Below are 72,089 nucleotides of genomic sequence, written 5' to 3' on the forward strand. Positions count from 1 at the left end.
AATTTTGTATAGAAGTTTAAATTTTTTATCATTAGTGTTAATGTCTGTAAGTGCCACAAACTACGTACAATACCATGCAACTAGTTAAATATTGAGGTCTAAGACAATTTAAATTTGCTAGTAATTAATTTTCGTTAAAGTTTTGCTAAATGGTTATTCACGCTTAAGAAGTTGTGCATCGGTGAAGTAGTACAATATGAGAATATAGATAAATTTTCAAGACCGATTTGTGAAAGTTGTGTTTTATATGAATGCAATTTTTTTATGAGTTACCTAACAAAAGGTAATTAACCTTGAAGTTTGTGTTTTTTTTTTTTTTTTTGGAAATTTAGGCGACAGTATTTGTGCATCCGTAGAGTATTAGAATGTGAAAGTCTGTTTAACTTTCCAGGTACTATTTGTGCAACGCTCTGATTACACATTGTGCAAGTTATAAATTAAACCACGCAAATTTTAAAATCAACAAACCAAACCCATTGTTTCATTATCAAAACAAATAGCAGCAGATTAAGAGTGCATGGAGATATAAAAAAAATGCTAACAACAAAATAAGATTATAATTCTGTTGCTACATCAGGCTTACATTATTTCTTTGCGCATCGGGCAGGTACGACTGTTATGGCCGTACTCCTCATAGGTGTGACATTGTCGTTGCCGACGTTTGGACTTCTCGATAGCTAACTCCCTAGTGCTTTTGAGGCGTTTAGCACAACCCTTATTATTCGAGTCCTTATTATTGAAAAATGACTCAAATATGTTTTTCTTAGAAATAGACGACTGATCGTTGGGACCATTTTCGGCAGCGAAACCAACATTCACCTCTTTCAAAGCTCTAGTGACCTCCATAACATGGTCAACACTCTTTGAAGCCATGCTCATGGATGAATAAAATCATGCCCATGCTTCACCAATAACATCATTTTTATTACTAATTAACACAAAGAGTAAAAAGAGAGGCTACCGACTGCTACCAACGCATCATTCCCAACAAAAGGTACATGCCCAGACTCCTTGAATCCCTCACGTGAACAAACCAACAAGTTTTTTACGACAACACCATCCCTATTCTTACGCACCGAACTACAACGTACGTCAAAACCAACAACAGACGCATACTATCGATAGAAAGCAATACCATGAGCAAGAGAAGGAAAAAGCTGACCCTCAAAAGGCTTAACAGCCTCGTCAGACGAAGGCGTCCAGTACTTCGTCCCACCGGGAGACACGTCAATAACACAAGCGTTTAACGATTCCGACCGAACTGCACACGCATCAAACACAAAAACAATGAAAAAAAAATGAACATATCATGTTAAAACCACACTGATTGCACAATTAAGAAGCCTATACATGCACATTACGTATCAAACACACACACCACAAAACCAAAAAAATAAATACTATAATTACATAGAAAATATAGTGGTAACACCACACAAACCAGAACGTCAAAAACATTAAAAAAAACGAACTTCCTGGTTACAATAAATCATAATTACAAATGAAAACAAAACAAAAAAAAAAAACAAAACAAAACAAAAAAAAGAAAAAAGAAAAAAGAAAAAAGAACACAACATGGTGAAACCACATTGATTGCACAATTAAGAAGCCTATACATGCACATTACGTATCAAATACACCCCCCACAAAACCAAAAAAATAAATACTATAATTACACAAAAAATACAGTGGTAACAACGCACAAACCAGAACGTTAAAAACTTTTTTTTCTTTTATAGGAACTTCTTGGTTACAATAAACCATAATTACAAATGAAAAAAAAAACAAACAAACACAGCATGATAAAACCAAACTGATTGCACAATTCATAATCTTATACATGCACATTATGTATCAAACACACCCACAAAAAAAAACAAATAAATACTATAATTACACATAAAACACACTGGTAACACCAGACAAACCAGAACGTTAAAACCCTTAAAAAAAAAGAACTTCCAAGTAACAATAAACCATAATTTAAAAAAAAAAAAACGCAAATGAATAAGAATTACACAAAAAAAAACTGTTCACTGCAAAAAAAAAAAAAAACGGATAATAGGTATTGCAAAAAACTAAAATGAGAATAAGATACAATTACAAAAAAAAAAAAAAAAAAAAAAAAAAAAAAAAAAAAAAAAAAAAAAAAAACTCAAACAACCATGCAAGACATGATGTAAAACCAACAAAAGAAAGAGATGGAAATTAGCTATATATCTAAAACCGTAGTGTTAGGAATAAAGTGTAATAGTTTTGATATGCCAAATATGTATTTGTAGAATCCCCAATTTTATTTCATAAGTCTAGTAGAGTTTTAGACCATGATTGGGAAATTATTTAAGTTTGCAAAAGAGAAAAATAGAGGAAGATACATGAAAATAGAAGAAGAAGATATCAAGCCGAAAATCAAGAATTTGTCTGGAGAAAATGACAAAATAAAGAAGAAGATGAATAATATGATATTCACGTCAATGCTACTCAAAAAGAATTCCCAGGAGAATTTTCGTTGAAGAAAATTAAGATTGGAAGATTGCATGAATTTGACTTGGAGATCAAGCATCTATGGAAAGAAAGAAGTACATCAAAGAAGATTGGAAATTTAACTAATAAGCTGTGCGGACGAGTTGGAAGATGCTTGATATATTATGTGAAATGGCTCAAGTTTGAAACTCACCATTAATAATTTTACAAGGTAAAATTTGAGAAGCCAAATTTAATTAAATCTGATGGAGTTGGGCGCTTGTTTGGCTTTGGGCGCCAATTACAAGTGGAAATTGAGAAGCAATTGCACTTGGGGGCCGATTTCATAGAAATTGAAATTGGGAGCTAGTTTCACATAAGAATCAATTCAAGTTGGGAGCCAATGTAAAATTGAAATTGGGTATGAAATTGAAATTGGGAACTAGTTTCACATAAGAATCAATTCAAGTTGGGAGCCAATGTTAAATTGAAATTGGGAGCCAATTCAAGTTGTAGTATGGGATGCAATTTCAAATTGGGGACCAATTAAAAGAAGACATTGAGAAGAAATTGTAGTATGTGATGCAATTTCAAATTGGGGACCAATGAGAAGAAATTGTAGTATGGGATGCAATTTCAAATTGGGGACCAATTAAAAGAAGACATTGAGAAGGAATTGAATACCAGGAGAAATTTCAAATTGGGGACCAATGAGAAGAAATTGTAGTATGGGATGCAATTTCAAATTGGGGACCAATTAAAAGAAGACATTGAGAAGGAATTGAATACCAGGAGAAGTCTGGGAGCTAATTTCGAAGTCAAGGTCAATATAATTCAAATTTCGAAGTCAAGGTCAATATAATTTCGAAGTCAAGGTCAATATAATTCAAATTGGGAAGTAATTGAAGCACCAGGAGATGTTTGGGAGCCAATTGCAAGTCAAAGTCAATTGGGAGCCAATTACAATGGAGAAATTCAAATTGGGTTCCAATTGCAAGTCAATTGAAATTGGGTGTCAATTACAAAGGAGAAATTCAAATTTGGAGGAAGTTCAAAGACAGTTTGAAACATCAGAACACCCAGACGAAGAAGATGAGAAAACTTACAGTGAAGATATAAAGACTTGAAGATGTGGGGAACATACGAACAAAGAGCTAAATAAGAGCAAGAATACAAAGAGCAAAAATTTCAATTGGTACAAAGCATACCAAAAGAAATCTTCAAGTGTGAGAAAAGAAAAAGAACTCAGAGAGCTTAAAGAGAAATATTCTGAGAGTTCAAAAATAGTGTTACATCTTCATCAAAGAGACTAAGCGCATCATTGAAGATCAACTACAGAGTCTCGAAGTTGGAAGCAAGACAAAACTTGTTTTGGAGCAAAACAAGAGAAGGGAGGAAAGTAGCACGGAGTTGTGAAATCCTGGTTTGTCACACGGAGCTGTGAGATCCGAAGCAGCAGTGTCGGAGGCACTGGGCGTGATTAGTGCGGGCTTTGTGATCAAAGAACTAGATCACGGGATACGTTTTTACCGGATTGTGGAAGACAGGGGGAAAGTAACGCGGAGTCGTGAAATCCTGGGATAGTAGCGCGGCGACGTGAAACCCGAAGTAGCAGTGTGGTGTCACTGGCCGTGATTAGTGTGGGCTTGGTGATCAAAGCACGAGATCACGGAATTCATTGTATCTTGGAACCAAAAAGTGGTAGATATAGTGAATTTCTCTTGGAGATAAGAGCAAGTGGAGTAGGAGGATTACACCACCTCCGAACCACTATAATTGTCTTGTGTTCTTTACTGCTTTCTTTACTTACTGCTCTTTACCTGCTTCTCACGAGATATACTGCTCACATCACACACACACTTTATGTTTATTTATTTCTGCTGTGCACTATACTCTAACAATCTAGTTAAGAGTTTTGGTTTATATCTGGCTTAGCAATTGTTGTGTTGTGTGAAAAAGTTTGAAAGTCTATTCACCGCCCCCTCTAGACTTTCACCTTACCTCTTTTGGTTCCAACAATTGGTATCAGAGCAGGCTGTCTATTTGGGCTAAATTGCTATCTAAGCACGTTGCCTATTCAAAGCCGTGGATGATACAATATTTCCGAAGATCCGAAAGTGTGCTACTGCTAAAGAAATATGGGAAACTCTTATCAAGATTGGCGAAGGAGATGAACAAGAAAAAGACAATAAGCTCACAATCGCCATGAAGAAGTTTGAAGATTTCAAAATGCTCTCAAATGAAAGTGTTGCAGACATGGAAGCTCGAATGATCAAAGTTCTTGGAGAGATTATTGGTCTTGGCAAGAATATTAGCCAAAAAGAAATTAATCTCAAAATCCTACGAGGCTTACCATCTGCATGGGAAATGAAGGTTACGGCTATGCGCGATCACCGAGATCTAAGAATGTTGTCAACAGACAAATTATTTAGTGATCTAAATGCATATTAATTAAAACAAACGACAACACAAACCTGGAGAATCCATAGCACAGAGAATGAAGCACGAATAAATAAAAGAGTCTGTAATCTTCGCCAAAACACAAACAAAGAATATGAAAAAGAGGCAGTATATAAAAATGAATGAAGAATATCTTTAATTACCAAATTTAATATCCCTAAAACTCTGGCAAATTAGCCAAAAAAAAAAAAAAAAAACAAAGAAAGGAAACAAAAATGCAAAGACTAATGAGTCCCTAGATCAAAATGGCGTGAAAAAGGGAAAAAATAAATCCAAAAATAAACCAAAAAACAAGAGCCATACATCCAACCAAAATCAAAGGTCAGATTTTGACCACAGACCACATGTAGAAACATGACCTCATATGATCCTTTATATATATATATATACTAGTTTTTTACGCGCATTGCGCGATTGGGATAATGCCCAATGTTTTTTTTTTTTTTTTTTTTTGAAAATAAGTACTTTAAAGTATATAAATGTAAGAATATATTGGAATTGTTCATGCATAGATAATTGAATGTTGAATTTGCGTATTTAAATAGGTAATTCTAAGTTTACAAATGCAAGATAATATAGTCAAGATTGATTATAATTGTCAATAAAATAATTGTATAGGTATAGTTGAAACCAAATACGGGACATAAGGGAGAGCAAATAAAAATTAAGGCATAAAATATTAAATATATACTAATATTGAAGAGCTAACTGCTGATTGCCAAACAAGGACATTGCGAGAAAGTTTCCCACTTCAATTTGTTGTGTGATTTGAATACTCTTTTTGTCAATAAATTCCCAAAGTAATTAATATGATTGGCTTAATTATATTTTTTTATTTTTTTATTTTTTTTATTTTTTAAAAACAATTATTTGTATTATTATTATTATTATTATTATTATTATTATTATTATTATTATTATTATTATTATTATTATTATTATTATTATTATTATTATTATTATTATTATTATTATTATTATTATTATTAAATATATGTATACTCTTAGGTCATTTTACATGTTAATCTAAACACCTAATTTTTTCAAATATCTTTTTACCAATCATTGATATAATTCGCAAGTCAAATCCGCTAATATAGTCCGCTAACTACTGATTGTCAAACAAGGACATTGCGAGATAGTTCTCACTTTTTGTTGTGTGATTTGAATACTCTCTTTGTCAATATATCTCTCAAGTAGTTAATATGATGGGCTTTATTAATTATATTTTTTTTAATTTTTTCATGGTAATAATAAAATACTTGATAAATACATATATAGCATTTTTTTTTGTATTATAACTTTGATATTTAATTAAAAAATAGTGCACAAAAAAAGATAATAGACAATGTAGTGAATATAATCAATTGATGAATTTGAATGCAAAGAATTTTTACATTGGAGAAATATAAAGACAATATAACTAATAAAATTATTTCTCTTAATTAATTTATTGATAATGAATAATTTTTTTTAATAAAGACATTGTAGGGATAATGTAGTGAATATAATCAATTGATGAAATTGAATGTAAAGAATTTTTATATTGGAGAAAAATAAAGACAATATAACTAATGAAATTATTTATCTTATTTAATGTATTGATAATAAATAATTTTTTTTGAATAAAGACATTGTAGACACATAATTCTAAATTAAAGAAATGCGTATGTATTATTTTTTGTTTTAGCTACTAAATTATTATTTAATTTAATAAGAGTAAAATAGAGTACTAATTATGTCAACTTTGATTGGGATGAGGTTCGAACCTAAGACCTTTCTTATTGAAATCAATGAGTAAGTTAACGGTGAACTAACAGAAATTAACGAAAAAGATAATATTTAACGGAAAAGTTAACAGAAAATCATATTCATTAAGGATAAATTTGGTAATCTTAAGGAAAAATTAAAATCTGATCAATCTGAGCCCTTCATTTGATTAAAAAATTTGACCGCCATTTTTTTTACCCATTATAGGCCTAACTCTCTTGGGCTCTTATTAGTATAGTAGATATTAGGGAAGGGATCAGTTGCGGGAAGGGCTTTACATGCGGTTGTGCGAAGGAATGCATCTTAAGTATTAAACCGGCGCACTTTAAGTACACAACACACGCACATTAAGCACAAAACTTACGCACCTTAAGCACAAAATCCACGCACCTTAAGTTTCAACAACTACTCACATTAAGTACACACACACGCACCTTAAGCACAAAACTCACACACCTTAAACACAAGAGTCACGCACCTTAAGTACAAAACTCATGCACCTTAATCACCGCACAACCGTAAGCACAAAACGTCTCGGCTTTAGTAGGCTAGCCGAAAGCACACACGAATCTGTCCTAATGTGACCGTCAGGTTTTTAATTCAGCCGTTACGGAGTTAATTTTAATTTTAAATTTTGAATTAAAATCCAATATAATGGTTGCTGTTACAGGAGTTGTAGGGGTGCCTTTAAGTGCCTTATTAAAAGCTATTTAATCCTTCAACCCTATATAGGAGAGGTAGAGCAGCAGAAATTTACAACACAGAAAATATTGTTTTCAAGTCTCAAAACTCTCTGCTTCTACTCTTTCTTAGCCTAATTGTGTTCAAATTAAACCTTGCTCTAGTTCGCCGGATTCTATGTTTGGGTGCTCAAACACTGAATCGTAGCACGGTTTATCTTGGGAAACCTAGCCTACAATGCTCCTAACACTTGTGGGAGGTAGCAAATAAGGTTTTATGGAAAGAGTGATCGCTCAACTCGCGCTAAAAACCCTACTCCAAACATGAGCCAATCTATTCATCATTTCCTTCCATTTTTCTACAGAAAAAATAATAATCCCTAATTTTGTAGGATTATTATTCATTTTTACCAACGGTTATCCAACATAGATATCATATGAACCCTAACAGATTGATCTATCAGATATAGCAACAATAAACAATATGGTGCGGAAATGTAACTGGCAGAAAGTAAATGACACAGATATTGGTTACCTAGTTCGATACAACGTGTATCTAAATCTGGGGGGGACAACCATCAGTGCGTCTAATCCACTATCTTCAACACCAATCGTATAGAAGGTAAGAGATGAAAAAATCTCACCCAATGTGATCCACACACGGTTAGTACCCGACTGTAGAGGTTATAGCAAAGAGTCGAAGTCGGAGATCTGAGCAATCAGAAGTCCAAGAAGTCCTTTCTTGGAGAACCATTCTGTTGTATAGTAGTCCGATTCGCTGACTCACTCTACACTGTTCCACAGCTGCATGGTCTTCATGTCCTTAGATTAAGCATCAATGTTTTCTTCTCAAGTTCTTCTTCATAAAGTTTCAGAACATGTCTTGAGAAGAAGATGAATCGAAGTAGATTTTGTAGAGTATGGGGAGTGATTGTAAGTGATTCAAGTTTAGAATACTTTGTAGTAATGTTGTTTTTTAATCTTGAATCATCTCCCATATATATATATATATATATATATATATATATATATATATATATATATATATATATATATATACTCGTTTTTACGCGCATTGCGCGATTGGGATAATGCCCTGTGTTTTATTTTTAATAAGTACTTTAAAGTATATCAAGACAAGATTATATTGGAATTATTCATGCATAGATAATTGAATGTTTAATTTGCGTATTTAAATATGTAATTCTAAGTTTACAATTGCAATATAATATAGTCAAGATTGGTTATAATTGTCAATAAAATAATTGTATAGGTATGGTTGAAACCAAATACGGGACATAAGGGAGATCAAATAAAAATTAGGGCATAAAATTATTAAATATATACTAATATTGAAGAGCTAACTGTTGATTGCCAAACAAAGACATTGCGAGGTAGTTTTTCACTTGAATTTGTTGTGTTATTTGAATACTTTTTTTAGTCAATAAACCCCCAAAGTAGTTAATATGATTGGCTTAATTATATGTTTTTATTTTTTTAGAACAATTATTATTATTATTATTATTATTATTATTATTATTATTATTATTATTATTATTATTATTATTATTATTATTATTATTATTATTATTATTATTATGTATACCCTTAGGTTATTTTACATGTTAATCTAAACAGCTAATTTTTTCAAATATCTTTTTATCAACCGTTGATATAATCCGCTGGTCAAATTCGCTAATATAATCCGCTAACGCTAACTGCTGATTGTCAAACAAGGACATTACGAGGTAGTTCTCACTTCAATTGGTTGTGTGATTTGAATACTCTCTTTATCAACAAATCCCTCAAGTAGTTAATATAATTGGCTTTATTAATTATATATATTTTTTAATTTTTTCATGGTATTAATAAAATACTTGGTAAATAAATATATAGCATTATTTTGTATTATAACATTGATATTTAATTAACAAAAAAAAAAAGACAATGCAGTGAATATAATCAATTGATGAATTTGAATGTAAAGAATATTTACATTGGAGAAAAATAAAGACAATATAACTAATAAAATTATTTCTTTTAATTAATTTATTTAGATTTTTTTTAATAAACATATTGTAGGGACAATGTAGCAAATATAATCAATTGATAAATTTGAATGTGAAGAATTTTTATATTGGAGAAAAATAAAGACAAGATAACTAATGAAATTATTTCTTCTTATTTAATATATTGATAATGAATAATTTTTTTTGAATAAAGACATTGTAGACACATAATTCTAAATTAAAGAAATGCATATGTATTATTTTTTGTTGTAGCTACTAAATTATTATTTTAATTTAATAAGGGTACAATCAAGTACTAATTATGCCGACTTTGATTGAGATGTGGTTCGAACCTAAGACCTTTCTTATTGAAATCAATGAGTAAGTTAACGGTGAACTAACATAAATTAATGAAAAAGATAATATTTAACAGAAAAGTTAACGGAGATTAAAAAATTTGACCGCCATTTTTTCTACCCATTATATGCCTAACTCTCTTGGGCTCTTATTACTATAGTAGATACTACTCTAACGGAACAGCTAGACCAGTAATCTTAATTGAATGTCGATGTAGTAGATTACTGTCTTACCCTTTGAGGTATAGTATAGAGTAATGGCTTTTTTTTTTTTTTTTTAAAGTCACCTCAAGTGTAGTAACTGCTCTGCCAGATCAACATGTTGGAATTTTTAGCTGAAAATGACATTTTGAGTGAATATTTTGTGGTACAAATATATGTGGGGTCCACTTCCGATTTGTGTCGGGTCAAAGTGGATTCAGGTTCTTCGTCGTGAGACGAATTTGATATAATGTACGCTAAAAATGGGTAATAGGTGAATGAGAAATTGATTCTCAAAGTGAACCTATTTGAGAGAAGTCCAAACTTAAGCCTAAATTTATATGCTAATCAAAATTAGCATCTTTGGACATGAGTCGTAGCTCTGGACGAATCATGGTGTTGTTGCTTGAGTTTTAAAGCTACTTTTTGGATGTAGCTTTGGAATTGTAGAGTTTGGGATTGAGCACCGTTTCGGTGCCTTGGAGTTATGAACTCCTATCGTGCTCATTTGTTGAGCTCCTTTTGTGCTTATGTACACGAATAGGTAGGCACGAATCAATGTTGTATGCAGTGATTCATGCTGCACTTTTGCACGACACAGATGCAGTTTCCAGTTCCAAATTCGTTAAACCTTTCAAGTTTGTACGGACTTCTAGGTTACTCAGATATTTTGAAACAAGTCGTTTTGGTCAGTACGAATTAATCGATATTATATTCGTGACCGTTGATATTATTTCGATAATAAGTATGACCGTTTCTAACGTTATTATCCAATTATTAAATTGGATTAATGTTCGTTAATGTGCCATGAATAGGTTATTTATTCATATTTCCCCTACAAATAGCAAGGGTGGTTGGCAGAATGTTTTTGGCTTGTAGTTTTGAACAATCAAAATTCTTTTGTTTTTCTCTCAACTCTCGTCCCGTTTACAAAAGAAGAAAATTTCTGCCATCATCTTCCGTAAAATATCGGAGTGCTCAGCTTGTGTTCTATTTCGCTGGACTTTGGGTTGGAGTGCTCGAACGCCAAAGTCGTAGTCCGTTTTATCCAGGGAGACTGACGCCACAACGCTCCTAGCAGCCTCGGGAGGTGGTGAATCGGTTTTAAGGAGAGTGTGTGTAAACAAGACTCGAATTTCTGCTGCTTCATTTTATTCTCGTTGGGTTAAAACCTCATGTTAGAAACCCTTACTTGTTTCTTTGTTTTTGGTTTTGTACCAAGTGGTGGGATTATTTTTGATAAAATAAATCCCTATTTGGTTTATATATATATATATATATATATATATATATATATATATATATATATATATATATATATAGGCGAGTTCAGGTGCGGCGGTGTCTTACGGTGCGGCGGTGCGGCATCACCAATAGTTCAACAAATATACGTCATCAACGTTAGGAAAACACACCACAAAAAACAGAGGAAAATTAGGTACGCATCACCAAACACACACCATTAGGTGTGAGTAAAAACAACATACACTGTTCGGAAATACACCATTGGGGGTGGTGAGTTATATGGTGTATTTTTTGGATCTGTTGTGTATTTTTTGATGTTTTATTGCATTTCATTGTGGTGTGTTTTACTTACACTGTTGGTGCATATTGTTAACACTGTTGGTGTATTCTGGAATTCCGCCGTACTGCCGCACGGGAAGACCCCGCCGCATTTGAACTTTCTTTTATATATATATATATATATATATATATATATATATATATATATATATAATTTTGGTTTTGTACCAAAATTGGTTGAATTAATTTTCTATAAATGAAATTCCAATTTTTGGAATAAATATATATTTTTATATATTTTTTGTGTATCGATTTATTCACCCATATCCAACACAACACGGATAAGTCGGTGAAGTCCAACGAATAAATTCCAAATGTTGTAATGTTTATTGAAACCAGTGCAAGACTTCAATATAAAAGTAAGTGACAAGTCAATGTCTTTCTAATTGGGATGCGATTTCTTAATTATATAACATTGATCTATATTCTATTATATGATGAAATTGTTGGAGTGAAGATAGAAAAGGAATAAAACTATAGAAGCAGAAGTTATGAAAACTGTATTCTGATTAATTGAAAAACAAGAACCACAGAAAGTATTTATATGTACAGAGCATAGGGAAAGAATACATTCAACTATGCTGCTAACAACTTAAACAACTAACAACAGCTAACCGAATTGTTTAGGGGGAGTTATGCCAAGCTGTCACTTTCTTTACTCCCTGAAAGCCACCCGCAAGCTGGAGTGAATATATTGAACAATCCATGCTTGGAAATCTAACTGTAGAAAGTGTTTGGACATTGTGCTTTAGTAAGAATGCCTGTCAACTGGTTTTTGGAAGCAATGTGGAATAGCTTGATGACTCCTTTTTGTAGATTTTCTCTGACTGAGTGGCAATCTATTTCGATATGTTTTGTATGTTCATGGAACACAGGGTTCTCACTGATGGCTATATCAGATTTGCTATCACAGTAAACAACTGAAGGAGTAGGAGGATGCAATCCAAACTCAGCAAGCAAGTAAAGTAACCACTGTACTTCACAAGTAGTAGCCGCTAGAGCTCTGTATTCTGCTTCTGAGGAAGACTTAGAGATTGTAGCTTGCTTCTTGGACTTCCAGTAGATCAAAGCCTGCCCAAGGAAGATGCAAAAACCTGTAACAGATTTTCTGGAATCAACACAAGCTCCCAATCTGCATCAGAGAATGCCTTTAAATGAAGATCAGAAGAGCTGAGGCTGGAAAGAACAATCCTTGTCCAGGGGCACTTTTGATGTATCTTAGAACTCTATGAGCTGCTTGTAGATGTAAGTGGGTAGGTTTGTCCAAAAACTGAGACAGTTGTTGTGTAGCAAAGCTTATGTCAGGTCTGGTGATAGTAAGGTATAAGAGTTTTCCAACTAGCCTCCTGTACTGTGTATTATCATCAAGCAAGTCACCCTTAGTTTTACTTAACTTGTTTGAGGGGATTGTAGGGTTGTATACAAGTTTAGAATCAATAAATCCTGTTTCTTCTAACAACTCAAGGGCATACTTCCTCTGTGATACTGCAATACATTTCTTCTGTTTTGCAACTTCTAGACCTAGAAAATACTTTAAAGGTCCTAGATCCTTGATCTGAAAAATGTCATTAAGCTGCACTTTAAGATGCTGAATTAGAGCTAAATCAGCATTGGTCACCACTATGTCATCAACATAGACTAGTAGTGCCACAAATGATGATCCTTTGCCTTTGGTAAACAATGAGTTATCAGGCATTGACTGTTTGAAACCCATTTTCTACAAAGTAACACACAACTTAGTGTTCCACTGCCTACTAACCTGTTTCAAATCATATAGGGACTTGACTAGTTTACAGACTTGACCATTCTTCTTGCATCCAACTCCAAGAGGAAGCTCCATATAAACTTCTTCTTCTATGTCCCCATTCAGGAAGGAATTGTTCACATCCATCTGATGAATGTGCCAATCCTTTGCAGCAGCTATAGCCAAGAGAATTCTGATGGTTGTCATCTTGGCCACTGGATTGAAAGTGTCAAGATAATCAATGCCAAGTGTTTGAGTGTACCCTTTAGCCACAGGTCTGGCTTTGTACCTTTCAATGGTGCCATCAGCCTTGTGCTTGATCTTGTACACTCACCTACACTCTATAGGTTTCTTTGATGGTGGCAAATCCACCAATGTCCAAGTCTAATTTTTCTCCAGTGCAGCAATTTCTTCCCTCATGGCTGTCCTCCAACACACATGTTTTATTGCTTCCTTATAGTTTTTAGGCTCAGTATGACATGTGAGATTCATGATAAATGATTGAAAGGAAGGTGAGAGTTTGGCATAGCTTACAACTGTGGAGATATCATGAGGAAAAGTCTTCACTACCAGAATTATGACAAAGATAATCCCTTTGATAGGTTGGAGTCTGTTTCTGTCTGATGAACTTTTGATAAGTACTATTTTTATATTTAATTAGATTAGTTTTTTTATAATAAATTAGTTTTATTTATTTTACATTATATTTATTTTATGTTTTATTTTATATTTTTGTAATAATATAATAATTATTTAAATAATTAAGTTTAAATGTTATTTTGGGCCTTTAGGAATATACATAAGAAATGGGTTCTTTACTAACTTAATTTAATTTGATCCATTGTAGTCTATTTGTTAATTTTATTGATTAAAGCCCAAGATGAAATTAAACAATTTTATGTTTGTTTTCCTTTTACGTGAGATCAAAACGGCGACTCCGTATGCTGCTGCGATGAAGACGAACTGCGCGCGCTCCGTCTGTGAACTAACGTCGACTCCTTTTGTGGCTTCTTCGAATTGTGGTCTGCTGCTATCTACGGACGAAATTAGTTGAATTAAAGGTTGGAGCAACAATAGCCTACTTTGCTAATTTTCTATGGTTAGGAAATTAAAGATTATTTATTTTCTAAGTTTTATGTGGTTGAAGAAATTGATTTTATTTGTGAATGTTAGGGAAATTAGGATTGTTTTTAGGAGCCTGAAGTAGTATAAATAGGGCTAAATTTTTCAGTAGGGATAGTAAGTTTTCTCAGAATCACTTTATTTTACTGTAAACACTCTCTGCAATGTACTGCTAAGTTTGAATTTTCCAACTCAACGATTATTGAAGTTTAATTCTACAAGACCAGTGAGATTTATTTAGCTTAATTTTATTCTTTACACGTTATTATTTATATATCTTCTGTTATATGAGTTTAGTTATTGCTTGATTAATTGTTGCAAAGGGCCCGTTGTTCAATTGTGAAGTCGTTAAGTTGCTAATTAGAACCTTGAATTCGTAATTGTTTAAGTGTTCTAAAGCTAGTAGCAAATAACATAGTTGATTATGAATTAGATTTTCAATCTTATCTTATGAAGATATATAGTCTAGCTTAAATGAACCATGCTTTTGAGTTTGTTGGCTAGAATTGGTAATCTCTCTAATTCTTGTAATGATGTTAGTAAACTAAATCCTAAGAGCCTGTTTAGGATTGTTTATTAGCTAGGGAAGTAATCAAAAAGTTTGTTTTGATTACTGACAACGTAAGGAAAGATAGGTTATTAGAGCTTGTTAATAACCATAACCAATTTGGTAAAGAGTAAAGTAATTTAATTTATTCTTGGAAATCCATGATCTGTCCTGTTAGAACTGAATTGATATTATGCCTTGAGTTGGATACTAGTTGCTATTGATTATTATTATTATTATTATTTGATATTTCATATTGTTTGCCTTTTTATGGTTGCTATTTAATTTTCAATTCTCATATCTTTCTTTATTAAATCTTTGATTAAAAATAAGTCTGACCAATCTCTGTGGGTACGACCTTACTCATCAGTATTGCCAATTATAGAGTAAGTAATTTATTATTTGTTCGTTTCGACACCCATCAAATTTTTGGCGCCATTGCCGGGGATTGGTGTCAAATAGATTTATTTTTATGTTACGTTCTTCTCATACAGGTTAATTGCAATACGATCCTGAGATTGAGAAGACTGCTAAAAGGTTGAGGAAGGAAACTAAATTGCGCAAAAATCAAGACCTTTCTTCAACATCCCTTCAATCAAATACCACAACGGAATCAACTGCCTCTTGTTACGACCCCGAAGTAGAGCAAGCAATGGCCGAAGAACAAAGGACCTTGCAGGAGCTTTCGGCACCAAATGTGAATCAACAACCGCTTTGTATTCAACATCCAGCAATAGAGGTTGGTTTTGAATTACGTTCAGGTTTGATTCAATTACTTCCAACTTTTCATGGACTTGAAAATGAAGATCCACATAAGAACCTAAAGGAGTTCCACGTGGTGTGTTCGAGCTTCAAACCACAAGGAGTAACGGAAGATCAAATCAAACTGCGCGCCTTCACATTCTCACTAGCCGATAGAGCAAATGATTGGTTATTTTACCTTCCTTTTGGCTCAATAACCACATGGAATGAAATGGTAAGATTGTTCCTTGAAAATTTTTTTCCAGCGTCACGAGCTGCCAATATTAGAAGAGAAATATGTGGCATTAAGCAAAGAGACGTAGAGACCCACCACGAGTACTGGAACGCTTCAAGCAACTGTGTGCAAGTTGCCCCCAACATGGAGTTTCTGAACAACTCCTCATTCAATACATTTCTAAAGGATTGCTTCCCATGGAGAGAAAAATGATGGATGCAGCTAGTGGAGGTGCTATAGTGAATAAAACTCCCCAAGAAGCTAGAGAGTTAATATCAATAATGGCTGCCAATTCACAACAATTTGGATGCAAACAGGATACGTCTTCTAGAAGAGTGAACGAGGTAAACATTTCTTCCATTGAGAATAAACTATCTCATTTAACTACTCTTGTTCAACAGTTAGCTGTAGGAAATATGCAGCAAGTAAAAGCATGTGGGGTATGTGCTGCTACTGGACACCAAACTGAAATGTGCCCAACACTTCAATACGATTTGTGTGAGCAAGCTAATGCAATTGGATGATTCTCGGGCCAACCACAAAGAAATTATGATCCTTACTCAAATACATATAACCATGGATGGAGGGATCATCCAAATTTCAGCTACAAGCCGCGTCCACAATTTCCACAGTTTCAACCTAGACAACCAATTCAACAACCTTCATCTTCTAATTCAGGTATGTCACTGGAAGATATTGTTAAATCACTTGCTACTAACACACAACAATTTCAGCAAGAAACAAGAACAAGTATTTAACATTTGGAAAGTCAGGTGAGCCAACTAGCATCTACCGTGAGTAGATTGGAGTCTCAAGGTAAATTACCCTCACAAACTGTTGTAAATACAAAGCAAAATGCAAGTGCAGTTACCTTGAGAAGTGGGAAAGAGCTGCAAGAACCTACTCAAGTGAAAAGCAGACACAACCGAGATGAAGAAAAGGAAAAAGAAGTCCATCCACCCCAAAATGATCAAAAGCTTGTCAAAGAACATCCGAAGGATGTGGTAATTCCTCCCCCTTTTCCTAGTAGATTGGCAAAATCAAAAAAAGGATGAAGAACAAAAATAAATACTTGACACATTTCGAAAGGTTGAGGTAAATATTCCTTTACTTGATGTTATTAAACAAATTCCTCGATATGCTAAATTTCTTAAAGAGTTGTGCACAAATAAAAGAAATTGAAAGGGAATGAAATGGTAAGCATGGGGGAAAATGTTTTAGCTGTTCTACAAATGAAGTTGCCTCCTAAATGCAAAGATCCTTGTATGTTTACTATCCCCTGCAAAATTGGCAATGTTAATGTTGAAAGAGAAATGTTAGATCTAGGAGCTTCAATTAATGTGATGCCTTTATTTATTTATTCATCTTTGAATATTGTTTCTTTAAAAGAAACTGGTGTAATTCTTCAACTTGCTGATAGATCTAATGTTTATCCTGTGGGGGTTTTATAAAATGTTTTAGTGCAAGTTGATGGGTTGATTTTTCCTGCTGATTTTTATGTGTTAGATATGGAAGAAGATAATTCTACTAATTCTTCATTAATCTTATTAGGAAGGCCATTTTTGAAAACATCTAGAACTAAAATTGATGTGCATGATCGTACACTCACAATGGAATTTGATGGTGAATTCATTAAGTTTAACATTTATAATGCTATGAAATGTCCTAATGATGTGTCGTCTGTTTCTCTAGTAGATGTTGTTGACCCTTTTGTGCAGAAAATTTCTTATTTGACGGATAATAATGCCTTAGAGGTTGCACTAAACTTGAATTTTACCCCTGATTGGTTGAAGAAAATCATGAATAAGTTTTCTTTGGATATTGATTTGCAAGATATTGTTCATGAGTTGGAGTCGCTTAAGCCAATGAAATATAATGCTTATTATATTGAGTTGCCTATATCTGACACAAAACTCCTTCCTTCTATTGTTCAAGCTCCAAAGATTGAATTGAAACCATTGCCAGATCATTTAAAGTATGCATTCTTAGGGGATGAAGAGACTCTTCCCGTGCTAATCTCCAAAAACCTATCTACATTGGAAGAAGAAAAATTGATCCGAGTGCTTAGGGAATATAAGCAAGCTATAGGTTGGACTATAGCTGACATCAAGGGATTGAGCCCTTCTACTTGTATGTACCGAATATTGTTGGAAGATGAGTGTAAGCCTTCTAAACAGGCCCAACGCCGATTGAACCCACCCATGATGGAAGTGGTTAAAAAAGAAATATTGAAACTTCTTGATGCAGGTATAATATATCCAATCTCAGATAGCAAGTGGGTAAGTCCTGTACACGTTGTCCCAAAGAAAACAGGTATAACAGTGATAGAAAATGATAATGGTGAGTTGGTGCCCACTCGTATTCAAAATGGGTGTCGAATGTGTGTAGATTACAGAAAATTAAATGCATCAACTCGAAAAGATCATTTTCCACTTCCTTTTATTGATCAAATGCTTGAACGTTTAGCAGGTCATTCCCATTATTGTTGCATAGATGGTTTTTCAGGTTTACATCAGATTCCAGTTGCACTTGGTGACCAAGAAAAAATGACCTTCACTTTCCCATTTGGTACCTTTGCATTCCGGTGGATGCCCTTTGGTCTTTGCAATGCTCCTGCTACGTTTCAAAGGTGTATGGTTAGTATCTTTTCAGATTTTGTAGAGATTTTTATAGAGGTATTCATGGATGACTTTACAGTCTATGGTGATTCTTTTGATGCCTGTTAAGCTAACCTCACAAAAGTTCTTGAACAATGCATTGAAAAAAACCTTATTTTAAATTTTGAAAAATGTCACTTTATGGTTGATCAGGGTATTATTTTGGGGCATGTGGTATCTTCTAAAGGGATTGAAGTGGATAGAGCTAAGGTAGAATTTATTAAATCTTTGTCTTACCCTGCTAGTGTGCGGGAGGTTCGTTCTTTTCTTGGTCATGCAGGTTTCTATAGGAGATTTATGAAGGATTTTTCAAAGATTAGCAATCCATTGTGTCGATTGTTGCAAAAAGATGTGGCGTTTGAGTTCGATGAAGCATGCAAAGATTCATTTGATACGCTAAAAGATATGTTAACATCTGCACCAATAATTCAGCCACCAAATTGGGATCTTCCATTCGAACTTATGTGTGATGCCAGCAATCATGCAGTTGGCGTTGTACTTGGGCAAAAAGTTGGAAGAACTTCACATGTTATTTATTTTGCTTCAAGAACACTTGATAGTGCACAAAGCAATTATACCACAACAGAAAAAGAACTTTTAGCTATTGTATTTGCTTTAGAAAAATTCCGTTCATATTTGCTTGGTACTAAAGTGATTGTTTACTCTGACCATGCAGCTCTTAAGTACTTGCTTTCAAAGAAAGAAACTAAGCCCAGACTCATTCGGTGGATGCTCTTACTACAAGAGTTTAACCTGGAGATACGAGATAAAAAGGGTGCAGAAAATTTAGTTGCTGATCATCTTAGTAGGATAATTACAAGTGAAAAACCTTCGCCATTGCAAGATGATTTTCTTGATAAACATCTTTTTTCTGTTCAAAAGACGATTCCCTGGTATGCTGATATTGTGAATTACTTAGTTACTAGAACATTACCAATTGATTTATCTAAATCTCAAAAAGATAAAATAAAGAGTGATGCAAAATACTATGTTTGGGATGACCCTTATTTGTGGAAGCATTGTTCTGATCAAATAATCCAAAGGTGTGTATCTCAAGAAGAAATTCCTTCCATTTTGAATTTTTGTCATTCATATGCATGTGGAGGACATTTTGGTCCAAAAAGAACTGCTCGTAAAGTGTTGGAATGTAGTTTATTTTGGACATCCTTATTCCGTGATTGTTATATGTTTTGCAAAACATGTGCGCAATGTCAAAAAACTGGAAATTTGGGTTATAGAGATCAAATGCCACTTACTCCTATACTTGTTTGTGAAATATTTGACGTTTGGGGTATTGATTTCATGGATCCTTTTCCTTCTTCTTACAATAATGTTTATATTATTCTTGTTGTGGATTATGTGTCAAAGTGGGTTGAAGCTAAGGCTACCCGGACTGATTGTGCTAAATTTGTTGTTGAGTTCGTTAAATCTAATATTTTTACCAGGTTTGGGATGCCAAGAGCAATAATAAGTGATCGTGGAACTCATTTTTGCAACAGAGTGGTGGAAGCATTGATGAAAAAATATGATGTTACTCATCGTGTTTCTACAGGTTACCATCCACAAAGCAATGGACAGGCAGAAATCTCAAACAAAGAAATTAAGTCCATACTAGAGAAGACTGTTAACCCGAATAGGAAAGATTGGAGTACACGACTTGATGATGCTTTATGGGCTTATTGTGATGCGGCCCAACATAATGAAGATCCATTAAGATTACAAACTAGGCCAATCACAAGATCCAAGGCCCAAATCAGCTTTATTATTTGTGGTCATTATTATTTTAAATTGTTTAGAATTAAAGAGAAAACACTAGTTTGTATTTAGAAAGGATTCCTTAAATCCCTTTCTAAATGAAAATCTATTTACTTGTTTTCTAGATTAGGTTTAGGACTCTTTTTCCCATTGTATTTATAATTATAATGCTGCCCCTATACCTATAAATAGGGCACATCCATATCAGTTTTGACCAGGCTTTAATTCAATAAAATTCTTAAGTTTTTCTTTACACTTGTGTAAGAAACCTTATGGCTAATTGTGGACTAAATTAGTGGCTAGTCGTGGACTCGACTAGCAAATTGATTCGTGGACTCGAATCAATCTTACTTTCTTCAACCTTAGATTTAGGTTCATGGACTCGTTCTTGAATCGAAGGAAACTAGATCCGACTCTAGTTGATGGAAGATTGCAACATCAAGGTACTTGAAGCTACATGGGATTCTTCCAAGTCTTTGAGGATTCGAGACAAAGGGTTTCTCGTGAGGTTTAAGGTATTTTGATCCATCTCTATCTTTGCATTGAGAGTAATCTTGGGACAATATTCCATTTTATTTGAACCTTGGACTAGGTTCATATCAATTTGGTATTCAGAGCCTAGGTTCCCCAACCTTATCGTTATAAATTTGGTTTATTTGGTTCCCTAGGTTTATCTCGTTCTTATCTTGAATCTTGATACATGTTCTCCAGTTTCTTGAAAAACAATCCCGAAAGAGTTTTCCATTTTTTCCATCATATATCAACGAGACCTCACACCTCCTAAGCACCATATTACCACAAAATCTGTCAAGAAAACAACCCCATCTCACCCTTACCTATATACAAAGCGCATTTACGCGCAATCACGTCGCAATCATACCCTGTCCAGATTTTCGCGTTCTGTGACCAGTTTCAAAGAATGACCTATATATTGATATATACTGGTTATATTTATCTGAAATTTTGATATGTTGTATATATCTTCTGGGGCATTCTTTTGATATATTATACACTGTCTAATTCCTTCTGGTTATTTAGATAATGGTCTTCAAAGTCAGGGTATTGTTTTTGTTTTTCTGGGCGATTCTTGAAATTCTTGATTCTGTTTTGAAGTGCTTGTGTGGAACCACTTGGTCCGAAATTTTTGGTGATATTAACAGTAGTTATTTGGAGGTTACTTATCAATAAAATAAAAAAAAAATCAAGAAAGTTGAAAAAAAAAAGAGAAAGCAATAAAGAAGAAGAATAAGGTTGGGGAAAGAATAAGGTTGGTAGGAGAATCTTGGAGCGAATAGGAATCTATAAAAAAATAAGGTTGGGGAAAGAATAGTGAGGGAGCGAGCCAACTTTTTGGTTTCACTAACATGAATACTCACATATCTTCTTGCTTTTAGATTTTGTTTCTCATCTACAGATGGCTGAAGAGGTTCCAAACACACGTTAGAGATTAGAGAAGAAAATAGATGCTCTAGCCTTTGACATGGAAGGTTTAAGCACTCGAATGACTAATATAGAGCAACACCCTAAGCGAGTGCAACTGCCACTCTATACTAGGGGAAACATTCCTGGAAAAGGATGCATTATCGTTATCAATTCGGATCGTTGTATGAATTTAGCTAGTGCAGCCATGGTGGATTACCTTAAGTTACCTCTTATCAATCACCCCCAACCATACAATCTTATTGATTCAGGGGATGTGAGAGTGACTAAACAAGTTTTTATGCCTTTTTGTATTGGCAAGTATTATGATGAGGTTCTATGTGATATTGTGCCAATGCGTACTGCACATGTTTCACTTGGAAGGTCATGGCAACATGATAGACATTTTTATTATAATGCACTCAACAACACATGCAATGTCACCTATAATAAATTTATACATGTGCTTAAGCCTCTACTTCCAAAACAAGTAGAAGAAATTCAATTAAGATCGAAGCAAGCTCTCAAACCAGCCTTGAAGAAAGAAGAAATCAAAGAGAGCAAACTGGAACCTCCACATTTAGAATTGGAGTCACCACTCCAGTCCTCTAACTTAGATTGTAGCCAAACAAAGGAACCGCTATCAGTGGTACAGTGGAAAGAACCAGCCAGAGCTATCAAAGTGCAGCCTCGCTTGCTAACAAAAAAGGATAATAAGCAAGAGAAAAGAAGGGGAGTAACTATTTACTCACTTTTATTTCAAAAGCATGCATTAAAATTCTCTAGATTTGTTTGCCATATTTCTATTAATGACCTACTTGCTAGATGTGTTAGAAATTTGTTTGCTTCCATACATCCAAGATTCCTTTATTTTGATTTTACTAAAACTTTACTTGATAGAGATAAGGAATCACTTGGAAGTTATAAGGCACATTTGAAAACTTCTTATGGCAAATACTACTTGCACAAGGGGTTTTGGTTCAAAGTCAACGGGATTGGCACTTTTTGCTTTGATTTGAGCAATGGTTTAACTGTTGATTCACATGAGGGACAATTTGGTTTTCCAAAGAGTGATGATGTTTTGCATGGATATTTTCATTGGCCAAAGAAGAAAAAAGATGTAGAATCTTATGTTCATAATTGTGCTACTTACCACCACAATGCATTTAAATCATTACTTGATATTTCCATGGATTTTGCGTTTGGTTTAGCCTTAAGCTCTAGAAGGAAAGATGTTGTGCTTGTTGAAAATTCAAACAAGATGGCTAAATTTAATATGTCTCGTTTTGCTGATCTATTACTATCCAGAATGCTTAAATTCCATGATGTGTCATTAGACTTAATTGCCTTACTTGTTGATTGTAGGATGATGCTTGGAGCGGCTCGTGTCAAGCATCCCAAGAAAAAGTTCCATGAGCGTGATAAAACAGGAAGTGAGCTTGCTACTTTGTCTTTCATTGAAGATTTGGATTCGAGGACGAATACTTTTCAAGAATGGGAGAATAATAGGAACCAGCACACATGGAATCCAATAAGGGTCTATAGTTGGCTCATCACAAGGCAAAAAAGTACATCCTTAAAGCATCATTGGTGGAAAAATCAAGGAATTCCAATAATAATTCCATTCGATAGAGGAAAGTATTCTAGTGGCCCGTTTCAAGTGATGTCACGAATCGAAGACAATGTTTATAAGATTCGAGGTCGAATCATTTTTCAAGAAGGGGAGGATGATGCGGCCCAACATAATGAAGATCCATTAAGATTACAAATTGGGCCAATCACAAGATCCAAGGCCCAAATCAGCTTTATTATTTGTGGTCATCATTATTTTAAATTGTTTAGAATTAAAGAGAAAATACTAGTTTGTATTTAGAAAGGATTCCTTAAATCCCTTTCTAAATGAAAATCTATTTACTTGTTTTCTAGATTAGGTTTAGGACTCTTTTTCCCATTGTATTTAGAATTATAATGCTGCCCCTATACCTATAAATAGGGCACATCCATATCAGTTTCGACCAGGCTTTAATTCAATAAAATTCTTAAGTTTTTCTTTACACTTGTGTAAGAAACGTTATGGCTAATTGTGGACTAAATTAGTGGCTAGTCGTGGACTCAACTAGCAAATTGATTCGTGGACTCAAATCAATCTTACTTTCTTCAAACTTAGATTTAGGTTCGTGCACTCGTTCTTGAATCGAAGGAAACTAGATCCGACTCTAGTTGATGGAAGATTGCAACATTAAGATACTTGAAGCTACATGGGATTCTTCCAAGTCTTTGAGGATTCGAGACAAAGGGTTTCTCGTGAGGTTTAAGGTATTTTGATCCATCTCTATCTTTACATTGAGAGCATTCTTGGGACAATATTCCATCTTAATTGAACCTTGGACTAGGTTCATATCATATTGGACGGCCTACAAAACTCCAATAAGTATGTCTCCTTATCGTTTGGTATTTGGTAAACCGTGTCATCTTCCTGTTGAGTGGGAACACAAGGCTTATTGGGTTGTTAAGCAATGTAACATGAGGATGGATGAATCTGGTGAGTTGAGAAAGTTGTAGCTGCAAGAGCTTGAAGAAATTTGTAATGATGCATACGAGAGCTCTAGAATTTATAAGGAAAAAACAAAAGCATTTCATGATCAAAAGATTTCTAGGAAAATTTTTGTTGTTGGTCAGAAAGTTTTTACTTTATCATTCTAGATTGAAACTTTTGTCTTGGTAAATTGCGTTCTAGATGGGTAGGACCTTTTGTTGTTACTAATGTTTTTACTCATGGTGTAGTTGAAATACACAGTTTAGAGACCGGAAAATTTTTTAAAGTTAATGGACATTGTTTAAAGCCATTTTATGAAGGTTTTCAGGCATGTAATGTTGAAGAAATTAGTCTGCAGTGCCCAGTTTATGAAGATTGAAATAAGATGATCTCCAACCAATGACATGCTACTTATGACAAGGGGAGTTTGTTCCATTCTTTATTGTTTACGTGCATTAATTTTAAATTCTATTTAACATGTGGGAGAATGTTAAGAATAAGTGTGGGGAGGGGATTTAACTATTATTCATTATTTAATTATTCCCTTCAAAAAATTTTACTAATAAATTTTTCAAAAAATATAGTATTTTTACTAGAATTCATAACATAATTGAATAATTGGTCTTGCATATTATGATTATTTAGTTTAGTATTTTGTTTGATATGTGGTGGCTAAACTAAGCAAGCATGAACCTGTGAGATTTTGAGCCTTTGACTGACACTTCAGTCCAATTATTTTGTTCTTGTGTGATATCTTCCATGGATTTGTATCTCTAGAACTTGTCTTGATTCTCTTTAAAGCTAATTTGATGCACGCATGATTTTAATATGATTAAGGCCATCTTTGATTTTTTTTGCGTGACTAGCCAAATAGCCTATTCATACTGTAACACCCCAGATTTTCAAGACTTTTAAAACTTATATAATGAAGGTAGAATCTCATTAAATCCCAAAATACGATACAAGAGTACGGGGTGCTATGCCACACCCGAGCTAGAGAACTCAGGTGCACAGGCTAAATTCTAAAACCTCAATCAGTATCAATACAAAGTCATGGCACGCAGGCCAAAAGGGAAAACTATCTAATCTATGCCCCAAGCTTCTAGCGCGCTCCAGTGATCTACTCGTCTGTGCCTGAAAGCCAAATATATCTGTTTAGCGAGAGATGCTGGTAACCCACTCCAACGCGTTGAAATACAATACATATAGACATATATATAGATATACGAAAACCAATTTGAAGCATGAAGATATATCCTACGAGACTCTAGCTTTTAAAACAAGGATTGACTCAACAGATAAGGCTAAGCACAGATAGCAGTTTATACCAAACATATACAGTTTACAACAGGCAAGACAGGTAAGATAAGCACAATTAATAATCATAATCCAACATATACGACTCCAGTATAAATCACATAGTCACATCCCCAAGACACTCATAAAAACTCATCCATATCTCATCACATAGCACACTTTGTTGGCGCCACAGGACCAATCGCATGCCCATACATGAGGGTCAGCGCATATAGCTCTGACACGGCCCCGCAGCACCCTGCCCCGTATCGCAACATGGAGGGGTCGATCGCAACCGACCGATGAACCGCAGCTCATCATAGTTTGATCGCAACCAAACAGTGGACCGCAGCCCAAGAGTATGTCATCTGACCGCAGCTAGGAAATATGAACCGCAGCTCATGTAGAAACGTTTGATCGCAACCAAACGGTGGATCGCAGCCCAAGAGTGTAAATCTGACTGCAGCCAGCTTCTGAACCGCAGCTCAGGAATGACCAATCCGATCGCAACCGGATTGGGGTATCATGCACACATAACACATAGCAAGCACATGCAACCCACATTATCACATTGGGAAGGGGGAGAAAACGTATAACAAAACCTATGCATGATCCTTCACATACTAAGAATAATCCTAAGGGGTTCATTCTTCTTTTACCTAGGTCAACGGGATACCAATTCAACTAGCATGCAATATATAAGACTCTTACAACCTACGAACGGTACCCGAAATATCAAACTAGACATAGGCACGATAGACGGAGTCCGTTGGGATACCACGGGGATCGGGGGAACATCAAATGGGGAAGCCAAAATCCCAAATTGGGTACAAACCAGCGGGTAGCCGGTGGGTAAGGGGTCACCCGCCGGCGGCACCGTTCCGGGCAGCGGGTGCCCGGCGGGCAGCTGCCCGCTGCCGGCGTTGCCCAAATAGGCCGCGGGTAGGTGGCGGGTCCCCTACCCCCACCTACCCCCCACTGACTCTTTTTCACCAAAAACGCCCCGGGAACCTTTGTGGAACCCGAAACCATGCTTAGACACTTTCAAACGCAATTGACAACACACGTAGACAATTAACGGATCAAAATCAAGAAACATATGGCACGTAACCTATCATGCTCTTCTAAACATAATCAACACCCAATCATGCGAATTCCCACCCAATATACCAAGAATAATACCATACGAATTCCACGATATACCTAGGGTTCTAATTAATTTTAAATCAACAAGAACACAATTCATCTTCCAAAATCAAGATTCGGTAGGAACATCATATAACTATCAAGAACCTCCTATAATCATTAAGAACACCATATAATTATCAAGAACGTTATATAATCGTCAAGAACACCATAATTATCAAGAACCTCTCCTCATCAAGATCACCCATGGAATCATCCCACCAATCATCAATAATAATATCACAAATCATCAATACACAATAATATGGGGAAATCCTAAGAGGGGAATCATAGCTATGAAAATAGGTTTTGTTGAGACATGGGTTACCTCTTAGCCTTAATTAATTCCTTGGCTATGAAGGGTCTTTCTTTAAGCTTTCTTCTTTCTTGATTTCTCCTAAGGGGATTCTTGGAACTTCTTGTGTGGTGAGAGATTATGGTGGTGAAAGATCTAGGTGCCTCCTATATCCCTATTTATATATTTAAGACTCCTAATTAGGGTCTGAATGGTATGGGTTTACTAATTCTATTCCTTATAGGACTAATGGCTTATTTTTAGGGATAAGGGTCCATGGTCCATAGTGGACCATATTAATTAATTAAAGGGAATCTTAATCGTAGTCTGAATAGTAAAAGGCCTACTTCCTTTATTCCTAATAGATAACTAGGTCTAGGATTCCTAATTAGAATCTGAATAGTAAAGGGTTTACTTTCTTTATTCCTAATAGGCTTAAGACTCTAATTTAGGCAAGGGTCCACGGTTCATGGTGGACCTTATTAATTAATTAAAGGAACCCTAACCGAATTAAATCATATTTAATTATTATTAACGGGATTAATTAAATAATTAATCCGGGATTGAAGGCCGTAACACGGGGTGTTACACATACCATGATTGATTTATCCTTAGTCAGCTACTTTGAGCCTTTTTAACTTTGTTTTTGTTACTATGGAACCACGTTATAAGCCTTATACTTGACATTGATTTCCTTAACCTTGCCTAAAAGATTGGGGGAGCTTTGATTGGGTAAATGCATAAAGATTTGAGTGTGGGGAAAAATGTTGACAAAGTATCTGTTGGTGATAATGAACCAAAAATCGATTTAATATCGTAAAATAATATTTATATATACACACACGAAAGTATATAAAATATTATTCGATATATATATCCGATATATATATACACACACACACACACACACACACACACACACACACACACACACACAAACACACAAATATATATATATAAATTAGACCACCGTGGTTATATGCATGAATATCTACAGAAAAGATATATACATATCAACCAAATGGAATTTATAATCCACAGATTATAATTCCAACCAAACTAAATCAGAAAAGGAGGATTTTTGCTTAGAAGCATAATCCAAAACCGAAAGAAGGAAAGATGGCTCGTGTTGGGGTAAGGGTTTTTAGCATGAGTCAAGAGACCACTCTTTCCTTAAAACCTTATTTGCCACCTCCCAAAAGTGCTAGGAGCATCGTGGCCTAGGTTTCCCAGGATAAAATGCGCTACGGTTCGACGTTTGAGCACCCAAACGAACGGACCCGGCAAACTAAAGCAAAGCCTTGAACACAATTAGGCTTAAGAAAGGAGTAGAAGCAGAAGTGTTTTGTAGCTTGAAAACAAATTTCGTGTAGAGCTCTTGTGTTATTCTTGGTGTGTCTAAAAGCTTCTGCCTTTTACCCTTCTTATATAGGGATGTTGGACTTCAATAGCATTAAACAAAGCCATTAACCTTAGCTTTGTAACATCTGAAACAGCAACCCATTACCCAGGATTTAAATTCAAAATTGAAATTGGAGTTAATTGAAAATTAAATCTGTAATTGAAGAATTTAATCCCACATTTGTCTGTTGGTATTCAGCCACCCCAGACTGGCTAAATTTCGGCCCCAGGCCGAAACTATACTGCTTCAGTTTCGGCCTGGCCGAAACTACAGGCCAAGTCTCGGCCTCTCTGGCCGAAACTAACCAAGTTTCGGCCTGGCCAAAACTGTTACTTCAGTTTCAGCCCCACAGGCCGAAACTATAGTCCGGTTCGGCCTCACAGGCCGAAACTATAGTCCGGAAGTTGGCATAACTTATGCCTGCAAGGCCAGCCAAGCAATTGTTGGTATTCAGCCACCCCAGACTGGCTAAATTTCGGCCCCAGGCCGAAACCATACTGCTTCAGTTTCAACCTGGCCGAAACTACAGGCCAAGTCTCGGCCTGGCCAAAATTGTTACTTCAGTTTCAACCCCACAGGCCGAAACTATAGTCCGGTTCGGCCTCACAGGCCGAAACTATAGTCCGGAAGTTGGCACGAGCTCGGGCTTGGATCAAGCCTTTTTTCTCATCTTTAGACCCCCCCCCCCCCCCCCCCCCCCGCGTGAGAGAGCCTCTATGCTATACAATTCTACAAGCTTCAAAAGAGCTCTTGTATATAAGGGGGGCAAATCCCCTTTCCAAACCAATGTGGGACAAAGCTCACTTTTCCCTTCATTTTTCCAACTCAATGGGTCTACTTTGAGAATCAATATCTCATTCACCCATTATCCATTTTGAGCGTACAATATATCTCACTTCTCTCTTACATAGGTGATTCTTTCTCGAGTATCCTGCATACTCACATATGTTAACCGACATTCGAATCATTAAAGCATCAACATGCTAGCCTCGTGCGGGAGTCACTGTTTCTAACGAGGAGTGGTAGGGAGTCCGAGACCCCCACAGTGACACGCTCCGTTCCATAATTTAGTTGTCCCATTGAACCTAGGTGCCAGCTAGGTTGGGTATCCACTATAGAACTTTTAGTCCAAGGGCTTTAGACCCATTCCTCGTTCCAACTTCTCCACAACTAATTGCATACCCTCAGGTTAGCGAGTTAGCGGCCGCTATGTTATCTTTTGACATCACGTAGTCAATAGAGATAACCTCTGTTGTGAGAAATTGTTTAATGGTATTATGTCAACAACTTATAAGTCTAGACTTACCATTCTACATCTAACTCTATACTTAAGCAATTTTGGCTTGACTATCGCAATGCACACAAATTGGAGGTACGAGTTTACCACTAGGAACATTCCCGAAAAATGGCATAGCCATTCGGCCTACTCGCTCGCGACAGGAGTGTATGGCTCTCAGCATAGATCCCGTCATGGATCTTAGCTATCACAAATCGTTTCGAGAATTTCCATAAAACCTACTGCACTAGCCTACGTAAAGACGTAGCCTTTGATGGACTTAGTGTCCTTTGATATCCGTGTTATACTATCCAAGTACATCTAAATATCCCACGTAGTGCAGTCCAAAGTCACGAGCATCCTTAAGTATCTTATAACTCTCACTATTGCCTTCTAGTGCGTAACACTAGGGTTACTCGTATGTCTACCGAGTTCGTTAACCGCTATGGAAATGTTCAGCCTAGTACAACCCATTAGATACAATTAAACTTCCAGTAATCTGAATGTATTCTCCGTGAGAAGTACAATCTTCGTGATTAATGGCTAGTTATACGTTAGTATCTAACGGTGTCCAAGCCACTTGATTAACATCCTTTGCAAGGATTTACTCAACACAATGAGATTAGCTTAACACGAGACCATACGGTCTTCTCACAATTTTAATCCCGAGGAATAAATCTGCCAACCCCACATCCTTCATGTCAAATATCAAATTTAACATGTTCAAGGTAGAATTGATCATTTGATCGTTACTGCCCACGTTGAGTTTATCGTGTATAGACAAATAGTGATAGCCTCGTCTATCGTACGCATTATGTAGACATTTATCACATTTGTTTATACTAAACTCGTGACACATCATTGTATGATCAAAACCCACATGCCAAATACTAAGGCAATTGTTTCAACCCATACAATGATCTCACCAATTACACACTTTCTTTCCATAGCGCGGAACCACAAAACCCTCGGTTGTTCCATGTCTATTAAGAAAGCGATACATCCATTTCGATAAACTTCCAAGTCATGTTAGACGGCTATGGCAAGTGTCATACTAATGGATTTCATTCTCATCACCAGAGAATACATATCGAAGTAATCGTGGCACTCGCGTTGCATGTAATCTACAATTACAAGCCCGGCCATTTTACTTCGATATAATCAACCGGTTTTTATCTTCCGACTAGTGATCCACTTAGGATCCCGAGGTTTTACAACCTGGAGGAAGAACAACCAGTTTCGAGTATGATTCTCTAAGATAGAATCTACTTCACTCTCGGTAGCCTCTCTCGGGTTGGTCCATCTGTAGAAGTCACCACTTCAACATATGTTCGAGGCTCGTTTTCTAACAACCTTGTCAGAAAATCCAAGTTATTTTCTAGTAAACAAGTTAGAATATGCGCGTCACATTCTAGCATGTACGTCGGAAAATCTGGACCAAAGGATTATTCAATCCTAGCTCTCTTGCTACGTCTAGCTTTGAGCTCGGGTTCTCTTTCATACCCTTCAACCATAGCTACGTCGAAAGTTCATTTCAACGTGCTAGGTCCTTTTTGTTGAACCTTCTCAGACATGCATCTTCTAAAGAGCGATGAATTTCTTGATTCAATTTACCGTGTTCTTATGTACGTCGAGAACGTAGGACTCGTGTACTAAGAACCAAAACGCCTTTGGCAAGACACCCCCACATTTCAGGCATTCGTAGGAAAGCATCCTACGTATCCACAATTCGTAAGAATTTCATGCGGGTAACCTTATTTAAAAGGTACTTACTTGTCCAAAGTATTCTCTCACCCCACATACTTTGAGGTAGACCCAAACATATCAACGTCTTGCTATTTATGTTCGGCAATAACGTTCGATTGAGGTGAATACCGTGTCGTACGCTCGAGTACGATACCAATGCTTTCGCAGAAATCACCAATTGGTGTTTCATATATATTCACTACATCGATCATTCGTAACCTCGTTAATCCACGATTAACTTGGTTTTTCTCTTTTATTCTAGTAAAGAATAAACATGTGCTACTCGTTAGCACATCTCGTAGAAGCTAATAGATTAGCCTTTACAAATCCATTCGGTTTTTGACCGAAAGGCCACAAACCCAAATCAGTACTTCCGAAATTGAAGCACGAAACAGTGCTTAGTAATGAAGCATTAAACATGCTATACAAAGAACGAATCATTGCTGCCAAACTAACGCACCGATTCCAAAGCAATCTATATTGCTTTAAATTATAAACTCACAGCAACATTCGGTTGCTTAAATTATAATTCCAGTGCTACCTAGCACTAAGATTATTAGCTAATTACACAATTAGCCAAACCTCCTTAAGTGCTAGTCACAACGCACTTTACAATGCTAAATTTAATTAGCCTTTTGCATAATGCTAATTCAACATTTTTTTTTGGACGTCCAGTGCTATTAAGCACCACAATTAGCATTTCAACAATGCAAAGTTTAATTAGCAATTTTTGTTAAGCTCAAGCTTGATTTTAACGTCCCAACAATTTGTCTCAAATCACCTTTCATACTAGTACAGTTTGGAATTTTGATCAAGTTAATTATAACACAATTAAGAAGAACAATTAAACCAAATTTCCGACTAGTTGAATCAAACTCATATAATCGTTCTTAGAATATTATATAAAATAATCAACACTTGAGCTGTGACGCTCACGATTATATAGTTATTCCAATTTTTGACAAATTGATCCTTGAAATCCGTATCGTTCTACATGAACTAGAACCGAAGTCCTTTTACGGGATTTCAAACATGTAACACGCTTGTTACATTTTGTTCCGGCCGTTGCGCCATTTTATTATTTTCCACAGAATGCTCCGTGATGCACTACGCACCCATGTTGAATCATTTCATACATTTGACATTATTCTAGCAAATAATCCGCATGTACCAAGATTTAACTCAATGGAACAATTATATTTTTATTCAAAATAAAAATATTACAAGGATACTACAATATTTATTCAAAATAAATAAATAGGAAAAACTACATTGGAAACAAATTCCTTATTCCTATCTTGTAGTAATCCTTCAACCCGTGTGCCTTGTTCCATTTTCCAAACATCCACTCCACGAAGGGTGGTCCATAGTGCACATCGGGGGTACCTCGGTTGTGACCTTACTCGTCCAACCATCCACATGTTTTAAACATAGCGAAGTTGTCCTCAACCTTTTCACCAGGATGACGATTTGCTTCATAGTGGCATTTCTCCTTCTTCTCGTAATCTTTTTGAAAGCTAAGCTTCCGCTTGAGTTTCCTTCGATTACGGTTGAAGTCATTGGTCACACTACCATAGTCCTCAGACCATGCAGTCATTACACCATCATAGAATCCTTCGTGGCTTTTAGCCGATCCGTTAGGCAGCACAATAGGTACCAATTGTGTGCCATTAGCCACAGGTCTACGGGTTCGTGAACCAAAGTTCTCCGGAGCACAATCGTGTGTTTTTGCAACTCCCATGGAAATATTATTTTCAACGTTGATGCCATCAACTGGCATCACGGAATGTGCAACATCGTTGCCATTCCTACCATTTGAAAGTGCACCTCCGGCAATATTCACGGATCCAATGCTCTTGGAATCCAACGATTTGTTCATTATCAAAATTATAATAAGGTTTTAAGATTGTTGGTGATAATGAACCAAAACTCGATTTAATATCGTAAAATAATATTTATATATACACACACGAAAGTATATAAAATATTATTCAATATATATATCCAAAATATATATATATATATATATATATATATATATATATATATATATATATATATACACACACACACAAATATATATATAAATCAGACCACCATGGTTATATGCATGAATATCAACAGAAAAGATATATACATATCAACCAAATGGAATTTATAATCCACAGATTATAATTCCAACCAAACTAAATCAGAAAAGGAGGATTTTTGCTTAGAAGCATAGTTCAAAACCGAAATAAGGAAAGATGGCTCGTGTTTGGGTAAGGGTTTTTAGAGTGAGTCAAGAGACCACTCTTTCCTTAAAACCTTATTTGCCACCTCCCAAAAGAGATAGGAGCATCGTGGCCTAGGTTTCCCAGGATAAAATGCGCTACGGTTCGACGTTTGAGCACCCAAACGAACGGACCCGGCGAACTAAAGCAAAGCCTTGAACACAGTTAGGCTTAAGAAAGGAGTAGAAGCAGAAGTGTTTTGTAGCTTGAAAACAAATTTCGTGTAGAGCTCTTGTGCTATGCTTGGTGTGTCTAAAAGCTTCTGCCTTCTACCCTTCTTATATAGGGATGTTGGATTTCAATAGCATTAAACAAAGCCATTAACCTTAGCTTTGTAACATCTGAAACAACAAGCCATTACCCAGGATTTAAATTCAAAATTGAAATTGGAGTTAAATGGAAATTAAATCCGTAACTAAAGAATTTAATCCCACATTTGTCTGTTGGTATTCATCCACCCCAGACTGGCTAAGTTTCGGCCCCACAGGCCGAAACTGTAGTCCAGTTCGGCCTGGACCATAACTTAGCCCGCAAGGCCAGCCAATTTCCGCACGACATTCGTGCCCGCAGGTGCCGGCGCACACGAGCTCGGGCTTGGATCAAGCCTTTTTTCTCATCTCTAGTTGGAATTTAATTTGCACCCCCACCACCCCATTTGATCATCAATTACTGTAGAGGGCAGTCTATTTATAATATAGGCTGCATGTAGTACACATTCTCCCCAAAAGTATTCCGGTAAATTGGCTTGAAATCTTAATGCCCTAGCAGTGGATAAAAGATGTCCATGTTTCCTCTCAACTCTGCTATTTTGTTGGGGTATGTAGGTACAAGATGTCTGATGTAGTATTCCCTTCTGACCAAAAAATTCATCCATACCAAATTCCAAACCATTGTCTATTCTAATGCACTTCACATGAGCCTCAAACTGATTTTCAACCATATTACAAAAATCCATGATTAGGTTTCTAACTTCAGATTTCTTTCTCATCAAATGCACCCACACTGCCCTACTATGATCATCCAATATAGTGAGAAAATACTAATGTCCGTGAAGTGTAGCAAACTTGTAAGGACCCCATACATCCATATGCAACAAGTCAAAGCCAGCAGAAGAAGTGGAAGTGCTAGGACAGAAAGGAAGTCTCTTTTGCTTAGCAAAGTGACAGCAATCAAAATCAGATTTTTATTTATTTGAATTGTGAAATTCACTTTATGTAAACACTGGAGTTTGGAATATGAGGCATGCCCAAGCCTAGCATGCCACAAAGTAAACTTATTCATATTTGAATTGACACTGTGTACAGAAGGAAAAATAACAGGGAAAGTCAAATGATACAATCCATCTTGAAGCTCAGCCAATCCAATCATCTTGCCATGGATAGCATCCTGTATTATGCACTGGTCAGTGTGTAATTTCATAGTGCATTTTGAGCTCTTAATGAGGGCCCCACAGATATCAGATTATAACAAAATCCAGGAACATATAGAGCATTGTGCAGAATGACTTCATTAGATAAGTGAACAGATCCAATACATGAGACATCAACTTGCTATCAATTAGGTAATCTAACATGCATATCATGGACTTTCTTATGATCAGTCAATAAATCCATATGACACACAATATGGTGAGTAGCACCACTGTCTAATATCCATTCACCTTTGCTATGATTAGCAGATTTAGGAAAAGGATTTGTACCTTCCATTTGATTAGCTGAAATGGTGTTGGCATGTGCAGACTAATCAAGGGGAGTGTTCAGGGATCCTTTTTCCCCACATGACTTTTGCACCCGCACAAATTCCAGAAATCTCTTGAAATCATCTTGAGTGAAAGTCATACCTCCATCAGAACTTGGCTGCTGAACAGGCCCTTGAGTGTTGTTCACTGAACCTTGATTCTTTGGTCTTGGCTTCCACCCAGGTGGATAGTCATGTTTTTTGTAGCATTTATCCTCTGTGTGACCTGTGAAACACAAAAAGTGCATATAGGCTTCTTATTCCCTCCTGCATACTTCTTGTAATTCTGTTGTGATCCACTACTTACTCTAGTCATTAAACTATTCCCAGCAACATTATTTTCCCCAGTTTGGTGAAACTGACTTCCAAATACAGTGGAAGCAATGTGGAACTGCCTCTCCTGTTGTGTTATCATGGAGTAAGCTTCACTAACTTCTAGCAAGGGCTTCATAAGCATAATCTGGTTTCTAGCACCAGTATATCTGTCAGCAGCCAAATGAGGAATATGGACAACTTATCTTTCTCCATCTGCTCATTCATCACATCAATTTTCTTTCCAAAATCGTACCTAGCATTGCAATCACAAAAACTAGGAGGCCTGAGTATCTGAAGTTCATCCCATAACAGCTTCTGTTGAGTGTAATACTCATTCAGCGAACTATCTCCTTGCTTGGCTTGATAAATTTTGCATTTTATTTCTGCGATTTGAAATAAGTCATGTTGACTGAATCTCTTGTTTAAATCTCACCATACTCCATATGTTGTATCAATCCAGAGAACACTCCGGCGAATAGTCGGCGATAAGGATCGAACCAGCCAGAAGAAGAGCGGGTCCAGCATCCAGTTTATTACGTGAGTCGATCCTTGAAGTCCGCCGAAACTCGCTACAAACCTTTAGAAAAGGTGGTGTACGCGTTGGTGGTTACGGTACGGAAGCTGGCACCCTACTTTCAGGCACATACCGTCCGAGTCCTGACGGACCAACCCCTGGGAAGCGTGCTGCGAAACCCCACGTCCTCAGGACGACTCGTCAAATGGGCTGTAGAGTTGACCCAATATGGAATTGAGTACCAACCCCGCCCTTCGATCAAAGGGCCGGCGTTGGCCGATTTCCTGGTCACGTGCACAATAGGAGAAGTCGACAGAATCCCAACCTCGGAAGAGGATTTAGGAGAATGGTGGGAGCTACATGCTGACGGGGCGGCAAGTAGTCAGCATTGCGGCAGGGGAGTCATGTTAATCACGCTGGAAGGATTCCGATTTATATTACGCTCTGAGCTATCAATTCTGAGCATCCAACAATGAAGCAGAGTACGAAGCTGTACTGGGGAGGCATCAGACTCGCTAAAGTCTTGGGGGTCGACCGCTTACGTATTAAGACGGACTCGCGCCTTGTGGTAGGGCAAGTGTCTGGAACTGTGAAGCTAAAAGTACCCGGCTGGTACGGTATAAGGAAAAGACCGGTGGAGTTGTTGAAAGGTTCGTCGCACATGAGATAGAACACATCTCCCGAACCGACAACATAGAAGCCGACATCTTGTCAAAAATCACCTTGGAGGGGGGTGCCGAACCATCTCCTAAGAATCTGTCAGAAAGAGGATCTACTTCGACCCAGCATCGAAGAGCCAAGTGAAGAAATTCAATAGGTGAGGACCCTGGATTGGGACCGTGATAAGAACCCAGAAATGTTCTGGATCGAAGACAAACTGCGTTATAAGGAAGAGGGAAAATTGCTTGACAACCTCACAGTCGCCGCCCGAGTCCGGAGAAAAGCCCCTTCCTTTGAGATCGTGGATGGGCAGCTATACAAACGGTCATTCGGGGGAACTCTCCTCAAGTTCCTGCTCTGACCAGAGGCGGGGAGAATAATGGACGAGGCCCATCGTAGGATATATGCAGCTCATCAGGGTGCTCACACCCTAGCACACAAGTTAGTCATCCAAGGATATTATTGGTCCACCATGATGAGAGACTGCGTTGACTGGATAGCCAAGTGCACTGTATGCCAAGCGTTCGCCCGGAAGGATACTCGACCAGCCACCTTCTACACTCCGGTCGCCACTGCCATTCCCGTTGCTATGTGGGGAATCGACTTGCTGGGCTTCTACCGGTCGCCCCGGGGCGTTTCAAGTTCTCTGTGGTGGCCATCGATTATTTCACCAAGTGGGTGGAGGCATCCGCACGCTCGCATGGTAGAATACCAGCAGGCTGTCAAGAGGTATCGTGACAAAAGAATCCGACCCCGAGCTTTCCAAGTGGGAGACCTTGTTTTGCGCAATCGATAAGTTAACCAACCCACGGAAGGGGGAAAGTTCGCAGTCAAGTGGGAAGGACCCTACCGGATTGCTGCCGTAGTTCAAGCAGGCACCTACAAGTTGGAGACCCTAGAAAGGGAACCCATCGATCCAATCTAGAATGTGATCCACTTAAAAGAGTACTACCAATAAAAGGATAGCCCGTGTACTCGTTTAAACGCGGCTTTGAATAAATATTTGTTATCTTTCCGTATCCTGGGGCCACTTCTGAGATTGAAAAACCCTAAAGGGTCGCCTCGACTAAGGAACTCGGCAAGAAAAGAGAGAAACGACGAGGCACTGACCCTAAACAGTTTCTGAGATAGAAAAAGCCTAAAGGGTCGCCTCGACTGAGGGACTCGGCAAGAAAGAGAGAATCGACGAGCACTGGCCCTAAACTGTTTCTGAGATAGAAAAACCTAAAGGGTCGCCTCGACTGAGGGACTCGGCAAGAAAAGAGAGAAACTACGGGGCACTAACCCTAAACTATTTCTAAGATAGAAAAAGACAAAAGGTTTGCCTCGACTGAGGGACTCGGCAAGAAAAGAGAGAAACGACGGGGCACTGACCCTAAACTGTTCCTGAGATAGAAAAAGCCTAAAGGGCGCCTCGACTGAGGGACTCGGCAAGAAAGAGAGAAACAACGGGGCACTGACCCTAAACATTTTTTGAGATAGAAAGAGCCTAAAAGGTCGCCTCGACTGAGGGACTCGACAAGAAAAGAGAGAACCAACGGGGCACTGACCCTAAACTATTTCTGAGATAGAAAGAGCCCAAAGGGTTGCATCGACTGAGGGACTCGGCAAGAAAGAGAGAAACGACGGGCACTGACCCTAAAACTGTTCTCAGATAGAAAAAGCCTAAAGGGTCGCCTTGACTAAGGGATTAGATAATAAAAGAGAGAAACGACGGGGCACTGACCCTAAACTGTTTCTGAGATATAAAAAGCCTAAAGGGTCGCCTCAACTGAGGGACTCAGCAAGAAAAGAGAGAATCAACGGGGCACTGACCCTAAACTGTTTCTAAGATAGAAAGAGCCTAAAGGGTCGCCTCGACTGAGGGACTCGGCAAGAAAAGAAAGAAACAACGGGGCACTGACCCTAAACTGTTTCTTAGATAAAAAGAGCCTAAAGGGTCGCTTCGACTGAGGGACTCGGCAAGAAAATAGAGAAACAACGGGGCATTGACCCTAAACTATTTCTGAGATAGAAAGAGCCTAAAGGGTCGCCTCGACTGAGGAACTCGGCAAGAAAAGAGAGAAACAACGGGGCACTGACCCTAAACTGTTTTTGAGATAGAAAAAGCCTAAAGGGTCATCTCGACTGAGGGTTTCGACAAGAAAAGAGAGAAACGACGGGGCACTGACCCTAAACTGTTTCTGAGATAGAAAATGGCTAATGGGTCGCCTCGACTGAGGGACTCAGCAAGAAAGAGAGAATCAACGGGGCACTGACCCTAAACTGTTTCTGAGATAGAAAGAGCCTAAAGGGTCGCCTCGACTGAGGGACTCGGCAAGAAAAGACAGAAACAACGGGGCACTGACCCTAAACTTTTTCTTAGATAAAAAGAGCCTAAAGGGTCGCCTCGACTGAGGGAATCGGCAAGAAAAGAGAGAAATAATGGAAGCACGAGGGCATCCACCCTTAGATATTTTCAAAATATGAGAAGTATACAGAGTCGCCTCGACTGAGGGACTCGGCAAGAAAAGCCCCAAGACTCGAAGAGATAGGGAAATCATGCTGATTGAAAAGAAAGTGCAAGACGAAGAGATTGGGAGCCTAAAGAAAAGATTTCATTAATAAAAGTCCAAAGGGAGGACCGACCCTTACAAAAGATAAAGCTACGAACAACCTAAGCTAAGGAAGGAGATGATGCGGCTTCATCCCACTCGACTCGCTCATCCGCCGATGGTCCAGCTGGAAGAGCGGTCGAAGGTTCTTCTGTTTGTAGAGGCACGTCAGTAGGTGCAGTCAAGTCCGTCGCTGGCCGGACAAGGGGCGAAGGAGATGAAGTTGTTGTAACGGCTCCAGGCGCTGGAAGCGGCTCGATCACCGACTTGAGGCCCCAACCTTCTGGAGTGAAGGAGGGGTCGCGGGCTAGCAAGTTAGCATACAACTCAAGTTGTGCCTCGCGGTAGTCACGCTCGCCGAGATCGAGAAGATAATCGTCACCCTCCGGGGTCGCCAGCCACTCTTTTGCCAGCTCTTCCCGACGGCCTGCCATCGCCGACTTCACATCCGCGTCAAAAGCTGCCGACCCCTTGTACTCGGCAACCGCGGCGGCAGCTTTATCCCACTCCTCCTCCCATAGGCGAGTCACCCTCATTAGCTCAGCTGTGTTGACCTCCCTCTCCTTAGCGAAGACCGCTTGCTCCTCTCGACGAGCCTCGTCGACTGGCGCAAACGGGTGTTGAGAAGTGTTTTGTAGCTTGAAAACAAATTTCGTGTAGAGCTCTTGTGCTATGCTTGGTGTGTCTAAAAGCTTCTGCCTTCTACCCTTCTTATATAGGGATGTTGGATTTCAATAGCATTAAACAAAGCCATTAACCTTAGCTTTGTAACATCTGAAACAACAAGCCATTACCCAGGATTTAAATTCAAAATTGAAATTGGAGTTAAATGGAAATTAAATCCGTAACTAAAGAATTTAATCCCACATTTGTCTGTTGGTATTCATCCACCCCAGACTGGCTAAGTTTCGGCCCCACAGGCCGAAACTGTAGTCCAGTTCGGCCTGGACCATAACTTAGCCCGCAAGGCCAGCCAATTTCCGCACGACATTCGTGCCCGCAGGTGCCGGCGCACACGAGCTCGGGCTTGGATCAAGCCTTTTTTCTCATCTCTAGTTGGAATTTAATTTGCACCCCCACCACCCCATTTGATCATCAATTACTGTAGAGGGCAGTCTATTTATAATATAGGCTGCATGTAGTACACATTCTCCCCAAAAGTATTCCGGTAAATTGGCTTGAAATCTTAATGCCCTAGCAGTGGATAAAAGATGTCCATGTTTCCTCTCAACTCTGCTATTTTGTTGGGGTATGTAGGTACAAGATGTCTGATGTAGTATTCCCTTCTGACCAAAAAATTCATCCATACCAAATTCCAAACCATTGTCTATTCTAATGCACTTCACATGAGCCTCAAACTGATTTTCAACCATATTACAAAAATCCATGATTAGGTTTCTAACTTCAGATTTCTTTCTCATCAAATGCACCCACACTGCCCTACTATGATCATCCAATATAGTGAGAAAATACTAATGTCCGTGAAGTGTAGCAAACTTGTAAGGACCCCATACATCCATATGCAACAAGTCAAAGCCAGCAGAAGAAGTGGAAGTGCTAGGACAGAAAGGAAGTCTCTTTTGCTTAGCAAAGTGACAGCAATCAAAAATCAGATTTTTATTTATTTGAATTGTGAAATTCACTTTATGTAAACACTGGAGTTTGGAATATGAGGCATGCCCAAGCCTAGCATGCCACAAAGTAAACTTATTCATATTTGAATTGACACTGTGTACAGAAGGAAAAATAACAGGGAAAGTCAAATGATACAATCCATCTTGAAGCTCAGCCAATCCAATCATCTTGCCATGGATAGCATCCTGTATTATGCACTGGTCAGTGTGTAATTTCATAGTGCATTTTGAGCTCTTAATGAGGGCCCCCACAGATATCAGATTATAACAAAATCCAGGAACATATAGAGCATTGTGCAGAATGACTTCATTAGATAAGTGAACAGATCCAATACATGAGACATCAACTTGCTATCAATTAGGTAATCTAACATGCATATCATGGACTTTCTTATGATCAGTCAATAAATCCATATGACACACAATATGGTGAGTAGCACCACTGTCTAATATCCATTCACCTTTGCTATGATTAGCAGATTTAGGAAAAGGATTTGTACCTTCCATTTGATTAGCTGAAATGGTGTTGGCATGTGCAGACTAATCAAGGGGAGTGTTCAGGGATCCTTTTTCCCCACATGACTTTTGCACCCGCACAAATTCCAGAAATCTCTTGAAATCATCTTGAGTGAAAGTCATACCTCCATCAGAACTTGGCTGCTGAACAGGCCCTTGAGTGTTGTTCACTGAACCTTGATTCTTTGGTCTTGGCTTCCACCCAGGTGGATAGTCATGTTTTTTGTAGCATTTATCCTCTGTGTGACCTGTGAAACCACAAAAAGTGCATATAGGCTTCTTATTCCCTCCTGCATACTTCTTGTAATTCTGTTGTGATCCACTACTTACTCTAGTCATTAAACTATTCCCAGCAACATTATTTTCCCCAGTTTGGTGAAACTGACTTCCAAATACAGTGGAAGCAATGTGGAACTGCCTCTCCTGTTGTGTTATCATGGAGTAAGCTTCACTAACTTCTAGCAAGGGCTTCATAAGCATAATCTGGTTTCTAGCACCAGTATATCTGTCAGCAGCCAAATGAGGAATATGGACAACTTATCTTTCTCCATCTGCTCATTCATCACATCAATTTTCTTTCCAAAATCGTACCTAGCATTGCAATCACAAAAACTAGGAGGCCTGAGTATCTGAAGTTCATCCCATAACAGCTTCTGTTGAGTGTAATACTCATTCAGCGAACTATCTCCTTGCTTGGCTTGATAAATTTTGCATTTTATTTCTGCGATTTGAAATAAGTCATGTTGACTGAATCTCTTGTTTAAATCTCACCATACTCCATATGTTGTATCAATCCAGAGAACACTCCGGCGAATAGTCGGCGATAAGGATCGAACCAGCCAGAAGAAGAGCGGGTCCAGCATCCAGTTTATTACGTGAGTCGATCCTTGAAGTCCGCCGAAACTCGCTACAAACCTTTAGAAAAGGTGGTGTACGCGTTGGTGGTTACGGTACGGAAGCTGGCACCCTACTTTCAGGCACATACCGTCCGAGTCCTGACGGACCAACCCCTGGGAAGCGTGCTGCGAAACCCCACGTCCTCAGGACGACTCGTCAAATGGGCTGTAGAGTTGACCCAATATGGAATTGAGTACCAACCCCGCCCTTCGATCAAAGGGCCGGCGTTGGCCGATTTCCTGGTCACGTGCACAATAGGAGAAGTCGACAGAATCCCAACCTCGGAAGAGGATTTAGGAGAATGGTGGGAGCTACATGCTGACGGGGCGGCAAGTAGTCAGCATTGCGGCAGGGGAGTCATGTTAATCACGCTGGAAGGATTCCGATTATATTACGCTCTGAGCTATCAATTCTGAGCATCCAACAATGAAGCAGAGTACGAAGCTGTACTGGGAGGCATCAGACTCGCTAAAGTCTTGGGGGTCGACCGCTTACGTATTAAGACGGACTCGCGCCTTGTGGTAGGGCAAGTGTCTGGAACCTGTGAAGCTAAAAGTACCCGGCTGGTACGGTATAAGGAAAAGACCGTGGAGTTGTTGAAAGGGTTCGTCGCACATGAGATAGAACACATCTCCCGAACCGACAACATAGAAGCCGACATCTTGTCAAAAATCACCTTGGAGGGGGTGCCGAACCATCTCCTAAGAATCTGTCAGAAAGAGGATCTACTTCGACCCAGCATCGAAGAGCCAAGTGAAGAAATTCAATAGGTGAGGACCCTGGATTGGGACCGTGATAAGAACCCAGAAATGTTCTGGATCGAAGACAAACTGCGTTATAAGGAAGAGGGAAAATTGCTTGACAACCTCACAGTCGCCGCCCGAGTCCGGAGAAAAGCCCCTTCCTTTGAGATCGTGGATGGGCAGCTATACAAACGGTCATTCGGGGGAACTCTCCTCAAGTTCCTGCTCTGACCAGAGGCGGGGAGAATAATGGACGAGGCCCATCGTAGGATATATGCAGCTCATCAGGGTGCTCACACCCTAGCACACAAGTTAGTCATCCAAGGATATTATTGGTCCACCATGATGAGAGACTGCGTTGACTGGATAGCCAAGTGCACTGTATGCCAAGCGTTCGCCCGGAAGGATACTCGACCAGCCACCTTCTACACTCCGGTCGCCACTGCCATCCCGTTGCTATGTGGGGAATCGACTTGCTGGGCTTCTACCGGTCGCCCCGGGGCGTTTCAAGTTCTCTGTGGTGGCCATCGATTATTTCACCAAGTGGGTGGAGGCATCGCACGCTCGCATGGTAGAATACCAGCAGGCTGTCAAGAGGTATCGTGACAAAAGAATCCGACCCCGAGCTTTCCAAGTGGGAGACCTTGTTTTGCGCAATCGATAAGTTAACCAACCCACGGAAGGGGGAAAGTTCGCAGTCAAGTGGGAAGGACCCTACCGGATTGCTGCCGTAGTTCAAGCAGGCACCTACAAGTTGGAGACCCTAGAAAGGGAACCCATCGATCCAATCTAGAATGTGATCCACTTAAAAGAGTACTACCAATAAAAGGATAGCCCCGTGTACTCGTTTAAACGCGGCTTTGAATAAATATTTGTTATCTTTCCGTATCCTGGGGCCACTTCTGAGATTGAAAAACCCTAAAGGGTCGCCTCGACTAAGGAACTCGGCAAGAAAAGAGAGAAACGACGAGGCACTGACCCTAAACAGTTTCTGAGATAGAAAAAGCCTAAAGGGTCGCCTCGACTGAGGGACTCGGCAAGAAAAGAGAGAATCGACCGAGCACTGGCCCTAAACTGTTTCTGAGATAGAAAAAACCTAAAGGGTCGCCTCGACTGAGGGACTCGGCAAGAAAAGAGAGAAACTACGGGGCACTAACCCTAAACTATTTCTAAGATAGAAAAAGACAAAAGGTTTGCCTCGACTGAGGGACTCGGCAAGAAAAGAGAGAAACGACGGGGCACTGACCCTAAACTGTTCCTGAGATAGAAAAAGCCTAAAGGGCGCCTCGACTGAGGGACTCGGCAAGAAAAGAGAGAAACAACGGGGCACTGACCCTAAACATTTTTTGAGATAGAAAGAGCCTAAAAGGTCGCCTCGACTGAGGGACTCGACAAGAAAAGAGAGAACCAACGGGGCACTGACCCTAAACTATTTCTGAGATAGAAAGAGCCCAAAGGGTTGCATCGACTGAGGGACTCGGCAAGAAAAGAGAGAAACGACGGGGCACTGACCCTAAACTGTTTCTCAGATAGAAAAAGCCTAAAGGGTCGCCTTGACTAAGGGATTAGATAATAAAAGAGAGAAACGACGGGGCACTGACCCTAAACTGTTTCTGAGATATAAAAAGCCTAAAGGGTCGCCTCAACTGAGGGACTCAGCAAGAAAAGAGAGAATCAACGGGGCACTGACCCTAAACTGTTTCTAAGATAGAAAGAGCCTAAAGGGTCGCCTCGACTGAGGGACTCGGCAAGAAAAGAAAGAAACAACGGGGCACTGACCCTAAACTGTTTCTTAGATAAAAAGAGCCTAAAGGGTCGCTTCGACTGAGGGACTCGGCAAGAAAATAGAGAAACAACGGGGCATTGACCCTAAACTATTTCTGAGATAGAAAGAGCCTAAAGGGTCGCCTCGACTGAGGAACTCGGCAAGAAAAGAGAGAAACAACGGGGCACTGACCCTAAACTGTTTTTGAGATAGAAAAAGCCTAAAGGGTCATCTCGACTGAGGGTTTCGACAAGAAAAGAGAGAAACGACGGGGCACTGACCCTAAACTGTTTCTGAGATAGAAAATGGCTAATGGGTCGCCTCGACTGAGGGACTCAGCAAGAAAGAGAGAATCAACGGGGCACTGACCCTAAACTGTTTCTGAGATAGAAAGAGCCTAAAGGGTCGCCTCGACTGAGGGACTCGGCAAGAAAAGACAGAAACAACGGGGCACTGACCCTAAACTTTTTCTTAGATAAAAAGAGCCTAAAGGGTCGCCTCGACTGAGGGAATCGGCAAGAAAAGAGAGAAATAATGGAAGCACGAGGGCATCCACCCTTAGATATTTTCAAAATATGAGAAGTATACAGAGTCGCCTCGACTGAGGGACTCGGCAAGAAAAGCCCCAAGACTCGAAGAGATAGGGAAATCATGCTGATTGAAAAGAAAGTGCAAGACGAAGAGATTGGGAGCCTAAAGAAAAGATTTCATTAATAAAAGTCCAAAGGGAGGACCGACCCTTACAAAAGATAAAGCTACGAACAACCTAAGCTAAGGAAGGAGATGATGCGGCTTCATCCCACTCGACTCGCTCATCCGCCGATGGTCCAGCTGGAAGAGCGGTCGAAGGTTCTTCTGTTTGTAGAGGCACGTCAGTAGGTGCAGTCAAGTCCGTCGCTGGCCGGACAAGGGGCGAAGGAGATGAAGTTGTTGTAACGGCTCCAGGCGCTGGAAGCGGCTCGATCACCGACTTGAGGCCCCAACCTTCTGGAGTGAAGGAGGGGTCGCGGGCTAGCAAGTTAGCATACAACTCAAGTTGTGCCTCGCGGTAGTCACGCTCGCCGAGATCGAGAAGATAATCGTCACCCTCCGGGGTCGCCAGCCACTCTTTTGCCAGCTCTTCCCGACGGCCTGCCATCGCCGACTTCACATCCGCGTCAAAAGCTGCCGACCCCTTGTACTCGGCAACCGCGGCGGCAGCTTTATCCCACTCCTCCTCCCATAGGCGAGTCACCCTCATTAGCTCAGCTGTGTTGACCTCCCTCTCCTTAGCGAAGACCGCTTGCTCCTCTCGACGAGCCTCGTCCGACTGGCGCAAACGGGTGTTGAGACTATGTATCCCAGTTTTGAGGGCCCGCATTCGCTTTCTCATCTCCAGCTGGAGGGCAAGGTTCTGAGGAAAGAACTGTATCAGAAAAGGGGAAAAGTTAATGACAAGAGGATCGAGTACTCACCCGGTAGTATTGGCGCAGAGAGGCCTCCAAGATATATTCATCATGCATCTTGTTCGCCGCCTCCAAATCCTTCGGGAGAAGCACATGCTCGGCCCCAGTCTGGACCGAATAATCTCCCTACTATATATGGGCATCTTCATTTAGCTCCAGGCCTATCCGAATCTTCTTGGGCGGAGGCACGTCAGGTTGTTCCAACAGACGCTTGGAGCTTGGACTCTCTGTTGGGGCTGGAGGCGGAAGTCGAGAAGGAGAAGCTGTCGGGGAAGTCGATAAGTCCACCACCTTTCTGGGTGGAGTAACGCGCGGCACCCGGAGAGGGAGCGAGGATGAGGCCATCGGAGTGCCGGTCGAGCGCTGGGTCAGTCGGCGCCTCATCTTCTTAGCACGATCAGCCATGTTGTCGGTCGAAACTTCAGCTTCCTTCGAAGAAGTAGACGCGGAGTCGTCGAGACCTGCACGTACGAAAGAAAAGAGGAAGTTAGGTGCTTGCCCAGGAAAAAGAACAGGAAAAAAGGTCTAACGGAAGACTACCTGTGGTGGCCGCCCTAGCAGGCAGAAGACCCCATTTCGTCATGGCTCGCAGTCGCGACCAACGCTGGGCGGAGTAGGGTCCCATTTTCTTCAAAAACTTGGCACCCCGGGTCGCATATGGAGTGAAGACAGCTCGCCGGGAGCAAGGCTTGAAGAGAGTAGCCGGCCACATGGTCGGGAAAGCAAAAGAAGAGGAAGAAGGACGAACAACAAAGAAATAGGGCTTCCAGTCCTTCATAGAATCTGGAAGACCCTCGAAAAGAAAATGCCCAGGACGGGAAGAAACTTGTACGAAGCCCTTAGAGTGAGGGCCGACCTTGTTCACGGTGAACAGACACCGGAACAGTTCTATGTCAGGCTCACAGAACCACCAGTGACAAAGAACCATGAAGCAGACGAGAAGCCGGTGGGAGTTGGGTGCAAGCTGGCCGGGAACCAGATTGTAGTATCGAAAAAAGAGGGAGAGAAATGGATGGGGTGGCACTCGGAAGCCAAAGGCCACCGAATGCAAGTGTATGCCAACATAACCCTCCGGCGGATCAAAGATGGCCCGATTTTCCGACGGAAGAATGTCGGCCGACGGACCGAGAAGATAGCGGGCCATCTCAAGGTCCACCGTCGATATGAACGACGGAGTATCTGCCGGAGGAGCTATGGAATCAAAACCACCCTTCGGCCGTTGAAGGCCGTCGGGCAGTGCCGCCACTGTTGTTAGTGGGGCCGGATTCAAAGGTATAGCCGCCCCGGAAGATGACGGGGCCGGCTGAGGAGAATACGGGGAAGGGAGGTCTGAAGGTACCTCCCGACGGCGAGAAGAAGAAGATGAAGAGGAAGACGGGGAAGAAGTGGCGGACGACCCCACCGGACGGTGAGAGGGAGAGGAAGAAGAAGACATGACATGGAAGCGTTTACCAACCTGTAAGGTTTTCCAGCAAGATGCAAAGGGAGGGACGGGGCTCACTAATGCTTCGTTCTCTCTTTTTGCTTTCTTTTGAACAGGATGAGCAACAGGGGGAAAGAAGAGATGTATTTAAATTGGGAAGAATCCCAAGAGACCGCCACGTGTTGATCAACCATAAGGTGGTGAAGAAGGTTGATTGGATGTGAAGAGACGACGGCATTAAATGCCCTTGAAAAACGGAACGGCGGTTGAGCTAGGGTTAGCCCAAGTGGTGCAGCTAGGCATGCGAGGGGTCAAAGTGACCTGGCCTGTCCAATCCCAGGCCCAATCTCGCCACAATCCCTTTGGGCCGCCCTAGTGCCTGGCTATTCAAGATTATCCCCGAACGAGTCTCGGGACCGATCGAGCGAAGGGTCGGCACTGATAGCCCGACTTCGGTAACCATCGACGTGGATGATTTGGTTAACTCAACGTGAGTGGGAGTCGGGGTTCCAGGCCCGGAGTCGTCGTCGACCCTGCAATCAGGCAGATGGGCCCGATCACCCTCAACAAGAGGTCGAGTCAATAAAGGAAAAACTACTACAAAGACAACAAGACAAGATTCTTTCTCCGAAAGTAGGGAAACAAGTCGGAACATTTATTGAGCAAGGCAGACAAGCCTACATCACAGTCGCGATACAAGCTAAGAAGCATAAAAGAGTGGGATCATGGTTTAGCCTTCTCCTTGGACAAATGAGTAGGATGAGGTGGACCTTCCAGGAACAGTCGAAGTTGGAAAGGAGGCAGAGTCGGATCCGGATCCGGCACGTCATCCACATAGACCGGCGGCTCCCCGTCGTCAATCATCTGAAGAGGTCTTTCAAGAGCACTAGGGGACATGGCCACCCCGAAGAGCGGAGGAACTCCCCATACTTCCTCCTCGTCCAAGGGTGGCTCGTTCACCACCGGATCCACTCGTCGGTCAGTTGAGTCTACCAGAATTATGTCCAGCATGTCGGGGGGAACCACGATGGGATCTGAGCCGGAGTCGCCCACTAAATGGGCACCGTGGGCTAGCCTCTACTGCCTCAGTTTCTCCAGCCAAGCTTGCTCTTTCAGACGGATGGAGAAACGCCGGTTACCATCTCTGTAACTCATGTCAAAAGGAAAGACAGAAATAGCTGCTGCAAATGGTGCCAAGGAAGAAAAGTGAGGAAGGTAAGTAAAGAGAGGCCCTATTTATAGCCGGGCCAAGCAAATCTTAAGGAGCAAATCGCGGAGGAGAATCCAAACTGCCATCATTGGGCAAAAAAGAATGGAAGGGATAAACGTCAGGAATCTGCGTCAGTGAAAGATCCCATCAATCTCGCTCGGGCAGGGCGAGATTCCTGCTATGACCTGAAAAGTAAATCTTCCATAGATACGGGAGGATCGCGAGTGTCAGACCTCGGGTAGTGCAGAGACCGACCGATGGGTCGGATGAACGACGAGCATAATTGCGTGCTCGGAAGAGGAGTGAAAAGAACGCAAAAGTCAAAAGATAAATCCATGCAGTTTATTAAAAAAGAGGCAATACATTGAGAAAAAGGGGAACTTTATTTGTACTAATATAGGTTCCTCTCACAGTCCTTCACTAAATCTCAATCAGCATCATATTCAATCGCCAGGAAGCCTCAGGCGGCACGATTCACTTGTCCGACGAGGAGAGCTTGTCCAGAAAGGCCATCTAATCTGATGAGCCAGCAGGAGATGGGCAGACCGAGTCCCAGAAGGTCGGCATCAGGGGCGGAACCACGGGTGCTTCGTCTTCAGGGTATAGCTCGAGATAGCGGGCAAAATCAGCATCCGACATCAGCTCGGAGGCTGGCCTGTTGAAGTCGTCTAGTGGGATGGTAAAGGTCATTTTGAAGGCCAGCTGTTCTAGGACCGCCACCTCGACGAAAGTCCCATCCTTGGCCATGACACGCGCTTTGGTTTGGGGCGAAGGATCAATCAGAGAAGAGGAATCCACGGCTGGAGTCGGGGCCTCAGTCGCCATCCGCGAGTTAGAAGAGGTGGAGCCGGAATTATGCCTTCGAGAGGAAGGTCTATGAGCTTTTTTCTTTCCTTTCTCCAACCTCGACCGCTAGGAAGGAGGAGGGCGAGGCGGCGACCCAAAATCGATCTTCTTTCCTTTTATGGGAGAGCGGCCCATGCTGACAAGAGGGATGAAGAAAAGCCAAAGGCAAAAGCGTTATTTATAAGTCCGAGGAGTGGAGGAAAGAGTTAAAACGGATCCGGCGAATCAGGGAAATCACGCAGGATCCGGATGTTATCCAGCCATTGAAGGAAGAAGATTGGGGAGAGATTTTAGTGATTCGCAGTAATGAGGCGGTTACTTTTCAACATTTGAGTATGAGAAATGACTCAATATTGAAAAGTGATGGACTAGTTGATGGGGTATGGACCCCAGGCCCAAAGCCTGGGAAGAAGAGGAGAAGTCCAAGAATAAGAGCGGCCTGAAGAGAGGGAGGGGCCAAGCCCAGAAGAAGGAAGGCCCAAGAGAAGCATGGACCAAGCCAAGAAGTCGGCTCGACCCTGAGGTCGGCGCGAGTGCCAAGAGACCATTGGAGCATTTAAATGGCTGTTTTGAAGACACTGGCAAAGAGCCGTTGGGAGGCCAGTAACGGCCGCCCAACGGGCCCGAGAGTTAAAAGAGAGTTAATGGGTCAATTTATGGCCTTAAATGTATGCTTTAAATGGATTCCAAGGAGACCCACTATAAAAGGGCTCCTCAGAAACTGTAAAGTGGACGGCCAGTCAATGCCAAAAGAATACATACACATATTCATGAGAATCATTATTCCCTTCTATTTTTGAAAGGTGAATCCACCAACTACGGTTGTGTTGGACCTCACTGGGCCCAAAAACCCTAATACCAACAACATAAATAGAAATAAAATAAATTATAATTATAAAAAATAATTAAATATGATACGTATAATAAACTAACATAAAATATATATTTCATACTAATTAGAATTAAAAGGGAAAAAATAGAAATTATGCATGAGAATCTTACAAAACCTATGATTTGTAAGAGAATCAAATTCCCTTCAAAATTCAATGTGGATGGAATGTTGCATTCCTTAAGAAATGTTATATTCCCTTTGAATAAACAAGATAACTTGAACCAAGCATGAGAATGTGACATTTTGAATCTCACATTCCTCTAATTATATTTCTCTGGTGGTTCACAGAATGTTATATTACCTTAGGGAATGTTAAATTGTTGGGAATGTTAGATTGTTGGGAATGTTAGATTACTGGGAATGTTATAAATTCATGTGGTTGGTTTTAATTTAAAGTATGTAAAATAAATATGTTTGGTTGAAGAGTTATATTTTTATGCTGATTATTTTACTTGAATATAGTTAACCTCTTTTTTTTAATGTATTTTAATAAATTTCAAAATTAAAATAAATAATAAAATATAGAAGTAAATGATTTAAAATTGATTAACTAAGAGTTTGGCTATAATTAACTAAGACAATAGATTTAAATGACAAAATTAACTATAAGACAAAGCAATGTGAGAATATCTAAGAAAGGGGATGATATCTCACATTTTCTTGTAATAACATTCTCGTGGAAATTTGCATAACTTGAACCAAACATGAGAATTATATATTCTCAAGCGAATATAACCTTAGTTATCTTATATAACTTGAACCAAACATATAAATTTGATAAGAATAAGATCATTTATGTCCCACCACCAAGAACAACCAAAAGCCTGCATAATCATGAAAGTAAAAACTGAAATGTCACTTTAAAGAAGTGGCTAACTTTTTTTTTTAGTACTACTAATTCTGTTATAATGCAATATATGTTCATAATGATGAGAATATAATTGTGTTGTATTCAATAATAATGTCTGAGAGTACAGGGAGCGAATATATAGAGATGCTAGATAGAATCCTAATCTAACATGAATAATATAGTCCTAGTCTAATATAAATAATATAGTCCTAATAATAATTACTTTCTCAACCTATTAAAACATAAAAAAAGTGGCTAACTATTACTAAATTTAAGGCGCATTAACCATTCACCGTGGCTAGGATGCCTTTATTTGAACCACTAGTATTTGCACCCGTGCGATGCACGGAATAGATTTGTTGTAATATATTAAGAATATATGAATCGATATATAATTATTTAAATTAGAACATCAAATATTATATAGTGCAATTTTGATGTTATCATTGCTTGAATTTGTGCAAATATGTGTTTAAATTTTAAGCTAGCAAGGATGGAGTAATTTTTTTAAGACTATTATGAGTAGGTCATAATTTTAGGAGATAACTTTAAATTTGTACTATACTTATGCTACTTTCCGTTTATACTGAGTCAACCCAATTAAAAAGCAATGTACTAATTATATTGATTTTCTTATACAGGAGAGAGTTTTGAGTCAATAACAATCTCTAATGGCATTTAACATGCCTTTACCAATCACGAATAAAATTCGGCTAGAGCTTTGTTAATTAATCGCCAACACCTGTGTTATGACTATAGCCAAAACTATAGCATTTCCTCTATTTAAAGTATTCTTACAAATGATACAAAGTCCGGCAATTTATATTGTGAACCAGGGCGCGCATTGCATTGTGCGCCTTGATGCAAAACGACGTCGTTTTGACTTTTTCGTGTGTTTGTTGTTAATCCCTTAAAAATCTATGTTTTATACCTGAAAACACATAATTTTATACCTGAAAACACATAGTTTTATACCTAAAAATATATGAATATTATTATTATTATAATTATTAAACCAAGCAAGTAATTATTAATTAGTTAATTTGTTAGAAATAATGAAAGTAATGGGTGTGGGTCATGCATTGTATGTGAAAAGTGGCCTAGATTATAGCAGTCGTACATGGAGCATTAGCTTCCTAATTATTAGCTTTCCTTTAGTATAAATATGTGGTTTTTGTTCATTTGTTAATCATCCCAGCAATAAACATTATCTGTTTATTCATCTCTCTCTTCTCAAATATATATATTATATATATATTATAGATATATTATATTATATTTAATATATATTATATTAAATATATTATATTTAATATATCTAACATTTGGTATCAGAGCCAGTCAACCTTTCAACCCCGAGATATTTCGTAGTGAAATATGGCTGCAAATTTCAATATTGTATGGTCGGATCCCAAATTGGACGGGAAACTCGATTACAATTATTGACAAATTATGATGTCCACACATTTGAAAGCTCAAAATCTTTGGAGCTTTGTTGATCCCGGTCTACCCGAAGGAGCAGATGCAGCCCAAACACGGCGAGATCAGTTGGCTTTGGGTCAGATTCACCAAGGTGTTCATTATTCCATTTTTGGGCAATTAGCTCGTGTTCAAACAGCAAAACAAGCTTGGGACATCTTAAAGGTGTCGAACAAAGGTGTCGATCAGGCACAAAAGTCTAAGTTGCAGTCGTTGGGAAGGTTTTACGATAATTGTGAGATGACCTCTACAGAAGCAGTAGATGCGTATTTCACTCGTCTTATTGATATAGTGAATAAGATGAGGTTATACGGAGATACGATTGAAGATGGTGCAGTGGTTGAAAAATTTCTTCGAACTATGCCGATGAAGTATGACCATGTGGTGGCTTCGATCACAGAGTCACACAAAACTGAGCTCTTATCAATTGTAGAGCTGAAAGGTATGGTAGAAAGTCATATTGACAGGATTGCGTCAAAATGGAACCACTAGCTAAAGAAGCTTTGAAGAATCAAGTCACCCATAATGTGACTAGCACTAATCAAAGAGGTGGAGGTAATACCAAACAAGGTAAATTTCCATTTCATTGCTACAATTGTGGCAAGTATGGGCACAAGATTGCAGATTGTTGGTATAATGAGGACAACAATCGTGGAAATCAAGCAAACATTGCTTAAAATACTGCTGAAAAGTCTGGTGAGAATTCTGAAACCTTACTTTTGGCCAGTGATAGTTTTTCTGCAGATAAGAACATATGATTCTTGGATACTGGGTGTAGTAACCATATGTGTGGGAAGAAAGAATTGTTTTCTGAACTGGATGAAACAGTCCGGTCTGAAGTGACATTTGGCAATAAGTCAAAAGTGCCAATTTTGGGAAAAGGTAAAATCTCTATTCAGTTGAAGGATGGTACTCACAATTTTATATCCGATGTGTTCTATGTTCCTGAACTACACCAAAATTTGTTGAGTATGGGTCAGTTGTCAGAAAAATGATATAAGATACATATTACTCAGGGGTGTTGTACCATTGCAGATGCTAAGGGAGTCTTGATTGCAAAGGTAAATATGTCCCAAAAGCGACTATTTTCTTTGAAAATTAAGCATACTCTCCTTGTTTGCTTTAATTCTGAAGTTTTCGATGATAATTGGTTATGGCATATGCGGTTTGGGCATTTTCATTTCTCTAGATTAAACTATCTTGCGACAAAGAAACTTGTGTCTGATTTACCTGTTGTGAATGTCCCTGATCGTATCTGTGAGATTTGTGTGATTGGGAAGAAGCATAGATATCCCTTTCCCGTGGGCAAGTCAAGGAGAGCTACAAAACAGTTGGAGATTGTTCACTCAGACATGTGTTCGTTGGAGGTTCCCTCACATGGAGGTTGTAAGTACTTTATTACTTTCATTGATGATTTCAGTAGAAAAACATGGGTTTACTTTCTGAAGCAAAAGTCTGAACCATGTGATGTTTTCAAACAATTTAAGGATTTTGTTGAGAAGCAAAGTGGTTATGAAATTAAAATCTTGAGAACTGATATAGGTACAGAATATATTGCCTGTGATGATTTTCTGAAGAAGAAGGGTATCCGACACCAGATGACAGCTAGATACACTCCACAACAAAATGGAGTGGCTGAGAGGTAGAATAGGTCTATCATGGATATGGTAAGGTGCATGTTGAAATCCAAGAATCTGCCTAAACCTTTTTGGGAAGAAGCTGTTGCTTGTGCTGTCTATGTGTTGAATAGGTGTCCAACTAAAAGTGTCCGTGATAAGACACCCGAAGAAGCTTGGAGTTGGAGAAAACCCTCTATCAAATATCTCAAGGTTTTTGGATGTTTGGCATATGCACATGTGCCAGATCCGTTGAGAACGAAGTTGGATGATAAAGGTGAGAAGTGTATATTCATTGGTTATAGTGACACTTCCAAGGCTTATAAACTATACAATCCTGAAACTAAAAAGGTTGTTATAATTCGTGATGTCACTTTTGATGAATATGGTGCCTGGGATTGGTTTGCTAAAGATGAAAGTTTAGTTGTTATTCCTGTTGTTGAAAATATTGTTGATGAGCAACCATGTAACACCCCCGATTTCCATGCTAATTTAAACCTTAATCATGCAGATAATCTAACCATAATAAGCATACACAGCGGAAGACTAAATATGAAATATATGGAAAACGTAGAGTGTTATGCCACGTCCATACAACGGTGAACGCACAGGCGTAAACAACTTCAACATAATCTGTCTATCAAGGAACAAGGTCAACAACAACAAGTCTAAAGTCTATCAAAGGCACACAGGCCAAAACAACTACACGGTTCAAAGGATCTACTCTATCCATCTCTAGACCGCACTCGTCTCTACTCGGCACCTGAAAGAAACACATAAATATATGGGACGACGCCCGGTCAGCGAATGATGCTGGTAACCCACCAATACATGTGAAATATCATACATAAATAGGATATATGTATACAAAATCATTTGCGAAACGGGATACAATATATATAAGTTCAAATCCAAGAGTAGAAGTCAAGCACAAGACTCTATGCACTCACAACAAAGAGAAGGGAACACATCCCAAGACATCAAGAAGCAATAACGACTCATAAGAACGGCTCAAGGCGTAATCTACCATCACTCAGTAGATTATCACCCGACATGCACAACACAAGAGAATAAGGACACACCCATTGGCAACACATGCCTTTGTGACAACACATGTCACAAATAGAGAAATACACAACAGTGGCAACACATGCCTTCGTGACATCACCCATCACGAATTGAGATGCCTTCCTTATGCCCGGTTCCAACCTTATGGCTACCCCCCACCTTATGTCTAGTTCCAACCTTTACCTCCAGGACCCCTGTACACCAAGTCCAACCTTATTCCTCCGAGGACCGTCGTCCCCATCCACCAACAAACCACCAACGAAGTTTCACCAATTCACAGTACACGAGGGTACAAATCACGCACATGGCACACATGCCTCTCCAGAACACGTGAACCCATCACTCAGGTCACATCCTCCATAATCACGTCATGGCCACCACGAGGACCACTGTCGTACCTTGGTGACTAATGTCCCATACCATTAATCGTGCAATCCAGGTACATCCATACACACCACACCACAATAGGAATCAATCAACGGATTACAACGAAGATACGAAACCATACTCAATCAAGGAATGGATCACAATCCGACAACAACGATGATTAACACAAGTCATCATCCACAATAGGAAAGGACAAATAACACACACGCTAGCATTTAAACACCGAACTAGCATGCTTATCAAACGGGTAAACCAAACATAGTTTCGAAGAACACATAAGACTTACCATGGTTCAACGAATCTCAATATTGAACACTTAGCACGATTCAAGACACCAAAACCTACATGGAATCCTACCATATAGTTCTAGACATACGAAACATCAAGAAGACACTCAAATAGTTCCACAAAAGAACATCGAGAAGTCAAAAGACCAAATACCGAGTCAAAAGAAACACGGGAAACAAATCCCCGCCCAACCACAATACGTACCACGCGGGTGGGGCCAAGGGTGGACCACCACCCGTGGTACCGCCCGCGGGTACCACACCGACCAAGATATGTACCCCGCGGGTGGAGCTCTGCCCGCCGTTCCGCCCGCAGGTACACAACCCTGTACCAAATAATCCCTTCGGGGATTTTCAACTCCAAGCTCAAATTTAAGTTCAAAACATGCCAAATCTCACCAAATACAACAAAATGACTTGAATCAAAGGAATAGCCAAGCAATGGCATACATGAACCCTAATAACAAGCTCTAGATATGCATTTTCACAAGACAATGCATCAGCACTCACATTTCATAGTAAAATCACATGTAGAATCCAATAAATCATCATATAGGTAAGCAAAATAGATTTTGTAGAGCATGGGTTACCTCTTGAAGACTCAACCTTCACTAAAAACACTTCACAAAGCTCCTAACAAGGTTCCCCTTCCACACCCACTTCAAGAACACACCAAAAGATCATAAAGATTTCACCTTTAGAAAAAGATACCTTAGAAAACACTAAAAACACAAAAGGAGCATAGATCTTACCCTCCTAGATGCTCAAGAGTAGGAAAGGTGGAATCTTGGAGACAAACTTTGAAGATCTTGATAACCCTCAACTTAGCTTGGAGAGAAAGCTAGCTAGATTTTTAGAGAGAAGGAAGAGCTATGATTTGGAAAGTGTTTGGGAAGAAATGAGATGTGTCTCCTAGGTTAGCTTGGAATACCATTACAAGGAAAATGTCTTCTTTACCCTTACTAAGATGAAAAGTGTAAGGGAACAAGGAAACTATTTACAAAGCTTTAGGTACAGCACTTGACTTTGGGTTGACTAGTCAATTACTAGTCCCCGACTATTGAATTTTCAGGAATTTAAGGAATTAAATTACCAATTGAATTAGGATTAATTACTTAATTAATCCCTTAATTTAATTTGGATTATGGGGTGTCACAAACCGATTCCAAATACTGTCCAGTCTCTTTCACAGCCAGAGTCGTCAGTTCGACGATCTCAGCGCGAGCGCCACTTACCAGCTCGCTTGCAGGATTATGTTTTGGGTCATGATAATGACTTCTCTGATGAAGAGATTGTTCAATTTGCTCTTTTTTCATATTGTGATCCTTTATCTTTTGAGGAGGCTGCTACAGAAACTCATTGGCTTAAGGCGATGGATGAGGAGATTCGTGCCATTGAGAAGAATGGTACCTGGGAGTTAACAGATTTACCCCCTGGAAAGAAGCCAATTGGAGTGAAGTGGGTTTACAGAATGAAATACAAATCAAATGGAGAAATTGACCGTTTTAAGGTACGATTGGTAGCAAAGGGTTACAAGCAATCAAGCAGAAACCAGGTATTGATTATTTTGAGGTTTTTGCTTCTATAAGTAGACTTGATACAGTTCGAATAGTTATTTCTCTTGCTGCTCAAAATGATTGGAAATTGCGTCAAATGGATGTCAAGTCTACTTTTCTGAATGGTTTTCTTGAAGAAGAAATATATGTTGAGCAACCTACAGGATTTCTGAAGAAAGGGGAGGAAAATAAAGTGTACAGGTTGAGAAAAGCCTTGTATGGCTTAAAGCAAGCGCCTAGGGCGTGGTATGGTTACATTGACTCATATTTTGTTGAAAGTGGTTTTATGAGATGTCCTCATGAGCACACTTTGTATGTCAAATGCACGGACTCTGGTGATATTGTTATAATCTATTTGTATGTTGATGGTTTGGTTTTTACTAGAAACAACTTGAAGCTAATCTCAGAATTCAGGGAGGCACTCATTAAGCGGTTTGAAATGACTGATATGGGCCTTATGGCTTACTTTCTTGGCCTTGAGGTTATTCAGATGGATGGTGGAATCTTTATTTCACACAAGAAGTATACTGCTGATATTTTGAAAAAGTTCAAAATGGAAAACTCCCAACCAGTTTCAACGTCATTAGCTGAAAAGTTAAAGGTGTCCAAAGATGAGTGTGGTAAGAATGTGAATGTTGCAGCTTATAAAAGTTTAATTGGAAGTCTGAGGTATCTGGTGACAACAAGGCCAGATATTTCTTTTGGAGTTGGGATACTTAATAGATTCATGAAGGAACCAAAAGAATCACATTGGGCTGCAGCAAAGTGAATTCTGAGATATGTCAAAGGTACGAGTAATGATGGAATTTTTTACTCTACAAATGAAGTTGTGAAGCTTGTTGGGTATATACAGACAGTGATTGAGCTGGAGATGTTGAGACCAGAAAAAACACATCAGGATATGCATTCTATCTTGGTTCAGCCATATTTTCTTGGTCTTCAAAGAAGCAGCAGATTGTAGCACTTTCAACCGCAGAAGCAGAATATATTGCAGCAGCAAACTGTGCTACTCAAGCAGTTTGGCTGAGGAGAATTTTGGAGTTCCTACAACACGAGCAGGAAGCACCTACAACTATTTTTTGTGACAACAAGTCAGCAATTTCGTTGTCCAAAATCCAGTCTTTCATGGTCGCAGCAAACACATTGATATCAAGTATCACAAAATCAGAGAGTTGGTTGTTGAAAAACAAATCAACATTGAGTATTGTTCAAGTGAATGTCAAGTTGCAGATATCTTTACGAAGCTGCTAAAGACAGTGACATTCTCAAATTGAAGAAGGAAATTGGGATGACCAATATATCCAACTTGTTTTAAAGGGGACAATGTTATAATAATATTATTATTATAATTATTAATTAGTTAATTTGTTAGAAATAATGAAAGTAATGGGTATGGGTCATGCATTGTATGTGAAGAGTGACCTAGATTATAGCAGTAGTACATGAAGCATTAGCTTCCTAATTATTAGCTTTCCTTTAGTATAAATATGTGGTTTTTGTTCATTTGTTAATCATCCCAGCAATAAATATTATCTATTTATTCCTCTCTCTCTTCACAAATATATTATATATATATATATATATATATATATATATATATATATATATATATATATATATATATATATATATATATATATATATATATATATATATATATATATATATATATATATATATATATATATATATATATTATATTTAATATATATTATATTAAATATATTATATTTAATATATCTAACAATCACGAATAAAATTCGGCTAGAGCTTTGTTAATTAATCGCCAACACCTGTGTTATGACTATAGCCAAAACTATAGCATTTCCTCTATTTAAAGTATTCTTACAAATGATAGCAAAGTCCGGCAATTTATATTGTGCACCAGGGCGCGCATTGCATTGTGCGCCCTGATGCAAAACGACGTCGTTTTGACATTTTTCGCGTGTTTACTATTAATCCCTTAAAAATCTATGTTTCGAATGTACATAATTGTATAATAGAAAATACATAAATTTATATCTGAAAATACATAATTTTATACTTGAAAACACATAATTTTATACCTGAAAACACATAATTTTATACATGAAAACACAAAATTTTTATAATTGAAAATCCCCATGTTTCGAATGTACAGAATTATATAATAGAAAACACATAACTTTATACCTGAAAACACAGAATTGTATACCTGAAAACACAAAATTTTATAACTGAAAGCCCCCATGTTTCGAATGTACATAATTATATAATAGAAAACACAGAATTTTATACTTGAAAACACATAATTTTATACCTAAAAACACATAATCTTTTTTTTAAAGAATAAAAATCTCATATTTCGAATGTACATAATTTTATACCTGAAAACATAAAATTTTATACCAGAATATGAAACGACGTCGTTTTGGGAAGCGCGAGGTGCACATTGCTATGTGCGCCCGTGCGCCCTGGTGCACGGTATAACGATTGGCAAAGTCCTCACCAAGAACAAACATGTTAATCAAAAAGTATAAATTAAAGAGGAAAATAAAATGACAAATCCAACCAAGATTAAGGTTAGGTAACTAAGCAAAACCAGCCCAATCTAAATCCAATGCATGTTAGCCCACAAATTGAATAGTCGCCTTACCAAATCCATCCTGCAAATTCAGCAAGAGATGAGGACTTTGATCCATATGAACCAACTCAAGTTACCAACAATCGTTATGCTGTGCATCCATATGCACCATTCTTGGTGCATCCGGATACACACGACGTCGTTTAGGAGTAACGGTGCCGTTAGTGGCACCGTTTCACTCCACCAATCAGATTTTTTTTTAATAAAATATAAAACCTTATTCGTTCGTTTCCTCTCCCATTGCATTTCACTTCCGCACTTGCTTTCTTCTCCAACACGATACCCTCCCCAAACGCTTCGATCATCTCAGCTCCATTTCCTTAGCTTTTCTTCAGCATTTTCTAGGTTTCGCACACATTCATCATCACTGTTGTCGCCGGCCTCCGATCATCACACATTCAACAGAGCTCATCTTCTTCCTATAATAGGTATAATGCATTTTACGTTGATACATGAGGCATTTACACAAAACAAGCATTGATTTTGAGTATATGTTTATGTAATTTTAAACTAGGGTTTTAGACTGTTTAATCTTGTATGAATGTATAATTATTTGATTATGATTATGGGTTTATGAGTATATTTATGAGTTTATGGAATTGGAGTTGTACAATTTTGGAAGTATAGTTGTGCGTTTATGGAATTGTAGTTATACAGTTTTGGATGTAGTACTCTGTTAACCTTACTCTGTGCACCAAACTGCATTCATGCCTTTTTAGCATAATTTTCCTTGTGGGTATATTTATGAGTTTATGGAATTGTAGTTGTACAATTTTGGAAGTATAGTTGTGCGTTTATGGAATTGTAGTTATACAGTTTTGGATGTAGTACTCTGTTAACCTTACTCTGTGCACCAAACTGCATTCATGCCTTTTTAGCATAATTTGCCTTGTGGGTATATTTATGAGTTTATGGAATTGTAGTTGTACAATTTTGGAAGTATAGTTGTGCGTTTATGGAATTGTAGTTATACATTTTTGGATGTAGTACTCTGTGAACCTTACTCTGTGCACCAAACTGCATTCAAATCCTTTTTAGCATAACTTGCCTTGTGGGTATATTTATGAGTTTATGGAATTATAGTTGTACAATTCTGGAAGTATAGTTGTGCGTTTATGGAATTGTAGTTATACAGTTTTGGATTAGTACTCTGTGAACCTTACTTGATGTTTTTTATTTGCAGAAATGGAAGACTCAAATGTGAGAGATGACGCTACGCTGGGGCAATTCGTCAAGTTGGTAAAGAGTAGCAAAACCAGAGCAATATTGAGCTCACAGGCTGCTCAGCTCACCCCTGCACAAGAAGATCCTGCAGAGCCTTCCACAAGGTAACAACCAACAGCTCCCAAAAGAAAGAGGGCACCACCACCAAAACGAGAGCAAGTACGGGACCATGATGTGGATTACTTCAGTACGCGGATGGGTCCCAAACAAATGTATGAGCTTGTCCAACGTCTATCACAGGATCAAAAACATGCTGTTGTTGATATGGGATTTGGAGGGCTGCTACATCTGCAATTCTCGAGCAATTATTCACAACTTGTTGAGTATCTTCTGAAAAGGTTTGATGTTTTCAAGTCAGACTTTATATTGGATGGTGATATTCTGCATGTCAGTGAAGAGGATGTTAAATACACCTTGGGGATCCCCCTGGGAAAGAGAGATGTTGAGGAGGGTATAAAATCTGAAGAAAATTCTACATTTGCATATAATAAGCTCCTAACTGACTGGAGGAAGAGGTGGAATGTCAAGTCAGGGTCACCCATAACAATCAAGATGCCTGATGAGATAATCAGAAGAGGTGACCATGGTGATGACTTCAAAAAAGACTTTGTGGTGTTCGCTGTTTCCTCTCTGCTCCGAGGAAACACTGGAAGATATGCCAACTACCGAGTTCTTAAGTCATTGCTCAACATCCGGGCAATCCCAAGACTGAATTGGTGCCGATACACGTACAGGTCTTTCATTGATTCATATGAGATTTACAAAGACAGTCCTTCAAGATCCTTTGGAGGTCCAATGGTATTCATCCTGGTAAGATCCCATTATACATAAACTGTTCTAATTATGGAATTATATTTATGCAATTATGTAATTGTAGTTATGCAATTCTGAATGTGTGGTTATGCACCTATGGATGTGTAGTTTTGTAGTTATGGAATTATGGTTTTGAAATTATGGAATTACGGTTTTACAATTATGGAATTATAGTTATCCAATTATGAATGTGTGGTTTTGTAATTATGGAATTATAGTCATGCAATTATGGAATTATAGTTTTGCAATTATGTAATTATAGTTATGCAATTCTGGATGTGTGGTTATGCACCTATGGATGTATAGTTTTGTAGTTATGGAATTGTGGTTTTGCAATTATGGAATTATAGTTTTACAATTATGGAAATATAGTTATGCAATTATGGATGTGTGGTTTTGTAATTATGAAATTATAGTCATGCAATTATGAAATTATAGTTATGCAATTCTGGATATGTAGTTTTAGAATTATAGAATTATAGTTATGCAAATAAGAATGTGTAGTCATACAATTCTGAATATGTAGTTATTCAATTATGGAATTACAGATGTCCAATCATAGGTGTGTAACTATGCAATTCTGGATGTGTAGTTATTCAATTCTTTAACATAATCTTCTGTAATTTTTGAAGCTCTTCTACTTTGACCGAGTTGAGTTCAAATTAAAGGCGTGACTGTCAACCGAACATTCCCGGCGATCAAAGCTTGGACAAAAATGCTTGTACGAAAGCGAGTATCAGCTGAGATAAAATCAGGGGGTTTTGGTAAGGGCAAAGTTATCCCTCGATTTCAGAGGCCTACTGCCATTGAATCAACGTCATCACCCCGACCTGCACCTCCTCCTGCTGCAATACCAAGACCAGTATGCATCCCTGTTGCTACACCATCTGTTCCAGCTCCATCTGTGCCTCTGTCTAATGTTGACAGAGTAACACATGTGCTTCAACGGCTTACAGCAGATGTCCTTGAGTTCGGTCAGGTCATGTCTGACATTGGCAAGCAAGGGGCCCCGGTTGACATCATGAAGAGGGCTTTTTCAGGAATTTCAACAATGCTGAGTGCTGCAAGCACAATTCAACCGACTTCTAGCCCAACTGCCTCGCAGTTGGATGACATCTTCTTTGGAAGTGAAAGCTTCACATCAGCAGTTGATTCTCTGGTAGCGGCTTTTGAAAAAACCAGAAAAGAAATGGAACTAGAACCCCCATCGTTTGAGCTACTTAGACGCTCTACACCAACCCCACCACCATCTCAACAGCAACCTTTGGACACCCTGGTGGATAACATTGTGAGGAGTGCAGGAGTATCAACCTCAACGGAGAAGGAAGCAACTCCATTACTAATTAGAGTGCCATTCGAAAAATCCACCACTCCTACTACCCCTGCTGCCCAAGCTGCTGCTGAGATTGATGAATTTGATAAGTAGGTTACTGCTTTCTTATGCAGATTTAGACTATGAATATGGTTTTCAATTGGTCAAAATTATGAATATTAAGTTTGATTATTATGAATATATTCTTATTCAACTATTGACATTGATTGTTACAATTATGGATATGTAGTTCTCAAATTATGGACATATAGTTTACAGATTATAGAAGTGTAGTTATACAATTCTGGAATTATACTTGTGAGGTTATGAACTGCCTCTGTTTTTTTCTGAACAACAGAGCTATGGAAGAAAGTGAATCTGATGTTGAGGATGTTACTGTGAGAAAGAGACCTGTGCGCAAATTCAGAAACATCCCACTTTATTTGAGGTCACCATACTGGACTAGGAACAAAGGCTCCATCCATAATGCAATTCCCAAAGAAAAGGTTGTTTCAAACTACGCATTTTTGGAAGCCTCAAATGAGCACCCGGGAGGGTATGTTTCCATCCACCTATTTTACATGAATTTTATTCATTAATTTATGTTCTTATATTTATTTATTTATTGTATTGTAGAGAGATATTGTTCAGATATGGTGATTACTACTTGTCAAGGGATGATTTTGCAACTCTATGCAATGGTGAGATACTGAGCATCTTCCTAGATGTCTGGTCCCTACGTTTTACATTGCTAAACACGTCACGTGCGGTTGGGGAGACAAAGCGGGTCTACTTCTCCACCCTAGTACATGTAAGTGTTCACAAATTATGAATATATAGTTTTCAGATTATGGATATGTAGTTATTAAGTTCTGGATGTGTACCTGTGAAGCCCTAGTTTTATAGTTTTGTAATTCTGGAATTACAGTTATGCAATTATGGAACTATAGTAATGCAATTTTGGAAGTGTAGTTATATAATTCTGTATGTATAGCTTTAACATTTTCAACAAATATTATATGAATTATGACTACTCATTCCTGCATTTGTGTGTACAGCTTCAGATTGATCCCAATGACCAGTGGATGAAGGATCTCCATGCTGACATAAAAAGTAGGAATTTCAATGAGAGATTAAGCTATGAAATAACCAACTTCGGGAACCTAGACATTAGTGATGCAGATTTAGTAAGTTCTATTGCCCATGTTCAATTTGACTTTATCATGTCCAAAAAATACTAACATTGCTTTAACTTTGAATTGGAATTAGATATTTTTCCCAGTTCTTCGCCATGGTCACTACTTCTTGGTCTGCTTCAACGTGAAAGAACATAAAGTACAGGTCATGGACAACAAGGAGTTACCAGCTGATGTTTCAGAGAAGGACAAATATGGCAACTGCCCACACTTATTGATAAAATTGATAAAAAAAAAAAAAAAAAAAAAAAAAAAAAAAAAAAAAAAAAAAAAAAAAAAAAAACCTTGACATTCTTACCATTACCTATCTATTGACTTAAAAGCATTATCAACACTAAACTAACTTTTTTGACCAGATTGAAGCATTCAGTGGTTACCTTAAGGCCAAGTGCCACTCCTTGTATGTGAAATTGCAAAAAGTTGCAATAGAGTACTTTAAGTTGGACTGGGCAAACACTAAAAATGTCACTGATTGCGGAATCTATGTACTCCGGCATATGGAGACATACCGAGGGACTCTACAAGACTGGCAGTCAGGATTCAAGAAGAATATGCGCTTGAATGTAAGACTACAATACATATTATACTTTCAAAATACATTAAAAAAAACTGCAAATGACTAATTACTTAATGTTCTTTGTTTATAGGCAAACTTCATGTACGAACTGCAAGCGAAATATGCTGCCAATCTCATAAAATGGAGGATGAACGCAGTCAGGGAAAGGTTCTACAAGCGGCCAAAGGTGTCTCCAAGAAGAAGTGAATGAATATTCTTCAACATGTTGACTGAATTCTAACAATGTGAAAGTTTTTGTGATCTACACTAACAATGTGACTTGGCTCTGTGAATGCATGATGTTAATAACTAAATACCAATTTACTTCTGATCTATGCAGCTCTTTTTTTTTCACGTATCAAATCTATAATTGCATGACTACTATAATTCCATAATTGCATAACTATAATTCCATATTTTCAAAACTATAATTCCATAATTGCATAACTATAATTTCGTATTTTCAAAACTATAATTCCATAATTGCATAACTATAGTTCCATAATTGCATAACTATAATACCATAATTGCAAAACTATACATCCATAATTGTATAACTATACACCACAATTTGGTAACTACAAATTCCATCACTATGGAAACTACACATGCATAAATGCATGACTATAATTTCATAATTGCATAACTATAATTCCATAATTTCATAACTATAGTTCCAAAATTGCATAACTGTAGTTCCATAACTGCATAATTGTAAAACCATAATTGCAAAACTACATATCCTGAATTACAAAACTATAAGTCCAGAATTGCATAAAATCAATGATAACAACTTGTATTTCTCAATCTACACCTACATTGTCATCTAAACCCTTACTAAACTGAACAAAATCTGAACTCGAAGAACTTGGATGTACGAGGTATCCATCCCCAGCAAGCTTGGATATGTTTTCCAACACCAAAGACTAAACAGCACCCTTTGTACTCAATGCAGCTTTATTTGCAGCACTCCTTCTCCCCCTTGCAAGACTGTACTTCTTTTCAATAACACCACTCCTCCTTTTATTACGCTCACCTTTCAATCTCCGGCTTGAAGGATTTTGTACACCACCACTTGAAGATGAAACACCACACTCTTCAATATGCACATGCCCAATCTCAACTTCAACTTTTTTCTTAACATCATCAACAGCTTCGTCACACAGTTTCCTAGCTACACTACTATCTTGACTAATCTTTGAAATTTCCTACTAATATTGAACACCCAAATTGATGGAGGGACACCAACATTATAAACCATAGAATCAATGTTGACATTCCTACCATCAATAACCTTTTTAGTCCATCTTTTAAGGATATATTTGTCAGGGAGACTAGAAACACAATGTACATGAAGAATGCGTAGACAATGACAACATAGAATTCCCAACTCAGAAATCAACTTGCAACTACAAGAAATGTCCAAGTTGGTTAGGTTAAAACTAACCTCATGCCTTATAATATCTATATCTGGCTGCCACACGTGATACTTCTGTTGACGGCCATCATTCAACACCATTTCTTGATGACAGGCACTGCCTTTCATGAATTGTTCCTCAAACAGAAAATATATCTCAATCGTGTATACCTCTCTAGCATGTGAAAGAAGTTTCACATGCTCCATCATCATAGCGGGTACCCCTTGAGCACACCGAAAGTCTTCACCATTCTCTTTACTTCTCCATTCAAAAATTACGCCTACAAACGATGAATAGAAATCACAAAGACCCAATGTCTTGGACAACCTTCTAGAAATCGAGTGATTTGTAGTTTCACTCCTTTGTGACGACAAAATGCCCCTAGAAAAATAGTCCTTGTTAAATGCTAGACACCACTTCTCCCTACAGTCATATAGCTTTTCTAACCAAGTATTCTTGTGGCATTTATAGTCAGTCACCAACCTGAAAATGGTAAGACAAAATCCCAAATGTTTATGAAGCAGAATATTAACAAACAACATCACCACATCTAACACATGCTCAAAATTTCTACTGCTATATATACATAATTGGAATACTATATGTCCATAATTGATAGACTATATATCCATAATCCATATACTACATTTCCAGGCACAACCAGTCAAGTTCAACTACTATATATCCATAATTGAAATACTATATATCCATAATTGATACACTATACATCCATAATCCATAAACTACATTTCCAGTGACCACCAGTTAGTTCACCTGCTATACATCCATAATTACTATACTATACATCCATAATTGTTAAACTATACATCCATAATTCATATACATCTGTAATAAATATACTAAATGATCAGAACGGCTAATACTGCATACATATGAAATATAATCCAATAAAAACGATTAATTACTAACATAAATTGTCCAATAGAATTGAAATTCAGCTTCGGTCTCTGTGTATTTCAACACGTAGTTAAACATATCCAAGAAATCCTTATTGTTCCTTAACGTCTTGATATGCTTCTTTGAATTCTCACCAATATGCCATATGCAAAGACGGTGACGTGATGTTGGAAACACTTTAGATATAGCAGCAGCCATAGCTGCACATTGATCTGTCATAATAGTCTGTGGACACTTGCCACCCATAGATCTTAAAAACGCTTTAAACAACCACACAAACGATTATATCCTCTCGTTCATCAAAAACCCGCATCCAAACATTACATTTATGCAATGGTGATTCATCCCTACGAAAGGGCCACAAATCATATCATATTTGTTTGTGCGATATGTCGTATCGTGCACTAACAAATCCCCAAACACCTCATAATCTCGTCTCATTTGACCATCCCTCCAAAAAAAAAAAAAACTGCACAATCTTGCATCCAAATCAAGTTCAAAATCAAAGAAAAAATCAGTCTCAGTAGACTGCCTCCTCTTAAAAATTTCAATTAAAGAGTTAGAACCCGTTCCATCCAATCGCTTGACTGTATCCGCAGCCATTGAATTATAAGCATCTCTATTGGTGAAACCAACTAATGGGGACCCCCCTGATTGGTGTTTTAGGAACCTAATACCATCTGCCAGTGCAACTCCACTGTCCTTCAAACCTTGTAAATATAAGAGCTAATTATCTCCGACACTCCTATGTGAACGAAGTAGATGACTCTTGTTGAACACACATAACTCGTGATTGTGCACTTTCTCGTGTTTTGTAACTGTCCACAACCCATCATCACCCACGTCAAACTGAACAGACGCTCCACACCCTGTCCTTGTGTCAATTTTGGAATAAGCCTTAACCCCACTGTTTTCCTTATAACCAGCCTTAGAACAACAAAAGTTCTTCATTTGAATTGTGTTAGTAGATCCCTTGTACCGTTGATGACCCTTCCTCACACTAAAACCAAGTCTATATGCATAATTGTTATACAACTCAAAAGCCTCATCAACATTACTTACTACCAACCCAACCAAATCTTGATCAACTACAAATATAACACAATAATAACCATTTCCATTAAACTATAGTTCCTAACCAGAATTTGCTAATTAAAAGGTAAACCACTATGAATAAACCTGGAATTGATGAAGATCTATCAACGTCTACATCTGCTTGATCTGAACTCACTGAACCATCCACAATGCCTTCACTAACTACATTATATAGACATGGTGAACATTATTTCAAACAGTTCATCAAACAGCAAAAACAGAGTACCTACAGATTCTGGATATATAGTTATGTGATTATGGAAATATAGTTATACAATTCTGGATACACATACGCAACAAACTGCCAAAACAGAGTACCCCGCTAATTCTGAATATATAGATATGCAATTCTGGAAATATAGTTATGAAATTATGGAATTATTTTTTTGAAATTCTGGAATTGTTGTTATACAATTATGGATATATACTTATGTGATTTTGTATACATATTTGCACAACTAAATGGCAGATTCTAGACACAAACATCACTGCTAACAACAATTGTATCATAATGAATCACAAAATCATACAAAAAAGCAAAAGGAACAAATGCAAAAATAATAGCAAGATCACCTTGAATCGAATGCCGATCACCAACTGCGGAATTCGTCTGCTCTGTTCCATCCTCCATCTAACAATCACTTTGTATTCCGATCGCGATTTGCGATTGCGATTGCGATTCCGGTGATATCGAATGCCAATTCCACAGCGAACAACTGCCAACGATCGAGTTGGAAACTTGGAAACAAACTCAAAAGGAAATAAACGCCGTTAACGGAATTCTTTTTTTTTTTTAAACACCGCGTCCTTACTCAAAAACGACGTCGTGTGCATCGGTATGCACCATGCATGGTGCATACCGATGCACAGCATAATTTGCCAGTTATCAACAACCTGATTTGGTAAAGCTTCATAAGACTGAAAAGAATAAAAAACAAATATATTGTCTCCACTCCTAATATTAGAGCATTGCGAATTGTTTGAGTTTTTGTTAGAATTTTAGTCCAACAAAGAAAGAGAAGAAAGAGGTACTGTAGGGCTAACTTATTGGATCCGTTGGTGAAAAACAAATAATAATCAAATGAAATTCAAATTATTATTTTCTAGAAAACTAAGGGAAGGAAAGATGGAGAATATCACTCTTTCCTTAAAACTTTATTTGCCAAAGCGCTAGGAGCTTCAATCTCTGCTTCTCTTAGGAGTTAATAACATGGCATAACAACAAGCTCGAGTTTGAATCAAACCTTTTCAATCTCATTTTAAGTTGGAATTTGAGAGCCTCTATGCTATAGAATTCTACAAGCTTCAAAAGAGCTCTTGTATAAAAGGGGGGTCAAATCCTCTTTCCAAACCAATATGGGACACAAGCTCACTTTTTCCCTTCATTTTCCAACTCAAATGGGTCTACTTTGAGAATCAATATCTCATTCACCCATTATCCGTTTTGAGCGTACAATATATCAATCTCTTCGTCTCACTACGAAGAATCCAAATCCACTTTGACCCGACCCAAATCGGAAGTGGACCCCACTCATAATTGTACCGCAAAATAGCCACTTAACATGCCATTTTAAGCTATTTTTTCCAACATAACTCGAGTGGTAAATCACTTGACCTAAAGTTAACACATTAGCTTCAGAGTGAAGGTTTTCCACTTACATCTTGGAGTTAACTTCAATTCCTGGACTATAGTTTGGGCCCTTGGGCTCTCTAGGTTGGAGATTAGGCTCCCCAAATTGCTGAAAATGTGGACATGATCTCTTGTGCGTAACGTCAACGACAGGGACTGGCTAGGAGATTGCTTGAGCGGTTTGCAATTTACCTATTACAGCGACATAAGATTTAGGATTAGTCTGGCATGCAAAAGCTATGAAACCTAATGTTTCAAAAAGGAGAAATCGAAAAAAAAAATGACGGCCACTCTATCACGTCCAGCCGCACAATACCTAATGAGGCGCACAAAAAAATAATCTATCATGCAAGCAATCATTATTCTCTCTCTCCTACTTTCTCCTTCCCATCAAGCAAAAAATCTAACAAAAATCCATAAGAGCAACCATAATTGTGATTGTTGAAGAGTTTTATGATATTTTTGTTTGAGTTGAAAATAACAATTGGGGATGGTTTTATTTGTTTTTTTTTTTTAAGTTTTTTTCCTGCAAAAATAAGTTTTTAATTTGCAAAAAAAAAAAAAAAAAAAAAAAAAAAGAACAAAGGCGCTTAAAGCGCACGGATCACCCCAACGGGTGCGTATTGAATATAAATTTACTAGGCGGCAATTTATATTGTGCACCAGGGCGCACATTGCATTGTGTGCCATGACAAAAAAAAAATTATGTTTCCTGTTTCTATTGTTAAATTCAAAAATAAAAATAAAAATTCTCTGTTTCGAATGTACATAAACTCATAACAGAATACATATAATCTAACATAATACTTCGTACATAATACACATAAATTCATAACAGAATACACATAATCTAACATAATACATAATACTGAATACACATAAACTCATAACAGAATACACATAATCTAACTAATACATAATACACATAAACTCATAACATAATACACATAAATTCTTAACATAATACACATAAACTCATAACAGAATACACATAATCTAACATAATACATAATACACATAAATTCTTAACAAAATACACATAAACTTATAACGGAATACACATAATCTAATATAATACATAATATACATAAACTCATAACAGAATATACATAAACTCA

The 72,089-nt window shown here is 38.4% G+C and overlaps 1 protein-coding gene across 1 annotated transcript; it reads right to left on the reverse strand.

The window, feature by feature from the left end:
• Positions 1-12,240: 12,240 nt before the first annotated feature.
• Positions 12,241-13,474, reverse strand: LOC109192162 (uncharacterized mitochondrial protein AtMg00810-like). The gene is made up of 3 exons (XM_019342748.1): positions 13,283-13,474; positions 12,711-13,240; positions 12,241-12,655 (listed from the first exon to the last, which is right to left on the reverse strand). Exons 1-3 carry the CDS (start codon positions 13,472-13,474, stop codon positions 12,241-12,243), a joined length of 1,137 nt encoding a protein of 378 aa, XP_019198293.1.
• Positions 13,475-72,089: the final 58,615 nt, after the last annotated feature.

This window comes from Ipomoea nil, unplaced genomic scaffold, assembly GCF_001879475.1.
Source record: "Ipomoea nil cultivar Tokyo-kokei standard unplaced genomic scaffold, Asagao_1.1 scaffold1769, whole genome shotgun sequence".
NCBI lineage: Eukaryota > Viridiplantae > Streptophyta > Magnoliopsida > Solanales > Convolvulaceae > Ipomoea > Ipomoea nil.

What these genes read in the sequence shown, in the direction of transcription:
- LOC109192162 (XM_019342748.1), bottom strand. Translation starts at nt 13,474, where the DNA reads ATGACAACCATCAGAATTCTCTTGGCTATAGCTGCTGCAAAGGATTGG. An exon ending in CCCTATATGATTTGAAACAG is followed by an intron (nt 13,241 to 13,282) that starts GTTAGTAGGCAG and finishes GTTACTTTGTAG; the next exon opens with AAAATGGGTTTCAAACAGTC. An exon ending in AGTGCCCCTGGACAAGGATT is followed by an intron (nt 12,656 to 12,710) that starts GTTCTTTCCAGC and finishes TCTCTGATGCAG; the next exon opens with ATTGGGAGCTTGTGTTGATT.